The sequence below is a fragment of the Juglans microcarpa x Juglans regia genome, chromosome 7S (assembly GCF_004785595.1).
Source record: "Juglans microcarpa x Juglans regia isolate MS1-56 chromosome 7S, Jm3101_v1.0, whole genome shotgun sequence".
NCBI lineage: Eukaryota > Viridiplantae > Streptophyta > Magnoliopsida > Fagales > Juglandaceae > Juglans > Juglans microcarpa x Juglans regia.
In genome coordinates this window covers 9800760-9872848 of record NC_054607.1, presented here as the reverse complement: position 1 = coordinate 9872848, position 72089 = coordinate 9800760, and the positions used below count along the sequence as shown (strand labels likewise).

At 38.1% G+C, this 72089-nt stretch overlaps 4 protein-coding genes across 4 annotated transcripts; all 4 read left to right on the top strand.

Annotated features, from left to right (window-relative positions):
- The first annotated feature begins 35181 nt into the window (after window positions 1–35181).
- LOC121240799 lies at window positions 35182–38499 on the top strand. Its single transcript, XM_041138330.1, has one exon. The coding sequence runs from the start codon at window positions 35182–35184 to the stop codon at window positions 38497–38499; it is 3318 nt and encodes a 1105-aa protein (XP_040994264.1).
- Window positions 38500–52426: 13927 nt separating this feature from the next.
- LOC121240798 lies at window positions 52427–53131 on the top strand. Its single transcript, XM_041138328.1, has one exon. The coding sequence runs from the start codon at window positions 52427–52429 to the stop codon at window positions 53129–53131; it is 705 nt and encodes a 234-aa protein (XP_040994262.1).
- Window positions 53132–55442: 2311 nt separating this feature from the next.
- LOC121240796 lies at window positions 55443–56051 on the top strand. The gene has a single exon (XM_041138327.1). The coding sequence runs from the start codon at window positions 55443–55445 to the stop codon at window positions 56049–56051; it is 609 nt and encodes a 202-aa protein (XP_040994261.1).
- Window positions 56052–67411: 11360 nt separating this feature from the next.
- Window positions 67412–67995, top strand: LOC121240261. Its single transcript, XM_041137654.1, has one exon. It carries the CDS (start codon window positions 67481–67483, stop codon window positions 67829–67831), a length of 351 nt encoding a protein of 116 aa, XP_040993588.1. The 5' UTR covers window positions 67412–67480; the 3' UTR covers window positions 67832–67995.
- Window positions 67996–72089: the final 4094 nt, after the last annotated feature.

Genomic DNA, 72089 nt, shown 5'->3' with positions numbered 1-72089 from the left:
ACTTAAACTCACATTTTAAAAATATAATAATAGACTCTAAATTCCCAATATCATATAAAAATTTCGATTCAATCTAATTTCCTCAATATAACTAATTTTTCAAAATGTCAAGTCATCATAACACAATAAAATTTCTTAATAAAAATCGACAATGCTCATAAAAACTTTCTAAGTTTTGTCTACTATACTTAAATCATCTCACCCAATGCCTCATAAACTTGATCCTCAGCTAAACCATCAAAATATCTGAAAAATATTGTGGAGATAAGAGGTGAGTTATCAACAACTCAGTAAGCAGAGAACTTATATTAGCATGTAAACATGAGCATTTATAAAATTCGGTATGCAGAATAAAATATTTACTTTCAAAATGCATAAACAAAATTTGTTACAAAATATCAGAGCGAAACTTTCATAAAACTTTCTTATTCAAAATACTTTCGGCATATCATAAACTGAGACATCATCTTCATATTATATCGGAGCATTTCATAGAGACAAATACCATGTTTAACCCCCGTGGTAGGGTTATAAACCACCATTATACGGGTAGCTGGGCCGTATACCATGTTTCACCCCTGTGGTAGAGTTATAACCCACCATTATACCCGTGGATGGGCCGTATACCATGTTTCACCCCATGGTAGCGTTATAAACCACCATTATACCCGTGGCTAGGCCGTATACTATGTTTCACCCCGTGGTAGGGTTATAAACCACCATTATACCTGTGGCGGAGCCTTAACAAAAATCGAACAGAACAACATCGGAACCAGATCATATTCAAATACAGAATCAAAAATTCATGCCAAGGTTTTCAGATGCCACATCATATCAAAACCGAAAACTGAACAGCTTTAGATCATTTCACATGTTCAAAATAAATAGAATCAAAACATCTTTGTTTATTCACAGCAAAAACTTTTAAATTTTCATATTCGCTTTTTTGCATAGTTCAGAAACATAATGCACAAAATTAGCTTATGTCTACACCAGTCATGACAGAAAATACTTTCTCTTATATGAAATTTATACATATGCAGAACAAACATATGAGGTCATTTTCAGATTTCTTTTCAAAAACAAACATGCATATTTTCAAAGTCAACCCCATGCCATTTCTTTTATGCAAAACTAGTATATGAATCCTGCTTACCTAGACTTCTTTGCCTTTCGAATATTTCCTCAATAATGCCGAACAAATATTAATCGTCACTTATAAAATAATTACTAAATTCCTGTAAATTTCCAGTCAAACACGTATTTCGATATTTAACCTAAAATGCTAATATTAACCTATTTTAATTCCTCAATACTTAAAATTCTCATAACCCTAAAATATCATCACTTCCCAAATTCCTCAATATCCACATAATTTCTCTGACTATTAAACTCTGAATATTTCTAAGATTGCATATTAATATTCTTACTAATTATAACTATGCCACAAAAATTCATCTCTAGTTTAAAAAAATTATCTTAACATAATTATAACAAAATTGATCAAAAAATAGGAAAGTAAAAATTTCATTTAATAAAAATAGACTAATTAGTTTCCTTTTAAAGGGTTCAAAATAAAATCTTGCACTTACTACGTACTTCTAAAAATATATCTCAAATCTTTATTTATTTCTTTATAAAATCTTATATTTAAAACAAAACCTACACAAAGTGAGCTTAATATATATAGACCAAAACATTATCATCCTTTAATTAGTCTGATAATAAGGGTATTTTAGGAATTAAACAAAACATATAGGGGCTCTTTTGGAGTAACGGTGATTTATAAATACATAATCATAACAATATAACTTCTCATATGGTAGAGGAACCATCCTCACCGAGAGATGGAGGGCACGAAGGTGGCAAGCTGGGTGGTTGTTTACAGTGGTGTGGACGACTGCAAAACACTGGTTAGAGAGAGAGAGAGAGAAATACGAAGTGAGAGAGCGAAATGTAAGGGAGAGAGATGAAACTCACTTTGAGACGCAACAGACAGAGGGTGCCGTGAGAGGAAACGAGGTCGTGGGCTTATCGAGAAGGTCAACAAACAACGGACCTGGGGTGGCAACGGCTGGCGTTTTCTGAGCAGGTAATGACGACACGGAGAGAGTTGGCGTTGTGGGTGGCTGCGTTGTGGTTCGACGTGCTCTGTTTTGGTTGCTAAAAATAGGGGCTGCTGTGATACCCTGTATTTTAGTGTATTTTAATTGAAGGAGTATTTTAATTAATTTAAATGTTTGTCCTCTTGTTTTAAATTTATCGGATTTCTCGTTAGTTTATTTTCATGATTTTTAAGTTGTGAAATTTATTTTGGTATACTTTCTTAATATTAATTATCGTTTTGCATTTAAATTGCTCTTTACTTTAAATCAGTTTAACTTTGGACTTTAAAATTATTGTATTGTTGGATTTTTATTATTATTTTATTTTAACTAGTCACAATGTTTAAATTATTTTATCCAACTTACTGTTTTGAAATTCTTTTTGTTGGATCAATTTTGTGACCCAAGTTGTGAGGATTGGACCTCATCTCTTTCCCTCATTTTTTTCTTTTTTTCTTTTTCTTCTTCTCTTCTTTTTCTTTTTCCTTCATTTCCTTTTTCTCCTTTACACTGCATCTCTCTCCTCCCGCGCGCGCGATAACCCTTCCCTCTCTTCCCATCTGTTTTCTCTTTAGCCCATAGCGTGGCCGTGTGCCATCCATTGTCGTCACCGCCCCTCCCATTTTCTTCCTCTCCGGCCGGTGACCTCACCCATCCATTTTTAGCTTCTCCCTCGCCACCATCAGCCCCCACGCACCGCTCCAAGCCGTAACACCCTTTGTGCTCTAGTGCCGCCGTCGCGCCACCATTGGCTACCATCTTTTCACCGCACCACCATTGGCCCTCCAGCTACCTAAACCACCCAACCTCAGTCCCAATCTGCCACATTTGAAGCTTCTCTAACTCATTTTCCGATTTGGGTGTTTTGGCTTCCAACTGCCGTCCACGCCTTCACCTACGGCCAACGACCACCACTACTAGCCTCACGAACACCCCAAAGCCCTTTCCTAGCCATTCCAAGTCTTCGTTTGTTCTCATTCAAAAGTTGAGTTTTTGAGACCCACGACCCTTGTCCATTTTGCACTGTTACATTGTTGTATCGCCACTTCTAGCACTTCCATGATCTTTCAAAAATTATATTATAGCACTGTAAGTATATTTCTAAATAAATTTTGAGATTTAAATGTATTTTTGCGCTAACTCATATTTTCTGTGAATTGGTTGGTTGTGCCGGACTGAGTACGAGGAGTAAGGGGGTCAGTTGGATTGGAGGATGGAGTTGTTTGTGTGATTGGTTCATTCTGGGATTTGTTGGTTGTTAGATATTTGTGTTGTGTCAAGTACATTGCATATTTGCACGCATGTTCATGTTTGTAAATGAAAACTAGATTTTTGCATAATTGCATACATGTTCATGTGTATATTTGAAAACTGGGTTTTCATGTGAGAAATGGTTTTGGGTGCGTGTATATCACAACCCTAAGCCGAGATTGGGCATTATCTCGGTGGAGCTCCTCTAGTCACTTGGGAGTGGAATATCTTGAGTGATGTCCCCTGGGTTGTCACTGGGCAACAACGGGATCGGATGAGATGGTAACGCTCTCGTACCTACTCCGTTGCCCCTCTGTTGGCGGGGGCTAGAGGATGCTTGGCCACGAACGCGCTGGGCTCGAAACAAGGCATCGCTCATTACGAAGTCACTCACACGGTCGTTACCCATGGTGTGACGAAGGGAGTCAGGGTGTGCAGATGGTCTCTAGGGGAGATCATGGTGCATACGGTCAAAATGGATTATTGGGCCATTTTCTAGAAAAATGGCGGTTTTTTATAAATGGATATGTGGACCATTTTCTGGGAAAATGGTTGATTTTTATGTGGGCCGTTTTCTGGGAAAATTGCGTGCTTTGGATAAAAGGATTTTATGTGGACCATTTTCTGGAAAAATTGTGGATTATTATTTTGGGTCATTTTCTGAGAAAATGGTGGGAAATGTTTTAATGAGATGTTTTGGGCCAAAATGAGATTTTGGCGTGCGTTGGAAAATATTCATTTTCGAGAAAAATGATGTTTTGAATGCATACTTCATCATATGCATGCATAATTTTTGGTTGCATTAATGCATTTCTATCTCGTGGGTTGTTTGGATTATTACTTACCTGCGGTACCGTTTTATGGTATCGCAGATTTTGATGCAGATGATGCTGATGTTGAGCCTGAGGATTCGGCTCCACCAGAGGAGTGATATGGGATCACTCGTTCATGTGTTCGGTCTTTGTATTATATTTTTCGAGATAACTGTATAACTAAATTTGTATTAAACAATTCTGGTACTTAGTCGACTTACTTAAATTATCTGTTGCCTTGTTCATTGTACAATGTTGCATGCACACACACACTTGGCTCTTATTGTCAGTATGCGTGACCATGTTGTCATCATCCGAGCATCCCGTTTCTCGAGTTTCCATACGTGAGGGTCGGGGGCGCCACAGCTGCTGTGGGTTGAGAGCGTGGAGCACAAGTGGACTGCGGAGATGCAACTGGCTGGCTCATGGTCGTGCCACTTGGAGGTTTCCGTGGTGGTCAGGTGAGGGGTGGTGGCATCGGTTTTACGTGCAGATGGAGGCTGGGCAAATTTTGCACGGTAGCTAACAGGGTGTTGCCATGCATGGGTTGAGGCCATCAGTTGAGGGGAGCTCGTAAGGGTGCAGTTTACAGTTCTTTCTGGACAGGAAGGGCTTTGCTACACGGTTTGCATGGGACGAAAAACACTTCTATGCTTCATGGCAGTGAGACCAACCGAGAAGGGCTTGAGCAGTGACTGGATCATGGGGTGGTGAGAACTTATGGAGAAAAAGAGGAGCAAGAGAGAAAGTTTGGAGGATGACTTAAACGAGTGGCTCCGTGGGTGAGTGAGAGTCTGAGTATGTGATGGAAAAGAAAAGCAAACTGCAGAGACATGGGGAAAATGGATTTGAGGTGGAGGGATTTTCGGAAGGGAAGAACTGGAGGGAAAGCAAAGAAGAAAAAAAAAGACAGTCTGTCAAGAAAACTGCAGTCAGGGAAGTACCAAAACAACATCGTTGTGGGCTTGGCCTCCTTTCTGATTTGGGCTTAGGCTCTAGGTATTACATTCCAAGGATGCTTGGCCAATGTGTGAGCCACACCATTTCCCTATCTGGATACATGTGCAACTTGTGCTTGTTGGAACCGTGCTAACAATTGCCTAGCCTCTATGATCAAATTTCCATCTATTGCAAAAGACTATTTTGCAGCATCACTGGCTTGGAGTTCTTGAACTAAGAGCAAACAATCGGATTCCACCACTATATTCGGTATCCATAGTGGCAAGCATAACTGTAAACCCCTACAAAATGCAATTAACTCAGTTGTAGCAGGCCCCTCTACCTCAGATTCAATTTTAGTAGCCGCCACCAGTATCTCACCATGATCATTCCTCTGCACTACAACAACACTAACCCTTCTCATTTCACTAAAAATAGCACCAACAACATTGAGCTTAAAGAAACCAGAAGGAGGTGGCTGCCATCTATATAATTTCCTCATATCAGAAGAAGAAACCATTCTAACCTCATTATAGGCTTTATGAAGATATAAAGCATGGGCAGCACTATCCATAGGCAAAAGCATAATTGAATAACACCATAACATAACAAATTACACCTTTAACCCCATCGTAGGATTGTGTAACCTCGACGGCCAAAGGAACAAAAACTATGGGTCTCAGATCAATAATAGGAAAAATGTTGTAATAGTAATGGAAAATGTTGGAGATATTTGAAACCTTATTCTCGCTCTCTCCCTTTTCTCTCTGCACAACCCCTTCCCCCTTAAAAAAACTCAAACCAGAGGAGGGGTTGGAGCTTTGGCTCCTCCCTCCCTCCTCCCTCTTCTCTCTTTTTTCATATATTTTTATGGTTTTCTTTGTTTTTTCGTTCATAGTAGGGCGAAATGTAGATATGTTGTTCTCCAGAGCCAGGCAACCACCACGTGTCCCCTTGCAAGATTCACAAGGTGACAACCCTTCAGGCGGACGAAGAATTTCGTTGAATGGAGCTGCGTGTGAGCCACACGCCCAACCCAAAGTGCGCGCGTGACATCCACTCACCACTGCAAGGAGAGCTCTATCGATACCACGAGTAGCTTTTCTATGACTAAGGCCATCGGTTTCTTCAGACATGAGGTTCTGCCGTACTTCCAAGGTGACCTGTGTCCCTCACGAGCCACCACAGTCTCGATGTTTGCATTTTTTATTTCCTCTAAGGTTGAGAATGCAGATCTACAGCTTTCCAAGCTGTAATTCGCTATTTTCCCATGTATCTTTTGCGTTTTTTGTTATTTCTTTTGTTTTAGGTTAAAAAAAAAAAAACATAGTCTCTTGGATTTTTGTCTATAGAGTATGTCCTTTACTCCGTCTTAGACAGAGCATGGGGTTGTTTAATTCTGTCTTAGGACAGAATGTGGGGTTTGTTAAATCTGTCTTAAGACAGAGTGCTATCTCAGGATAGAGTGTTATCTCTCAGACGGTTTGTTTGTAGAGAGTTACAACAATGGATTACAACACTATGTCAGTCACAAAAAAATTTGTGCATTAGGGAGCCTTAAAAGCAGTAGCTGGCTTGTATTCTATATGTCTCAGGTCAAAGTTGTAATGTCCCGTTATGAATGAATAGAGTTTGTTCTACCTTCAAAAAAAAAGAGGAGGATATTGGATGAAATGATGAAATCTCATTTACTGTTCATATGTCACGGGATTGTTCAAGGCAAGTCCCCACCTCTAGAAAAAGGGAAAATCCCAAATACCAGATAATTCTAGATCAAAGTCCTCCACTGGTCCTCCCTTTTACATCTTATACTACTTGAAATAAGAAACTGACAACTAACCCCTCCATGCGGAAAACAAGGGTAAAAGAAAAATAACAACAAAATGAAGTGTTCTAATAACCCAAAATGCAACATCTAATTAATTGGAGAACGATACCGTATAGGCCCTGGTACTAAACAACACCGTTTGACGCCAACTTTATTCCACAGAACACTTAAGTCTTGTATTCTCCTCTTCGACAGTTCACTTGTTTCAGCTCTTCATCTCCATCAATTTCTGCCTCTGTATTAATAACCGATCGTTGACAATTCCGCCCTTCTTAAAGAACCTTGCCCACAAGGTGTGGGTAAAGTTCTTGTAGCTTCCACAAAACTTTCCAGCTATCGTCGTCTGATGATGTTCTCGAACACCTCACCAAGCCTTCCATTACAGATCGGTTCCCTTGGCATTTAACATGCCGATCGATCACTGCTTGTGGCTCAGGTTCAAGATCCCCATTTTTTATCCACCGGCGGCAGTGTTGGCAGAGGTTGGATTTGACTTCCCAACTTCTTTGTCAAGCAAGACACATGAAGCACTGGGTGAATTTTAGAAGAAGGTGGCAAGCTCAACTTATACGTGACGGTCCAAATCTTCTACAATACCTGGAATGGCCCAAAAAACCTGTTGAGAGTTTCATATTGTGACACATAGCCATAGATTTTTGACTATGGGGTTGTAAACGTAAGTACACCCAATCCCCCATCTCAAAGCTCATTTCTGTTCTCTTCCTATCGGATATATTTACAGATCAATAATAGGAAAAATGTTGTAATAGTAATGGAAAATAGTGAAATAGGATGAAGATATTGGATGAAATGTTGCAATCTCATTTACTGTTCATACGTCATAAGATTCTTCAAGGCAAATCCCAACCACCAGAAAAAGGAAAAATTCCAAATACCAGATAATTCCATACCAAAGATCCTCCACTGGTCCCCCATTTTACGGCTTATACTACTTACTGGAAATAACAAACTGACAACTAACCCTCCGATGCAAACAACACAGGTAAAACAAAATAACACCAAAACGCAACATTCTAATAACCGAAAACTCAACATTTAATTAATTGGAGAACGATACCGTATAGGCCCTGGTACTAAACGGCATCGTTGCCCAACTTTATTCCACATAACACTTAAGTCTTGTCTTCTCCTCTTCGATAGTTCAATTGCTTTAGTTCTTCATCTCCATCGATTTCTTCATCTATCTTCAGAACTGAGCCCTAACAATTCCCTCCTTCTTAAAGAACCTTGGCCACAAGGTGTGGGTAAAGTTCTTGTAGCGTCCACAAAACTTCCCAACTATCGTCGTCTGATGATGTTCCCGACCACCTCACCAAGACTTTCGTTACCACTTGGTTGCCTTGGCGTTTAACACACTGATCGATCACGGCTTGTAGCTCAGGTAGAAGATCTATATTTTATCCACCGGCGACAATGTTGGTAGAGGTTGGATCTGACTTCCCAACTTCTTTTTAAAGCAGGACACATGAAACACTAGGTGGTTTTTAGAAAAATATGGCAAGCTCAGCCTATATGTGGCGATCCCAATCTTTTGCAGTACCTGGAATGGCCCAAAAAACCTAGGTGAGAGTTTCATATTGTGACGCGTAGCCACCAATTTTTTACAATAGGTTGGAAACGTAAGAACACCCAATCCCCAATCTCAAAGCTCATTTTCATTCTCTTCCAATTAGCCTATATTTTAAGATCAATAATAGGAAAAATGTTGTAATAGTAATAGAAAACAATGAAATAGGATGAAGATATTGGATGAAATGATGAAATCTCATTTACTGTTCATATGTCATAGGATTGTTCGAGGCAAATCCCAACCTCTAGAACAGGGAAAATTCCAAATACCAGATAATTCCAAATCAAAGATCCTCCACTGGTTCATGCTAGTTTTAGGAATGTGTAGCACCAATTACATAAGGCACAATAGAATCTGAAAATTGTACAAGATAGTGATCCTCTAGGTGAAAGAAGAGAAGACCACAACTATGCAAGGGATGAAGTACAAAAATGGCTGGAGAGAGATGAGATTATGTGGTGGCAAAGTTCAAAAGCAGTGTGGTTAAAGGAAGGGGATCAGAACTCAAATTTTTTTCACACGAAAGCATCCCATAGAAGGAAGACTTGTGAAGTTGTACGATGATTCTTGTGAATGGCATGAGGGGGAGATGAGAGATAAGGTGGTCCTTAGTTACTTTGAGAACCTGTTTGCAACCTCTGAACATAATGGTCCAAATGATCTTATGGACACTGTAGTTGGGAAGGTGACTAGCTCAATGAATGCTGAGCTAAGCAAGGAATATACAAAGGCAGAAGTTTTTGATGCTTTTAGGCAAATGAATCCATCCAAGGTGCCTGGACCAAATGTTATGGCCCCAGTGTTTTTCCAAAGATATTGGCATATTGTTGGGAAACCTATTTCAACAGTAGTACTGAAGGCATTAAGCACAGGTGAATTTCCTTCCTCACTGAACCATGCATTCATTACACTAATTCCAAAGAAAAAATCACCTGTTAGAGTAGCAGATTATAGACCATTAAGTTTGTGTAATGTGGTCTATAAGCTGATTGCCAAAAGTCATTGCCATTAGATTGAAGAATGTATTGCCCTTTATCATATCAGACTCTCAAAGTGCATTTGTATTGGTTCGTTTAATTACAGATAATGTACTGGTAGCCTATGAACTGGTTCATTATTTAAAACAGAAAAGGAGTGGGAAAAAAAGATACATGTCCTTGAAGTTGAACATGAGTAAAGCGTATGATCATGTAGAGTGGGGTTTTGTGCAGATAGTGATGGAGGTTATGGGATTTGAGTAGAAAATTGTTGACCTGGTTATGTATTGTATTAGATCTGTGTCTTTTTCAATCTTGGTTAATGGAGAACCAAAGGGACCTATCATACCCAGTAGAGGGCTGAGACAAGAGGACCCTATGTCCCCATATTTGTTCTTCCTATGCACTGAAGGGTTGATATCACTACTGAAATTAGTAGGGACAAAAAAGGAGATCTCGGGTATCAAAATTTGCAGGGCTCCTCTTATAAATAATCTACTCTTTGCATATGACAATGTGATTTTCTGTAAAGCTAATGCTGAGGAAAATAGAAGGGTTCAAGCAGTATTGAAGAAATTCGGGAAGGCCTCCAGTCAGAAGATTAATAGGGACAAAACATCTATGGTTTTTTTTTATTTATTTTATGAAAAGCATACTTCATTCATTAATAACGGACATTACAACTTGACCTGAAACATACATTACAAACCAACTTCAAACACTAATATCTTCCCAGTCCACATTGTGACTGACATGGTCTAGTCCAAGCTGTAAACCTCCCCAAACTTAAAGTCTGAGAGACAGATCAACTATGTCCAAGATATAGTTAACCAAACCCCTACACCGTCGGAGTAGGGTGCACCAAACCTCACACTCCGTCTAAGACGGAGGTGAGTAACACACTCTTTGGACAAAAGTCCAAGAGACTATGTGTTTTTTTATTTTTGATTTTCTAAAAACAAAATACATTACAGAAATTAAAAATACAAGTAAAATTAATGAATTATATCTTGGAAAGATATAGATCCGCATTTTCAATCTTGGAGGAAAACAACTACAAAAAAAGTAGTTATGATGGCATGTGAGGGCCACACGCCACCCTGAAGGAATGGCGGACGGTCGAATCTGAAGTAGCCGATGGCCCTGGACCCAGAATAGCCGCACATGGCTGCCGGATGGCGATCTGAGTGGTAGCGCGTGGGATACACATGCTCTCTTTGGGCCGCACGTGTGGCTCACACGTCACTCCGTTCGGCTAACTCCTTCGCCCGTTTGAAGGATGGGCACCTTGGGGAGCCCGTGGTGGGGCGCGTGGTGGTCATCGGACGCCTGAGAGTAGCAGATAAGCATTCCTCCATACTTTGCCCTGAAAAGCACTCAAAAAAGGAAAGGAAATGAGACAAACTAGAGAGGAGAGGAATGAGAGAAGAGGGAGGGAGAGAGAAGCCGAAGCTCCTCCCCTTGTGATTTTTCTGAGCTTCAGGTTTCTAGAGAGAAGGAGGAGCCTCTCTCTCTAAAAACTAAGGCCGCGTGCCATCAAAACATCTATAGTTTTTAGTAGTAATGTGAAACTTGAAACTCAAATTGAAATACTACAATTGTGGGGAGCTAGTGAAGTCCATCACCGCTTCTATCTTAGCGGGGTCTACTGCCACACAATCACTAGAAATGACGTGTCCCAAAAATTTTACCTTTCTTAGCCAAAACTCACTCTTGTTGAGTTTAGCGTAGAGTTGGTGTTCCTTCAAGATCTTTAATACTATCCTCAAGTGATCCTTATGCTCTTCATCACTTTGGGAATAAATCAAAATATCGTCAATGAACACAACTATAAAATTGTCCAAGTACTGCCTAAAAATTCAGTTCATCAAATTTGTGAATGCTGCTAGGGCATTTGTCAGTCCAAAGGCATTACTAGAAACTCAAAGTGTCCATAACGAGTCCGAAAAGCTGTCTTAGGTATATCTTGATCCTTAATTTTCAACTAATGATACCCTAACCGTTAATCTATCTTGGAAAATACTGATGCTCCTTGCAACTGATCTAATAGATCATCAATTCATGGTAACAGGTACTTATTCTTAATCGTTACTTTATTCAAGTCTCGTTAGTCAATGCACATCCTCATTGTCTCGTCCTTCTTTCTCACAAAAAGGACTGGTGCACCCCAAGGGGATGAACTTGGACAAATAAAACCCTTTTCAAGAAGTTCCTCGATCTGCACCTTCAGCTCCTTTAACTCAACTGGGGTCATTCGATACAGTGCCTTGTACACTGGGGTTGCAGCTGGCTCCAATTCTATCATGAACTCCATTTCCCGATTTAGGGGTAACCCATGCAAATCGTTGGCAAAAACCTCAGGGAATTCTTCTATCACAGGAATCCCTTGGACTCCTTTAACTCCCTCTGCCATACTAGTTATAAACACTAGATAAGCATTGGTTCATTCCTTCAGAGCCTTCTTTACTCATCCCACCGTCAAGGTCGACCGGGTCGTCTTCACTACTTCCCCCATATAACAGATCCAGTCCTTTAAGGGTAATTCGAATATCACCTCTCTTCTTCAGCAATCTGTCTTAGCATAGTGCTCAGATAGCCAATCCATTTCTAAGATCAAGTCGAATTCCATTAAATGGAAAACAATTAGATCTGCCTTTAGAGTCAATCTTGTGACTTCCAACAGACAATCCCTAACTATTCGAGTTCATCCAATCACCTTCCCATTCGGAATAGTTACCAAAACCTTTTGGGATAAGGTTTCCACATTCAACTTCCACCTTCTTATGCAGTCATATGATACAAAGGAACGCGAAGCTCCCGAATCAAATAGGGCACAAACAAATTGTTGCATTAATTTAACCTTACCTACAAAGGTAACTAGGATTACTTAGGGTTTCTTAGCAACACAAGCTACCATCCATAGTAGGGTTAGAATGTTACCAGTAATTACTCCAGTGTCAGTAGCCTCTTTAGCTTCCAGATCTACCTCTCCTGGCGTGATTGCATATACTTTAGCTTTCTATGGGGTCTTTCCCTTGTTTCCAGCCATAGATGCTCCTCATGTCGCATGACGTGGACAGTCTCTAATCATATGTCCTTTTTTACTACATCCAAAACATGCTCCGGTGGCGAACTGACATCCACCATTGTGCTTCTATCCACAACTACGACAGGGTGGTGGCGTAACAGGCACCACGTTTCTGACCATCTTTCCCTTTCCCTTATTTGGGGTGTAAGGGGCATTCTTCTTTCCTATATTCCTTCTTGGTGAGTAGGGAAGTCCTCTTTTATGATCGTTTTGAACTTGAGTAATCAAATTTCGCTGCTCCACCTTTGCTATTGAAGTGACATTTACTAATCCTTGAAAGCTTTCAATCTGCAAGCAAGCAATTTGGGTCCGAATTCTCGACTGTAACCCATCTTGGAATTTTCTCGCTTGCATTTTCTCTGTGCCAAACAAATGTGGGCCAAATCTGTCTAGTTCCATGAAACGGGCTACATATTGCTCCACTGACATATTTCCTTGGGTCAAGTTCGTAAATTCAAGCACCTTCCGCTGTTTGGCTATTTTCAGGAAGAAACGACCGTCGAATTCCTTCTTAAAACATTCCCAAGTAAGAGTAGTGATATCACCCAGTTCTTGCATTAGAAGTTGTCTCTTTGTGTCCCACCATATGCCGACCTCTCCCTGAAGTAAGTGTCTGGTAAACTGGAATTTCTAACTCTCGGTACACCCACTGATGTCGAAAGTCTTGTCTAAATCGATGAGCCACTTATTGCTTTCAAGGCTCCTTTCATTCCCATAAAATTTGGGTATCGGTGCACCAAAAATCTCTCAAACGGGCATCCTAGGCGGCTCATGTCTCATATTCTGCCCTTGCTTTATTTGGTGTCTTACTACCTCGGTCATTTGTCGTATAACTTTCACAATAGCTCGGCCTCCTTCAAACGGAGGGTTCCTAGCCTCTGGTTCTAGTGACCTTGGAGATACGTCGTCACATTGTCTGCACACCATTGGTCCTCTTCTCCTGAAATGCACAAACCAATGTGTCAACATTAACTTTTCCTAAAGCAGAGTTCTACTCTCTCTTTACTTCACAATAGTGATCAACTGCATACTCAACCTTCAACTTTCTCCTTTAAGGATTCAAACACATAGCTACAGAGTTCAAGCCTATAACCATCAGATTCCAATCCTATCATTAGGTACCATGCATTCCGAGGACAACTTATGGTTTTACCCAGAGACGTAATCGCTCTGATACCACTCGATGTGGCGCCCCCAACCCCCGCTTGGGATTCGACGGAAACTGAAATGTCGGGACATGCAACACCTGGGTTACCTGCCCCTCGTACATGACAGATAAGATGTAATGCACCTACTGATAGCTAATAGTATGCAGTATATTACAGCAAAAACTCAACTTGAGTCAATTATAAGGAAATATTAATCATGGTATCGAAACATAAGATCCCAATACTTTTGTATAATTCCAAAATAGTCATCATAGCTGATATGAGTTTCTAAAGAACTCCCAAAACATGGGACCAAACATTTGAAAACTTAAACAGACGATTCCTGCCCAAAAGTGAAATGAGTTAGAACCAAGGTCTCATCCTCAAGCAAACTTAAGAATATTCCCTTGGATGGGCGAACATATATTTCCAACCCCAATTCCATGGCTACCTCCTTAGCCCCAACGACAAATTTCTTAGCTTGTTCTAAATGCTTTGATATAAAACTTATATCCTGCTTGAGGCTCAACATCTTCAGAGGGTCCAGTGACGAAATACCAACATCGAACTCATTAATAAAAGCTGTTATCTTTTTGAGTCGCTGTGCTGACACCTTATGCAACTCTAAAGTGGATTAACAGCGAGCCTCCATAGTGAACTCGTCCTCAATTATTTCACTGATCTTGTCCATACTCAAGGGTCTTGAGTACCTGGCAAAACTTCTATCATTCCAAGTGAGGAATGATAGTGGGTATATACAACAAAGAGATTTCGAGAAATCTCAGTAAGTAAACAAATAACCTACAATAGATATCATAAGCATATGCAGCAAACTTAATAATGAATGCATGGACATGGACTTTTACATATGCTCTTGACCTTTCAAAGACTTTGTATAAAAACATGACTTTCATAACCTTGAATTTTGAAAACATGCTTGCTTTATTTCATACTTATGAGCTCGTAGTGTTTCTTGACTTATAACATATCATATCATAACATAACATTGGATACCTCACGGCTCCCCTATGCACCGTGTGTTCCCCACTAGTTACTGCATCAACTATTGGCCACTTTGACCAAGGTGACAACATCTTGTCTTTCATATATGGCAGCTCGCATTTCTCCTTCACCGTAGGTGCACCCATTAGCTTTAGGTGCGATCCCGCTCTGGTATCATTTTCTTTTAGGTACCATTCTAGATCCACCGACAATACTTCGTCGACCTAGGGGTATCCCTCCATTTTAAACACTCTTGAGAGGACAGAGGAGTTCCACTAGGACATTCTCCTGTCCGAGCATTTAGGGCCATGATAAAAACTTTACTTTTTAAAAAAAGACTATTTTCCTTTCAAAAAGGGTTTTCACAATTCCAATGCATGTGACATGACAATGGACCTTAAAACTTTCACGAGACACATGAAATACCACAATACTTCATCATAACCATGAATGCCGAAATGTTCATCATAAAATAAAGCATCCATACATGCAATGCATATCCCATTACAACTTGAAAATATTAGAACATGCAAACATGTTCCCTTATAACAATTCAAGGCATACAAACCAATCAAAGGCATACATTTCAATCATCATCATGTAAGGGCCGAAACACATAAGACCCTAACCTAACCAAACATCATTCGTAACACATCAATCTTAAGACTCCAATGATCATGTTTCATTCAAGGGGTTAGCCGAAACCTCTTATCTTATTAGACATGCATTTCAATCAATTATCATAAACTTGGAATCTTCTAATGTATTGAACATCAATTAATAAAGAATTTCTCATAGGTGGCCGAAACCTTTCCTTGTGGTTATGGACAATATTTTCTTGAGTTTAGTCCCATACTAAAACATTTGAGTGACAACCATTCATGCATAGACAAACATAATAGAAACAGAACCCTAACATGGCATTCTTACTCCCTTTTTCATATCATACACATCTCCCTTAAACCATTTCCATCATGCTTTAAAATAATCATAACAAAGAAGTTCATCACACATGGAAGAACATCAAGTTCCAAACAATCATTCAAAAACCGAATCAACCGACAAGTTCACAAACCATATGCATAAAATATCCCAAGTACAAGTTAGAGGTATACTTACAAAAATCCAAAATGTATTTTTAATAATAGCAAGCTGAAAGATTATATAAAATACTAGTTAGAATCCTTGTTCAAGAAAAACCCTAACCAAGTGTTCATAGGTAGTATTTCTTACGCCTTTTTCTTTCCAAGAAAAACCAAATTTTCGAACTCTTCCCTCTTTAAAATCTGAAACTTGCCTTCAATATAAACCCTAGCTACTACTTACTAGTGTCGTGACCCACTTTCCTCAAACATGAACTTTCTTCTTCTAGCTCAAGTGTGCGTGTGTGAGTGCATAAGTTCTAGATGAACTTGACTCAAAACTGAGACCTCTCTTCCTTGAAGTCGTGTGTGTGTGTGTGGATAACAAAAGAGAAGTTGGTTTCATACCTTCTCTAGCTCACCATTAGCTCAGGTTGGAAACCCTAAAATATCTTCTAGCATGTGGTGTCCTCCTTTCCCCAACTGAACCTCACCTCCTCTTTTGCCGTCTCTTTTCTTATCTTGATTCAATGTATCTTATGGCTAAAGGGTCTTGTACTAAACTCAAATTTCCCTCTATCTCTTACAATGGTGCATGTTGCCAAGTGGCATGTGGAGTGTGTGTACATTGCATGGCCCGCTGAAACCCTATTCTTCCCTAGAAGATTTGCTTTTCACCACACTTTTGGACAAACAAGTGATTGGTCCTTTTTGGCACAAAGACCCTTGCCCTAGCCGTCCACTTCAAGGGATTTCCTACACAAAACATCCTTCTAGAAGCATGGGCGTCTAGCCTCCCTCCAAACTTCATCTTGCTCCTTCCCAAGAAAACCCTTTTACCTACCTTCATGCATGGAAGACACTTGAAAAAAAGCAACCTTTTCGCTCCCCCATTGTTGCCGTCCATGACCTTTGGCCTTTCTTAGTTCCACTTTCCCATATTTCTAATCATTTCCTTCTAGGTTCATTCCCCATAGTGACATGTGTCAAAGGCTTCCTTCCACAAGCAAAGATCTTCATGCATGCGTGACACATGGCAAAAAGGTGCTAGATTTTCCTATGATAGGCGTGTAAGCCAAAATCTAACTCCTTCTCACCTCTTTTCCCTTATTTCCATCTAGATTCATCAAGCCCTATACATAACCTCATTGGATGTCAAACACCATGCATAAACCTTAAGTTGGGCGTGAGCCCTAATTTCATTGGGCTTCAAAAACTCTAATTTCCTACAAGGGCCGAAACTCTCTTGGGCTCTAAAAAAAAATAATTCACACAAAAGCCTAAAAAAAAGTCTTGGTCATCACACTTACTAGCAAAACAAAGCTAGAGAATTCAACAAGAGGAAGGTTGAATGCTGCACAGAATCTTCAAGGCCAAATATTTTCCTAAAAGTTAGTTCTTGGAAGCTGGGTTGGGGATCAATCCTTCATGTGCTTGGAGAGGTATATGGGAAGTAAAAAAATGGCTGAGACAAGGCTGCAGATGGCGGATTGGTGATGGGAAGACAACAAAACTGTGGAGGGATCAATGGATTCCTAGGCATCAGTCTCTATAAATGGAATGCATTATCATTAGAGATGAAAATAAAGAAGACACAGTGAATAGCATAATTGACAGTAGCACAAAGTGGTGGCAGTTGGACAAAATCATAACTCTCTTCAATCCAAATGTAGCAGCAAATGTTCTAAAAGTTATATTATGTCCTAGAAAGCAACTTGGTAAATGGGTGTGGGCACAAGAGAAGAATGGGAAGTTTAGTGTTAAAAGTTCCTACAGACTCATAAAAGAAAGGCAGGGCAGGGACTCAGGGGAATGCTCAAATGTGTTCAGACAACATGCTCTTTGGAAGATGACAGTACCTAATAAAGTTAAGGTATTTGCTTGAAGAGCTTGTAAAGATGGGCTCCCCACTCAACAAAATCTTCAGCTGAAAAAGGTGAATATTGAAGGGATGTGCTAGTTTTGTAACCAAAAGTTAGAAGATCTCTCTCATGCCCTTTTTAACTGTCCAAAAATCAGAAATTGTTGGGATAAGTACTTACCTATTATGGGAAAGATAGATAGGAATATGAAAGTGATGGATGTCGCATTGAAAGTGAATGAAGAAGGGAATTCAGGGGAGAGCTATCATTACTATTTTTACTTTCTTGGGGCTTTTGGTTTCAAAGGAACAAAATGGTGCATGATAAAGAATGCCTAGACTTGAGACAAGTGGTAGAACATGTGATGAGAATGCGAAATGTCATATTTTTCTCTCTTAATGTTTATTATTACTTTTCACATACTTTTTTACTATTCATTACTTTTTACCTACTATTCATTATTCTATTATTACTTTTTCACTACTTTTTCACTACTATTCACAAACATTCTCAACACTTCTCAAGTATTCTCACTACCCAAACGTAGCCTTAGTCCTTATACTTATTTGGTACCTAAATGTACTCATTATTCTTATATTTTTATTTAGGAAGCAAATGGAGTCGTTTAATGCAAAACGAAGCTAATTGGGTGATTCTTAACAGTTTCGACACTGCTTCGTAATCTGGGCATAACTCTCTCATTTGCGCTCCAATTGAAATGATTCAAGATTATATGGAACACCAAGACAAAGATCTAAAACTTTCATGTTTTGAGTTTTGAAAGATACTGGCTTCATAAAGGTCGAAATTGGGCTTGAAGTTGACGCACCTGCACTACTGACGTTTTAGAACGCTCGGCCTTATCGTGCAATTCAAATATGCGATTTAATTGCAGATGCTTTGGAGATATGGTGCACAAAAGTTACAGCTGGAAAATATCACTTTCCTAGTTATATTAGGACTCTATTTTATTTTTAATATCTCCATTAATTAAGTCAAATTTGGATATGATTATTTGAGAATAATGTTTAGAATATTTTAGGAGATTGGGTAGGATTCTAATAAAGGGCATGGAGGTGTAAAAGAGGAGAAAAAAATCATCATACTAGGGCATCTCTCTCCCATCTTCTCTAACTCTTCCTTCCAGTTTTCATGATGGTTTTGAGTGGCTAAACTTTTATAATTGGTCGAAGGAAACGGAAATCTCGGAATCAATAAAACTGTGAGATTTGATTTGTTTTTAGTGTTCAATTTATGCTTTGAGTATCGAATGTTTTTCTATGCCTATTTTCATGATTATCTCGTTTAATTACTAAGAGGGCTACTAGTTTATTATTCGTTTCAATTTATTGCTAGATTAGACATCAAATCCGTAATTGTTTGATCCCTCTAATTTGTGAAGCAACTAAGATTTGATGATTTGCTGCGTTAGAAATTATTAGATCTTAGGAAGAACGCTGGATGAAATTAAATGCAACCGCTTGTGCTTGTGTTGTTTAGCTTCATCGATCTCTCTAACACTTAAGGTTGTTACTAGATTAAACCTTTAGCACTTATCTTGGGTTATTTAGTGGTTAAGGTTAATTAGATCGGTTGTTTTCTAATTAACTATGACTAAGGAGAGATAGGAAAATAATTCCAACGATGAATATTCAAAGTATGAATTAATATATATTTGCATCGATGATCAGTTGTAAAATTCCGATAGTGGATGTTGACTTAGACCAAGGTTTGTTCTTTTGATTGATTTCGATAGTTTAATTTGAATTATTTCTTAGTTGTTCTTCTTAAAATTGTTTTTGTTATACTCAAACTCCCCCCTCCCCCAAATCCTTGTTCACGTAGCGTAAAACTAGGCTAAATACTCTCCGTGGGAATGATCCTTACTTGCACTACTGCATGTATTTTTAGGAGTATAAGTTTTATTTTTGGTTGCCTGCGACAGCACACCAACATGCCATGTCAATGCTGAGTAGTTACAAAGACTTTAAGCTGCTACCTAATTCTAAAGTGAAGCAATACTACTGCTGGAAACCTCGCCCTACAAACTTCTTAAAACTAAATGTGGTTGGAGACATGTTTTGTGATCTTCATAGGACTGGTGTGGGTGCAATCCTTAGAGATGCTATGGGTGACACTGTTATGGCAGCTAGTAAAGTGGAAAGTGAATTAGCGGATCTAGAAACCATTTTGTTATTAGCCATTTTTAGAGGTCTCAGATCTGTGTAAATATGGGTATCCAGAAGCTTATTGTTGAGAGTGATTGCTTGCTGCTTGTGGAGGCACTCCAAAACAAAGATGAATCTGAAGCTATGTTAGGCGTCCTTTTGAGTGAAGTTAAAAAGTTACAAAGGTGTTTTGGTGAGCATAGTTTCAACATTTCTTTAGAAAAGATAATGTGGCAGCACATAGGCTTGCCCGAAATGCTTGGAATGTTGAAAGCATAGATATGTGGTGGGATTGTATTCCAGATTTTCTTTCTCAAGGTATATGGTCCCCCTTTTACGTCTTATACTACTTACTGGAAATAACAAACTGACAACTAACCCTCCCAGGCAGACAACATGGGTAAAACAAAATAACACCAAAATGCAGCGTTCTAATAACCCAAAACGCAACATCTAATTAATTGGAGAACGACACCATATAGGCCCTGGTACTAAACGACACCGTTTGACGCCAACTTTATTCCACAAAACACTCAAGTCGTCTTCTCCTCTTCGACAGTTCACTTGCTTTAGTTCTTCATCTCCATCGATTTCTTCCTCTGTCTTCATTACCGAGCCCTAACAAGTAGAATGTTAAAAAGAGAGACATAGGGAGAAAGTGAGGGAGAGACGAAGAGAAACAGACAATGGAGGAGATTATTTACCAAGATTTGGGGTTGGATGACGCGCTTGGTGTTGGGCTTGGCGGAGGAACTCACCGAGAGAGAGAGAGCCGTAACCGGGGCTGCTGGTTTATAGGGTTCTTGGGTCTGAGTTTCTAACAGGCCCGGGTGTTTCACAACAGATAGTATTTCTTGTACACAACATATAGTGTTACACAACAGTTAAATGGGAAGTTTAGTTATCGTGGTACTCTGGATAGGAGATGAATAGAATAGTGGTTAATTACATTCCTCCTTGCAGCTTGAACCAAGGTAGTCACTAGATCTCTCAAAAAGTGAAACTTTTCTGAAAAATTATTAGTTAAGTGAAAGAGTATTTATCATTATTTGAGAAAGTGCAATAGACTTGCATTAGGGGTGTAACCGGTCCGATTCAGTCCGGTTTTAGACAAAATCTAGGACCGAACCGGTATGTACCGGTTTTGTATTTTTCAAAACCGATTACGCACCGATTACCCTCCTAAACCGGTATTTCTGGTTTTACCGGTTTCCAGTCTGGTCCGATCCGGTCCGGTTTTCCGGATTTTTTAAAATGTAAGTTTCACAATTTGTCATTAAAAGTTTGTTTATAAAAAAAATGATTTAAAAAAATATGTTTTATACTTTTATTAATATATTGGACTATATAATAGTATTAATATTAGACTATTGGTATAGTTATAAGTTATATATAAGTATTAGTTATAAACTATATATTTAATATTAGTATTAGTTATAAACTTTTAGTAAAAACTTGTAGTATTAATTATAAGTATAACTATAGTCATTAGTCTATATTAGACTATTAGTATTAGTTATAAATTTTTAGTGATTTAGTATTAACATTTTATGTAATAATTTATGAATTATAATAAGAAATTATTTTATATATGAATATATATAATTATATATAAAAATTTCACATAAAAATTTATAATTATACATAATATATAAAACTTATATATATTAATATATATATATATATATAATATTTTGTATAAAACTTATATATACAATAATACAAATATTATTTTTTATATATTTTTTTTATCAACCAGTTCGGTCCGGTCCGAAAAATCCTAAAACCGGAACCGGACCGGAACCGGCCGGTTTTCACATTCTAAGAACCGGTTCCGGACCGGACTGGTTCAAAACCGATAAAATCGGTCCTGAACCAGTCCGGTCCGGTCCGGTTCGGACCGGTTTTTCAGTTTGAATTTACACCCCTAACTTGCACATTCTAAAAATATATATATCATTAATCATTCTAAATAAATATCAGTTTATGGTAATAATTTTTTTTTTTAATTTGTTGGTTGTTGTTATCAGTGTAATTAGAAAAAAGTCCATATTATTGTCACTATGAAAAGGAGAGTACCTTGTCGATATTATTTCTAAGAACATACCAATTTCATAAATGTTCATTAATAAAGTAAGTTTAAGTCTTGATTCTCGATTAATTTTAGTCTTTGTGGTTCTAAAACATTTGAAATTATAGATTAGTGTCTGTGTGAATCGTGACTTCCAGTTTGAGATATTAGCTAGCTAGGGATACCTTCTTATATTATGAATCTATGATTTCATCCTTAAATTGCTTGATCGTTTTATTATCTGATCAAACCATCATTTATAAAGTGCACTTATGTCATTTTACAATTTATAAAGAGTACTCCGATCCTTGGTCAATAATTAATTTGTACATTTATTTTTCAACAACAAGAAGTTCAATATATTGTGATTAAACTCATCCTTATCCAATTCGAATAACAATCCAATTATTTAGCCCTTTCAAGACATTGTATTAATTGTATTTTTTCTTCCACTTTGGTCAATTAAATTTGAACATTCAAACTTAACTAATTTGCAATGTGACCTCCAAATTAATACGGGAAATTGGACAGAGGTATAGTGCTCAAATGTTCATCCATATATAAAATGTAAAAGATAGGATCACCAAGATTTACGTGGTTTGACATAAAGATCTACGTTTAATAGTCTTTTAAGGGTGAAATCTATTATATTTAATGATTTTATAGTCTCTCGTGTCTCCACTTTTTTTTCTTTTCTTTCTTTCCGTTTGACTCTTCGCCTTATTTAGCCCTTTAAGCCGTATCCTACTTGTCATTTTCATATTTTTATATATCAGCCAATTATTTTTAGCTTTTATCTGTTTATAAGTTGGTTTGTTTTCAAACTTCCTTGCTTGGCCCTGGCCTTCCAGTACCAGTGGGGCTAATCCCTTGTACATTTTATACCCAACAAGCAGCCATTCCATTACAAGTTACCAATTTGAATTCAAAATACAAAGGATTTGAAGCTCTTAGCTTTCTTCTTTGAACTTAAAATCGGGAAGGAAAAATGTTTTGGTGCTGATTCGGGAATCTAGGAGCCCTTTTGGTAGTTATAATTACCCAATCTCCTTGATTAGGATTCATGGATTTCTACAAAATTAAATATTGATTAGCTGCTTTTTATTACTTCTTATTAAGATTTCATCTGACATTATAATTTACAATAAAATTATTAGTGCCTTTTATAAATTCAACTTCGAAAGAATAATTGCTAAAAGTTTAATTTCTTCTTGAATTTTATGATATAATTCTGCTCATTTAGTCTAAAATCTTCCATAATTATATCCACATCCCCAACTATTGTCCTAAGCATCTACTTCTTAATATTTTTTTTATTTCCTTGATCAGTTCTGAGCATGTTTTGCCCAGATGACTTCTTTTCCCTTTTTCAGTTTTTCAAACAGAGGAGTTTCTTTTCTAGAAATATTTTTTTTTTATAATTTCTTGCATAATTAAGAATTCCTAGAAATCATTTTAATTGGTTCTTGTATTCTAGTTTTTCATTTTTAGAGACATTATCATGCTCTTCTACTCTTAAATCTGATTGGTTTAAAACTAATCCTAAAACTCTATAGATATAATTCATTTTCCACCTCTATTTTCTTAAGTGTAATTCAAGATGTATTAGTAATAGTATAATAGTATTAGTGATAGTATTCACTCATGGTTTAAAAAACTAGAAAAAAAAAAAAAAGCCCTAAACATACACAATAATCATGTGAAAGGAAAAACCACTGGATCTAGTTTAGTTAAAACTTGCAGTATCAACAATATAACAAGAATATATATATATATATATATATATATATATATATATATATATATATTATGCATAATCATCACCTTACAAGTAGATATAAACCAGATCAATGAAAAATATCTCACCAAGTGGGTATTTGCATAAACAAAAACGGAGGAGAATTTCAATGCTTAGCACCAATCAAAACAAAGCCCTCGCCATCACAAATAACGTACTAAAATTTCGTCAAAATTGGGCCACAAATGATCTCTCAAAACACTGATTGAAGTGTGAGAAAATGACAAATTCCCACTCTTTTGTTTGTATGGCTTCAACTCTCTCGCATTCTTTTTCTGTTCTTTTCTCCCTCTACGCACACGACGCACACATTTTAATCAAAAGATGATGCTACATCCACAGAGGTTGGCCATCAAGAGTGGCCACCAAATGTGTAATTTTTTTTCCAACATTTTTTAAGTCCTCTTAAACATTTTTGTAAAAAGAAACACAACCTCACTAAGAAAACACTTCCTTAAGCATTAAGCAAAAAAACAAATTGGTACAAAAAGTCAATGAACTTCATCTATGGGAATAGTGTTATCCTTGATCAAAATCCTAATTTTTGAAAATTACTAAATTGCAAGGCCCATTTGGGAATACAACCGTTCTCAGGTATTCTCAGATATTTTCTTTCCAAACATCACTCAAACAAAAAATATTTTTCAATTCCAAATTTTCAACTTTTTCATCTAGCCATTACAACTTTCTTAAACTCCAAAACAAAACACAAAAATATATACAACTTTTGAAACTGCCAAACAAAAATTATATTCAAATAATATTTTAACTGAAGAAAATATATCATTCCTTATACAAACCCTTTCAAGAATGTTCAAGAACAAAAACAAAAGCTTAAGAGAGAATAAACAAAAGCTCAAGGGAGAGATCTTTAGGAACATAAACAAAAGCTCTGCTGCAAAACACCCTCAAATGTTTAAGAGAGATATCCTTACCTATCCAAACCCTTTCAGGAATGTCACCATACAAAAGAACTGTAGAAGAATTGTTGACCAAGTTAACTGTTTTCCTCATTTCTTCACTCCGAAAGGAATTAGACAATTTTGCATGAGAGAGCATACACTATCATCCAAGACAAGCTTCATGGTTTATGCCACAATTCTTGAAAATTATTTAGATGCTCTGCAACAATTTGTCCATACATGTACTTTAGATTCACAAGCTTTATTATCATAAACGTTTTGTTTTGTGCAATATTTTGCTCGTAAAGACTTTCTAATTTCATCTAGAGAATGTAAGCATATACTTCTTTGGCTATATGATGGAAAACACTTTAATCAACCCATTGCCTGATATGACCGCGACAACTTTTTTGTTCAATTTCTTCTATTCATCATCAATTTTCTTTTCTAGTTTAACAACAGTCAAATCAATAGGCTCAAATAACTCTTTGCAATACAAACGTCATCCATCATTGTCTTCCAAATTGAGTAATTGGAAGAAGTGAGTTTAATCGTGTTACCAGATGAATCTTTTATTTAATCCACACAGATTATTAGCAAAATAATCAACCAAGCTTTGGTATGAATTTGTTAGAGTGAACACAAAAAATGTAGTAGAATATTTTCTACCATTCTTTGTGCAAATTAAATTGACAATCTAGTAAAAATAAATTCACAAACGGAATAAAGAAAATCAAGCAACCCACAAGGAAGGCACCAAGATTTTTATGGAAAAACCCTCCAATACAAGGGAAAAATCAAGTGACCTAATCCAGTTAAAACTTCCACTATCAATAGTATTGAGTTTACAGATTGTCTTTTCTAGGAGTATAATCGGACCGGTCAGGTAGGTCAAAGAGGAGAATTTTGAAATGAACAGATTTTTTCGATACATCAAAATTCCTGAACCTGATTATGACTTTGGACCAAATCAAACCAGACCACTTTGGTTAGGTCCGATTGGTCTTATTGGGGCATTTCGGTCTAGGCGATTTTTTATTTTTTTCCCCCCTATGATTTTGACAAAAAGTTATATAAAATGACAAAAAAGAAAAGTGAAGGATATAATCTAAGTTGTCGAACTAAGTATATACTTGACTAATTAAGTATAATAAATTAATAATGCTAATAGTATGTGTACTATCAATAATTAATAGTTAAGGTTCAAACTTTACTTTTATTGAGTTCCTTGCCAGATAGTTGGGAAACTTTAGTTGTGTCTCTCAGTAATTCAGGTTCGATTGTTGTGATAACTATGAGTATGGTAAGAGAAAACATGTTAAATGAAGAGGCAATAAGGAAAGAACATGGTATTTTTTCTCATTTAGAAGCATTTGTAACAGAAAAGTGAAGGAGGAGTAGAAGTAGAAAACCTCATGGCGATAACAATCGTGAAAAATCAAGGGGAATGTCCACTTCAAAGAAAATGGATAAAATGTTTTTACTATAAGTTTGGGCATATAAATTAAGAGTGCAAAAAGTTTAAAAATGAAAAACTGGAATAAAAAGGTGAAAAGTATAAAGAATAAAAAGAAACTGCAGCAACTGCATCCTATAGTGATGTGTTCATTATTTGCGATTATGCTCATGTTAGCTTCAGGACTCTACTTGGGTAATTGATATAGCAGTATCTTTTCATATTACCCCATGCAGAGATTTCTTCTCTTCCTATAGCAGTGATAATTGTGGTTGTATTAGGATGGGAATGAAGCAAAGTGTGAAATTATATGCATACGATGTGCAATTGGAAACTAGAATTGAGTGCAAATTGCTTCACAAAGATGTCAAGCATGTTCTTGATATGCGTTATGATTTGATTTCAACAGGAAAATAGGATAATGAAGGCTACCATAATCACCTCGGAGGTAGAAAGTAAAAACTTAGCAAGGGTTCTCGTATTCTAACTAAGGGAAGGAAGATCAACACTCTTTAAAAATAGATTCCATGATTAATGAAGATGCTATTGTTGTCAAGAATGAAGTCTCTACTGAGCTATGGCATAAGAGGCTTGGTCAAATTAGTGAGAAGGAACTTCAGATTCTTTCAAAGATGTAGCTTTGATATTCCAATATTAAAGGTACACAACTAATGCCTTGTACTCATTATTTTATGGGAAAGCAATGGAGAATTTCTTTCATAAATTTTCTCTATCTAGAAAATGTGATATTCTTGACTTATTTCACACTGAAGCCTGCACTATGAATGCCAAACTATTGGTGGTGCACTTTATTATGTTACTTTTATTGTTGATCACTATAGAAAAGTGTGGGCTTTTCCAAAGAAAACTAAAGACCAAGTGCTAGATGTGTTAAAGGTCTTACATGTGAAAGTTGATAGGAAAATCGGAAAACATTTAAAATGTATTTGAGCATATAATGGTGGTGACTACATAGGACCATTTGAAGAGTATTGCATAAGTTATGGCACGAGGCTTGAGAAAATAGTTCTCAAGACACCACAACAAAATGGTGTGGCAGAAATAATAAATAGAGCAATTTATGAAAAATACTTTGTCTTAAAGTTCTTAACTTTTAGAGAATGCTTGTAGAATGAGATGTGAGATGAAAATTTTGTGAATAGTAATAATATGATTTGTGAATAATAGTGAAATAATTTGACTTAAGTATTTTTTGGGTTTTGGAAAAGCAGAGAGAAAATTTTGAATAAAAAATATTCTAAAGTTAAAATATTGTTAAAATATAATTTTTTTTTTTTTTTGGAATTTGAAAAAGTTAAATTATTTGGATGTTTGGAAAAGTTGAAATGATTAATTTGAAAATATTTGTGTTTGGCTTATGTTTGAGAATGAAATAAGATCAAATGAGATGAGATGAGATGGGATTAAAATTTATTTCCAAACACCCCTTTAATTATTATATAATGTAAGCATAAATAATTAGGTTAGAAGAGAATTAAATAATTACTCATAATTAGTTAGAAAATCACATAATTATTCCTTTTAATTTTTATAACTAATTAAAAAAAATTATAAAACTCGTATAAAACAATTATTTAAAAATTTATATATCCAATTTGGACCGGCTTGGGGTGAAAAAACCATACCCCGAGACTGGACAAAAACTCAATTTCTTTAGTTTCTTGGATCGGGACCGACCGATCTCTTAATCGGTCCAATCTGGACCAACCGAAACCAATCAGTTTTCTCTGTCTGAAGGAGAAACTTTTCACCCCTAATCTTCTCTAGAGCAATCTCTAGAGGCTATCAGTACATCAAGAATATCTTTATTCTTACTTCAACATATAATCATCACCATACAAGTGAATATCAACCATAACAACGAGAAAATTCTCACCAAGTGAATATTTGCAATAAACAAACGGAGATGAATTTCAACAATTAGCACCAATCAAAAAGAAACTCTCGCTATCAGAAGTAACATTATGAAATTTTGTCAAAATTGAACCATGGATAATATCTTAAAACTGTAATAGAAGTGTGAGAAAAAGACAAATTCCCACTCTTCTATACGAATGGCCGCAACTCTCATTCTTTTTCTTTCTTTTCTCAGTATACACACACGGCACCATAGTTTTAAATTTCATTCTGTGTAGTATCTGGTACACTATACCTCATCGTTCCATTTCACTCCAAATTCTGGCCCATTTTGACCCGTTCCGGTCCATTTCGGCCATTTCGGTCAAATTTCGGCCATTTCGACCCCTATTTTGTTTCAGACTGTGTTTGTAATTTTCTTGTATTTTGATGGCATTTTTATAAATTTTAAATCTAGATGTTATTTCTAGATGTTATTTAATTAATTCTAGAATATAAAATGTATTTATATAATTTTAGTTTTTTTATAACTTTAAATATGTCTCCGCATTTTTTTTAAATATCATTATTTTTAATAATTTCTCTATTCTTTTCTTTGTTTTTTCTTTTTTTTTTTGTGACTCAACTCAAGTTTGTGATTTTTTCAACATATATTCATTTTATAAATGTTCAATTATTCCATATATTTACACATATACATGACAAACACACACACACACACACACACACACATATGTATTTATTCTATTAGTTGTTAGTTTATATATACATATAAATGTTTATATATAATATATAGTTAATCCCGAAACAATACATCAAAATGCATCGGTATTGAAATATTTCGTTCCAGTACTTAGATCAGAAAGATTACGAAATTTAAAATATTTACCTTTTAATCAAAACCCTAATTTTTTAAATTGTCATTAGAGCATCCTCAATGGATTAGGTAAAAGCTAAATCCATTGAGGATTTAGCTATTAGAACATAAAATGGCATCACAATAGATTAGCTAAATTCTAAATAATTAGAATTTAGCTACAATCACTTCTAAAATAATTTTTCAAATTTGAAAGTAACTATTCATACATCAAATATATTTTATATCAATTATTTCTCTCTCACTTTTAAACGAAAATTAAAAAAATATAATTAGAATATGATTACTAATTAATATATAATAATATGAATAGTAAAATATGATCAAATAAAATAAATTCATAATTAAAAAAATTAAAATATTTTTGAAATTATTAATTACTCATTACTATATAATGAATAAACGGATAATCTAATATGGAGATTTGATGTGAATAGCTAAAGTTAAATTCATCTTATATTATTTTATTGTCATATAATGAAAAAATGGTTATTTCAATATAGAAATTTATATGAATGGAATAGTCAAAAGTTAAATTCATCTTATATTTATAAAAAAATTATACTTTAATTAATCTATTGAGAGTACTTACATGAGTTTCACTCCCATCGTAGAACCAACCCAACATGAAAAAGATGGAAAACATATCTTTCGAAGGAATGAATAGTCCTGGTGACAACAAAACCCTTTGACTATTTATGGAGACGTTGGAAGTTATGTCCTTTCAAACAAAAGTCGGCTATAATTGCACACAATGTCAATATGTTTTAAGAAATTCTGGCGAGAAATTAAATTTGGATAGGAAGTTGGGATAATATTAAAGTTAAATAAAAATTATTAAAATATTATTATTTTTTTATTATTTTAAGATTTGAATAAATTAAATTATTTATTATATTTTATGTGCGAATTTAAAAATGTTATAATAATTATATAAGACGAGACGAGAGGAGATGAGTTTAGACCCTCTCTCAATCCAAACAACTCCTTGGGCCTGCTTTGGACAACAAGATCTTCACATATTGTCTCATCTTATCTAATATCTAAATATTATAAACACCATAAATATAAATATTTTTTAATTTCAAATATTCAAATTTTATAATTTAATCATTACAACTTTATCAAACTTTGAAAAAAAAGAGAAAAAAAACAATTCAACTTTTTCAAATTCTAAAACAAAAATTATATTAAAAAAATTATATTCTAACAATATTTTAACTTTATAAGACTTTTATTCAAATTTATCTCTTTTATTTTCCAAAATTTTATAAAACATCTTAACTTGAATCATTTCACTACTATTCACGTATAATCTTATCTCATTATACAAACAAGGCCTCTAGCCACTACAAGGAATTCAGTCTTTTCCAGCATTATGAATTTGCCGCTAAAAGCACAAAAATAGCCGCAAAAACGTTTTTGAAGCGAGTCTCTAATCGCTGCAGTTTGGTTGCCAAAAATCGATTGCCATATCTTTTTTCCAGTGATTTCAAATAATCGATAGAAATAAAAATATTTCCGGCGACCTTTTTGGCTGCAATTAGTCCCAAATATCACCGCAATTAGGCAAATCGTTGGGAAATCCTTATTCCAGCGGGTTTGAAGCGTCGCAAACAATATTGAAATCGTTGCAAATACTTTTTTGCAGCGGCATTATATCGTTGCAAATACTGAAAAAATCACCACAACTAATTATTTCCAACGATATCTTGCTTAGTTGCTAAATGGTTAGGGGAACCATAAGGACATTTTGCGACCAACGGCAATTATACCTTTCCGTCGAAAATTGTCATTGCAAATAAAATTTTCTGGATGAATTTGCATTCTGACACTAAAAGGCTGTTTGCGACATACGTTAATCGTTGCAAAAAAATATTTTCGACAATAAAGGTTCCTTTTGCGGGACATAAATTCGCCACAAACTCGTAGAAGGTTATATTATAACAACAAATGCATAATTGCACAAGTACATTATTTTCATAAGACATATACAAGAGCAACACCTATGCAAAAAACCTGTTATATTCAGCATTCTAGAGTGTGATTAAGAACTGAAGCATCCTTTCCCATTTTTATTTCTTAATCATTTTCCACAAAATTACTGGAATAGCTTCCAGTTCATCAAAAGCACTCATAAACTCAGAAAGAACCAACCTCAATAAAATCCCCATCTGGTAATAGAGTGTGTCACATATCTCGATCTCTTCTGTATGGAGAAATCAAACTAGCAATGCATATAACTCCAGAATATGCAAACAGCTTTGCTACTTCTCCTGAAAACCAAAGCGAAAAGAAGCAATTAATCTATAAAATTTATAATCCAACACCTGAAAGGCACCATTTGCCTCGTCAACATAAACAATTATGGCTGCAATAACCGTTTCTCAACCTAAAAGGCACCACTTGCCCTTCTTTAATTTTTTTCACTTTCTCAACAATCAAACAGATCATAAAAACAACCCATACAACCAACGGATCTAGCAAAATTCTGTCATCCAACGCAGTTTCTAAGTTTCTTACATGAATAAAGCCATCACCACAAGTTATATTCACAGAAGTCCAAAAGAAAAATGTATTCGCCTAGGACAAAGAAAAATAACTTCAAAATCCAAACGTCTTTATAATTAGTCCATTTTAAGCAACTTACAACATCTTCAATTCTGTCAACTCTCCAATATAAACTGGGATTGAAGAAGTGATTAAACAATTCCTAAGCAGCCTGAGAGCACAAAAATAAGAGAAACAACTCATTAAATTTAAGAAACAAAACAAAAACAAAAGACACAGCTTATTATGATACAATTAATGTTTGCTTAAAAGATTGAGCATTTATATATAACTCACAAATATATCTTAACTTTTTCAAATCCGGCAAATGAGGGAATCCAATACTTGATCCTTTCAAATCAGATATCCTCCTGATAAACATGACAACAAATCAGTACAAATCAAATGTACCGTCCTTCAGATTTCACATTTCTACTCAATTAATGTCCAGGAAAAGAAAATATACTCGCAATTCTTCTAAGATCGCTAGCTTGGATGTGTTAGAAGGAATGGGGCCTTCCATGTACGTGCCTTGCATATCACTGCCAAAAAAAAAAATCCTCAGATAGGACAGAAAAAAACTAAACTTTTATGACTCCAAGAAAGGAAAGATGGCAGATGGAAGGAATGGAAGTACAAGACTCACAGTCCTATAGATTGATCCAATTTCCAACAAAATTGGGTAGTTTCATATTGTGGCAAACAAGCCTATATCATCCACAGACATAAATGGCCATACTCAAAAGAAGACAATCTGGCCAATCTGGCCATACTCTACTGAAGATCATTCACACCATGGCTTAATAGTTATTTCAAAAGATAAAAAGATCATATTATCAATTTTGATAAACTTCCTCATAAATTTCATCCTTGTATTCTAATTTTCAGAACTTAATCAAAAAAATTAGATCTCTATTTTTTGCAACTAAATATCACCCACACTTTGCTCAAACTCTTCACTTTAGCCGAAACATGCATTAAACTAAATAGACTCAAAAAAATCCGAAGTATGAAATACATAAAAAGAATCCGAAAAGAATCATAGACTATACATAGAAAGAATCATAGAAATACATAAGATTGACCATTTGTCTATACATAGAAAGAATCATAGACTCACATCTACACATGCAAATCCACTTCTGCAAAAATAAGAATCAGCAAGGGAAAGTACATATAACAGTCCAACAAATGTTTGTGCGTAAAGAGGCTAATACCTTATTAAAACCGAGGAAGCATTTGGGACTTATGACAACATAACGAATATGGGCCATCTCAGTCATAATTCCTACACAACAATGATGCTATAAAGATCAATAATTTATCTGCCATGACACCACATATAACTAAGAGTTAGTTGAAATAAGTAGAGTGTGAAAAATTATATATGAATTCATTAGGATTACACACAATATATGAATTGATTATCAATCAAAGAGAAAATAAAGCATCAGTCCACCAATACAGCATCATTATTAACCCCTGTTTGGTTACCAAGAAAACTGAGAGTTTGTATGTGACATGTTCGTCTTTGTTAGAGTTCCTATAATTCTCACTTATTAAAAAATAAGAAGTTCCTATAATTCTTGGAAGCAGCATAACAGAGGATAGTGAAAAAATGAGAAACTTGAGATTGTGGTATTCTAAAATGAATCCTATGCTAAACTGTTTGTCTAGACTGTCCCACATTTGTTTATGTGGATGCCGCCTTTTTTGCAATGCGATTAGTGAGTCATGTTCAAATGATACTTTTGAGATATAGTTTTGAGATAGTTTTGATAATTATGGTGATGCGCACAATTCAAAACCTGGAAAGGTTATATATAGTTTTGAGATACTTTTTTTTTTTTCTAAAGTTATTGAGATATTTGTAGAAATCAAAGGGGTGCTACTCCAATAGACATGAAGACATTAGAAACACCTAAGTAGAAAATAAAAATAAAAAGATTTTGAAAATTAGGATAAGAAAAACAAGTGTGAACAGCCCTCCAAAGGTGAATGATGTTGTTTTAAAACTTCCTTTACAATTAGATTTGAAGTTGGGAAGTGTGTGCAAGTTGCTCCATATATATGCTTACATCTACATATGTAAGTTAGACCTTATAACATTGTAGAATTAGCAAACTATAATCACATTGTAATCTCGCAAGTTAGACCTTATAACCAATTATCCCCAAGAAATTCATGCCCATGCGAAAGCATTAGTAGTGTATACTGTAAAGGCTTTGTATTGAAGTATTGATTGAGTTTCCAAGCCAATAAATTACATAAATGGTTTCAAATTTATATCCTATGGGAGATAAAAGAAATTAATAAAACACAAGAACTCAATCAATGATAGGAGCAGAAACTAAGTGAAACTAACCCAACAATAACCGATGATGTGGAGGAAGCCAGCTCAGCCAGCCACTTCTCATCCAAAGAACCGAGGGAATTGAATGAAAAGACTTGATTCAGAACAACATAAAACAGGGAAACCAAATGAAGGAAAACTTCAACAAATACCATGATCTCGTTAGCCACATATAACATCATCAAAAAGTACATTCATTACAAAACAAATGATAGAAAATAAGTAAAATTGATTTATCGTTTCCTTTTCTATTCATTTCAAAAAGTACATTTTCAAATCTAAGGAACACACAGAAGAAGATGGCAAAAGATAGACAAGCCATAGGCTAAAAAGAATATACTAATCAAATGAATATATTAAAGGGGAAAAGGCTATGTCTTTAAAAAAGCATCAACCAAACAAGTACACCAACAAACCACATACCTGCCATCTCGATTTATAAGCTGTTGAAGATTCTCTTCTAGATTCTTTTGAACTTCAGTATCAGCATGTTGTTGTCTGTCCAGAACTTCTTACTCATCTCTTAGCTTTGCAGTTTTCATCCCAGCATCCTCCTTACTGTAACATCAGCATTCCAATAGGAATTAAAAGCCTCTTAAAAAAAAAAGAAAATTCATAGATAAGCTATCTTGTTATGTAGAATAAAGAAGTAGAAAGATTTCAGTAATCTATTTTTATTGGGCAAGGAAGGAAGCAAGCGATATGATATGCAGCTGGTATGGAGAAAACTACTAGAGGATAAACTACCATAGACCAATCTATTCACCTACTGCCAACTGACAAGATTCATGGTAGTTTCTGGGATTTCTCTATCTAATAACCATTATGTATGACTGCCATCAGCAAGTGAAATGCCCACATGAAAAACATACTAAATACATACAAACAATTAAGCAAAACTTCACTCACCAAAACCATGGACAATACTAGAGAATGCCATTGCACAACTAATTCCAGCCAACAAGAAACTTTGCTTAGCACAGCGCATCGATTTGTTCTAGGATGCTTATGGATAATGAAAAACCACATTACAACCTAAAACAGTTCCTCAAAGCAAATATGATGCAGCACACGAATTATCAAAGAAGGACCAGAAAATTCAGCCATGAATGGTGGAAGGTTGCAGTAGTTTTCCAAATGAGATCAAGATAGCCGAGTCTTTAGTTTCAACAGATTTTGTTTCCTTTCGGATAAAGTTTCCTTAGTTGTTAACTTTACAGCAATTTCCTTTCCATTCCGAATAAGTTTCCTTAATTGTTCTACATTTCTTTATATGCGGATTGAGCATTGTAATGGGGATTGATTATTGATTGAAAAAGAAAACAAAGTATCACTGTGTTGTTTCTTCCTTTGCACGTAGGAAACACAGATTTCCTATTTGTTCTGTTTTATTACCTTCCGCTATGCCAATTTTGGCATCAGAGCAAGGTTGCGCCTGGCTCAATGGCAAGAAATGAAAACAATCAATCCCAGAATGAGGGTCCTGGTGCGCAGGCCCTTTGGGAATCTATCCAAGCACAAAACCGACAAAACCAGGAACGGTTTGAAGGGATCGAGCGCATGCTACAAGAGATTCAAAGGTCTATCACTAATGTCCATATGGAGGGCAATAGGGACCAAAACGAGAGAAGGCCTGGCGGGGGCAGAGGATTTAGACCACCACAGCAAGACCATGTGGGAGATAACTCCTCCAGTGAGGAAGAACTCGAGAACTTGGTGGGAGGAGGAAATCAAAGAACTCGTGACGGTAATACCAACTTCAAGATTAAAATTGACTTACCGTGTTTTAACGGACATCTCCATGTCGAAAGTTTCCTTGATTGGCTCCTAGAAGTAGAGAACTTCTTCGACTACATGCAGATACCAGAGGTTCAACAAGTGAAATTGGTGGCCTATAAGCTACGCGGTGGAGCGTCTGCTTGGTGGGAACAAACACAGAATAACCGAAGGCGCCAGGGTAAACAACCCGTCCGCGTGTGGCCTAAAATGAAGAGATTGATGAGAGCACGATTCCTTCCGCCAGACTATGAGCAACTTCTCTATCAGCAATACCAAAATTGCCGACAAGGTGCTAGGACCATCAATGAGTACACTGAGGAGTTTTATCGCCTGAACTCTCGGAACAACCTTGCGGAAACTGAGGGGCAGCAAGTGGCAAGGTACATTGGTGGGTTACGCGTTGCCATACAGGATAAAGTTACACTGCACGCTGTATGGACACTATCGGAAGCAGTCAACTTAGCCATGAAGATTGAATCACAGCTTTCCCGTCCCCCTACCAGAGCACCGAATCTCACACCATCAACTAAAGGGGCTGAGCCGCCAACTCAGTCGAATCCACCACACTTTCCTTCATCCAGCCGTGACCAGCGGACACAAAATAACTACCAGGTTCCTAAGGCCAACACTATCCCGACTGGGACGAGAGGAGGCACCAGTCAAAATCCATACAACAAACCAATAGCCGGAAAGTGTTTCCGCTGCAACCAACCAGGACACCGCTCCAACGAGTGTCCTGCACGTAAGTCTGTCAACCTGGTGGATGGTGATGATCCAACTAAGGAGAGTGACGATGAATCAGAAGAGGACGGAGAGTTCGTTGAAGGGGATGAAGGGGACTTGGTGAACTGTGTTATCCAGAGGCTACTCTTGGCGCCGAAACAGGAAGATCATACTCAGAGGCATGTTATATTCAAAACCCGCTGCACCGTCAATCAAAAAGTTTGTAACTTGATCATTGATAGCGGGAGCTGTGAAAATATCGTATCAAGGGCGTTGGTGTCCACCTTACAGCTGAATACAGAGAAGCATCCTAAACCTTATAAAATCAATTGGATCAAGAAGGGTGCCGAAACAAAAGTAACTTCCACCTGTCGTATTCCATTTTCAATTGGTAAATTCTATAACGACGTTGTAGATTGCGATGTTGTGGAGATGGATGCCTGTCATGTGTTACTTGGGAGGCCATGGCAGTACGATGTGGACGCCACGTATAAGGGGCGCGACAATACTTATACATTTTGGTGGCATGAACGGAAAGTAGTGTTGCTGCCTACGGGAGAACGACCCCACGATGCTACGGTGCATGAGAAGAAAGCTAGTTTCCTCACCGTGTCAGAGGACCAGTTCTTAATTGATGCAAAAGAGAGTGGGAAAATCTTGACGCTGGTTGTGAAAGGTAGAGCAGAGGAAGCAGTCTCTGAGTCATCTCCACCTGTTCGGCAACTATTAGAGGAATTTTCAGATATTGCTCCGCAGGAGCTACCTGCCGGATTACCCCCCCTGCGTGACATCCAACACTGCATTGATCTGGTACCAGGCGTCAGCCTCCCCAATCTGCCTCACTACCGTATGAGTCCCAACGAGCACAAGATCTTACAAGACCAGGTAGAGGACCTCATACGAAAGGGACTCATTCGAGAAAGCATGAGCCCCTGCGCTGTCCCAGCGTTGCTTATGCCAAAAAAAGACGGTAGCTGGAGGATGTGCGTGGATAGTCGCGCCATCAATAAGATCACGGTAAAGTATAGGTTTCCTATACCACGACTGAATGATATGTTAGATATGCTTGCAGGATCGAAGGTCTTTTCGAAGCTCGACTTAAGAAGTGGTTACCACCAAATAAGAGTTCGACCTGGAGATGAGTGGAAGACAGCTTTCAAAACAAAGGAGGGACTATACGAGTGGTTGGTCATGCCTTTCGGTTTGTCGAATGCACCTAGCACTTTCATGAGAGTCATGCACCAAACTCTCAAACCTTTCATCGGCAAGTTCGTTGTCGTGTATTTTGACGATATTCTCTTATACAGTCAGGATGAACGGCAACACATGGAGCACTTGAGGGAAGTACTTTCGGTTTTGAGGGAAAATAAGTTGTACATCAATTTGAAGAAATGTAATTTCCTAACCAGCAGGTTGTTATTCCTTGGCTTCGTCGTTGGTGAGGAAGGGGTGCATGTAGATGAAGAAAAAGTCCGAACCATCCGGGAGTGGCCCCGTCCATCCACCATTACCCAAGTCCGAAGTTTCCATGGGCTAGCGACCTTCTATCGGCGTTTTATTAGAAACTTCAGCACCCTTGCTGCACCTATCACGGAATGTATGAAGAAGGGGCAACTCCATTGGGGTGAAGACCAGGACGTGAGTTTTGCTGCCATTAAGGAGAAATTGTCTACAGCCCCTGTTCTCGCACTACCCAGTTTTGAGAAGTTGTTTGAAGTGGAGTGCGACGCTTCCACCATCGGTATTGGGGCCGTTCTCTCACAAGAAGGCAGACCTGTTGAGTTTTTCAGTGAGAAGCTAAATGAGGCACGACGCAAATGGACTGTCTATGAGCTAGAGTTTTATGCAATCATTAGGGCGTTGAAACACTGGGAGCACTACCTAATCCAACGTGAGTTCGTACTATACAGTGATCACCATGCCCTGAAATTTGTCAACAATCAAAACCATGTGAACCGAATGCATGCAAGGTGGGTTACATTCATACAAAAATTTACCATGGTCCTTAAGTACAAGTCTGGTCAGCACAACAAAGTTGCGGATGCTCTCAGCCGACGAGGAGAGCTCTTGCTCACCCTACGGACTGAGATCACTGGTTTTGAACAGCTTAAGGACCTCTATGTGGAGGATGAAGATTTTGCAGAGGCATGGAGGAGGTGTAAACTTAAGCAACCTGCGATTGACTTCCACATTCAAGATGAGTACCTATTTCGGGCAATCAGCTTTGCATACCACGGTCATCGTTGCGTGAACACTTAGTGCGTGAATTGCATGGGGGTGGTCTGGGAGGTCATGTGGGAAGAGATAAGACTATAGCCTTAGTGGCCGAACGTTACTATTGGCCCCAACTGAGGCGAGACGTGGGAAGATTTGTTCAAAAATGCCCTATCTGTCAAGTGGGGAAGGGGCAGTCACAAAATACCGGATTATACACCCCCCTGCCTGTACCAGAAAACATTTGAGAGGATGTAAGTATGGACTTTGTGCTTGGTCTCCCACGAACTCAACGAGGAGTGGATTCGGTCTTTGTGGTTGTCGACCGGTTCTCAAAAATGGCCCATTTTATCCCTTGCCGAAAGACAGCTGATGCATCTAATGTTGCCCACCTTTTCTTTAAGGAGATTGTGCGACTTCACGGAATTCCGAAGTCGATCACCTCAGATAGGGACGTCAAATTCCTCAGCCATTTTTGGATCACCCTCTGGAAGAAGTTTGACACGAGTCTTAAGTACAGCAGCACTTGCCACCCACAAACGGATGGTCAAACGGAAGTGACCAACCGAACATTGGGAAACATGGTCCGATGCATTTCAGGGGACAAACCGAAACAGTGGGACGTCTGCCTTCCACAGGTGGAATTTGCTTTCAATAACATGGTTAATCGATCAACTGGGAAGACACCCTTTGAAATTGTTTATACTCGACCTCCGAAGCATACCTTGGATTTAATTCCTCTTCCTAAACTTCCTGGATTTAGTACGGCAGCAGAAGGCATGGCAGCAAGAATCCAGCAAGTCCATTCGGATGTTCGTCTTAATTTGGAAAGAGCTAACTCACGCTACAAGCAAACAGCAGACAAACATAGGCGAGCTAAAATTTTTCAGGAGGGGACTTGGTGATGGTTCATCTTCGCAAACAACGTTTTCCTGTAGGGACCTACAACAAGTTGCAGAATAAAAAGTTCGGTCCATGTCGGATTGTCAAGAGGATTAATGATAATGCATATGTTATTGACCTCCCTGATAATATGTCGATCTCTTCTACTTTCAATGTGGCAGATATCTTCGAGTACCATCCACCAGATGAACTACTCTATCCTGAACACAGCTCGAGGCCGAGCTTCATCCACAGTGGGGAAGAATCTGATGCAGCACACGAATTATCAAAGAAGGACCAGAAAATTCAGCCATGAATGGTGGAAGGTTGCAGTAGTTTTCCAAATGAGATCAAGATAGCCGAGTCTTTAGTTTCAACAGATTTTGTTTCCTTTCGGATAAAGTTTCCTTAGTTGTTAACTTTACAGCAATTTCCTTTCCATTCCGAATAAGTTTCCTTAATTGTTCTACCATTCTTTATATGCGGATTGAGCATTGTAATGGGGATTGATTATTGATTGAAAAAGAAAACAAAGTATCACTGTGTTGTTTCTTCCTTTGCACGTAGGAAACACAGATTTCCTATTTGTTCTGTTTTATTACCTTCTGCTACGCCAAAATAGTTTACTGCATGATTCTTAATAGGCACACACTGCAGTTGCCATTGAAGTAAAGGACACACAAAAGAACTCTTATCCATTGAACATTAACTGCATGCGTTGTCTTTGATTTTGTATAATAGGACTTAGTTCCAGAGCTATATATATAGATATATATGTATGTATATATAAGATTCTACCCTGAGGAACTGCCAACAAGCAACATAGAAACTTAAATATGTAAAATCATTGACTCATTATAAAGGCCACATTTGGTTATACTTCACAAGCAATCATTCAGAAGCTCCAGCTCAAAAAACTTTCAGAAATCAGTGCATAAGCCTGCCCTGTTTCTGCCATAACAAAACAACATGTTTTAAAAAGAATGATTTAAGGAAGCACAACCAAATGCTGCCTTACCTTCATTTTGCTTAGAGAAAACTTCTGGATTTTTTTTTCAAAAGTAAATTGCATGTTGGTGGATCACAAAATGAAAATTAAAGCTGGTAAAAATATGTGAAAAAAGATGTAGCAGCAGACAAAAAGCTTATAATTCTTAATGAGTTGATAGTCATAATAATGATATATCAGCAAAAACACCAAGACAACAAATTGGACAGTATACAAAATGTGGCACTACAAACAACTAATGAAAAAAAAAAGAATCATAAAAGAAGAAAAATATATTTGTACCCAAAGGATACTTTTCCTTGCACACTTCATGCATTCAATCCCTCCCCTATCCAAGAAACTAAATGTGTGAATCGAAACAATACATGCACAATAAACTTGCTGCAAAGGAAGACTAATTATTAAAAAGTATCAACAAGAAACTTCAGAATTTTTGTTTCAAGAATGCAATATACCAATGTGATATCTAACACACCACTAACGAATAATAATAAAACAGGAAAAATTGCAAGCAAGCATCATAATTTCATAGAGTATTTATGTTACAATGTGACAGATCAATATAAGAGTGTTTCAAGTATCAATACAAAAGCAGGAAAGATTTCATTTTGAATAAGTAATACATAATCAGAGTATTTGTCATTTACATTCTAAATGAGATAAAAAATCTGTAAACAAAATAATGAAACTGATATAGTTGCTAAAGGCATAAAAATTACACACTAAATTTTAAATTAGGCTGTTCGCAAAGATTTCACATGTCATGAAACTCAATCAAAGTTAAAGAAATAAAAGCCCATAAAAATTATGGACCATATTCTTACCTAATTGAGTACAAGAATTTCACAAGGTGATTGATGGATGCTGATAGAAGTAGACCAGCTGGCAAGCATTTTGGTATACCAATAATTCGAAATCAGGGAAGAACAAAAAATATATAAATAGGAAAATGAATCAAACAGTGAGTATAAACATCCGAGAAACCAAAATAGCTACTAGATTTATGAGTTATATTTACAGCTATCTATCAAACCCACCATCAAGGCACTAAGAATTTCGCTTAATTGGAGATAAAAGCTACTTTCTTATATGCTGAGAAACAAAAGCAGAGGGTTACTCTGTTCTGGGTTGGCTTAAGGTGTTGAAGGGGAGGCGGTGGAGCATGGGGTGGCGTTGCGGCCGTGTGGAGGGCTGACTTGGGGTGGTGCTGCGCCGTGGAGGAAGGTGGCGCATGGCTTGTACGAGGCGCTTGAGCGAGATCCGTGCGGGGGAGAGCAGATCGACGGTGAGAGAGAGGGAGAGCTTGTGGAGGGGCTGCGGACCGTTGGGGGGTAGCTACACCGGTAGCTGGAGGTGGTGCGGCGACTGAGGACGCGGTGGCACTGGGAACTTGAGAGAGAAAGGACTTCGAGGGTGAGAGAAGCCGCGAGGGGGGCCTTGGCTGGGTTGGCCGGCGACGGTGGAGGTGAACGGTGACTGTGGGTCGACGGCGGCGTGCGGTGGCAGCTGCGTGGAGGCGTGAAGAGTATAGATCGAGGGAGAGAAGCAGAATGACACTGGGGGGAAGAGATAGAGGGGAGGGAAAAAAGTGAGTATAAGCAATGTTTTGAATACCATACCGGACGTCGTACCGGTCAAGGCATTAGAACGAAATATTTCGATACTAGTATTGTTTCGAAATAACATTTCGAGATAATATTTCGGGATAGTCGATATATGAATAAATTATATATATATAAATATATATAAAAATTATATTCTAAAATAATAGTCTATATATAAATAAATTATATATAAATACATATATATATAAATTATAAATAATCTAGTCTGAATTGGGGGTTAAAAAATAAACTTATAGTTTGAAAAAATGAAAAAAAAAATAAAAAAACACAGGCTGAAATATCGGTCGGTACCGGCCGAAATATAGGCCGGTACAGGCCAAAATTCAGGCCGGTACCGGCCAGTATTTTGACCGGTACGGAACAGATATAGTACCTGTACCAGCTGAACGGCCGAAACGAAAAATTTCAGCCGTACCGACCAGTACGGTACGAAATTTAAAACTATGAGTATAAGGCGTTTCGACTCCGAGCGATTAAAATTGAGATTTTATGACTAAATTTACATCGATGGAAAATGGTTTCTTTTTTGGTTTTTTATTATTGCGGCGATGTTTTCGTTGCAACAAGTAAAAAATGGCCGGAAAACTTCTCAATTGTTTTTCTTGCTCGATAAAGTCTAGGGGTTAAAACTTCTCAATTGTTTTTTTCTATAGATCATCAAATTTAAATAATTTCCTTGAATTTATTTCATTTTAGATTCCATATTAAGAAGCCTATTATTGTTTAATAAAAGACTTTGGGATACAATGTAATAAGTGTATTATGTCTTATAAAACTAAATTAAATTTAATTTTGGAAGGACCATATCATAGAAAATAGATAAAATATAAAAATTATACAAAATTTTGGGACTATAAGAAAAAAATTCGAAAGACATTTATACATGTATATATATAGAAATTTTAGAAACACTTGGAGAGCATATGAGAATTATAAATTTTTTGGTGGGCATTTTCTATATATATAGAATTATAAAAAAAAATATTAGGAGGAATTTTGATTTTTTTTTTGGAGAGGGGGGGGTGTGAACCATCAACGATGTTTCGTCACTGGTTACCACCATCATCCATGAACCAAAGATCACCACCTCCCACAACAGATACTGGTCCACAAACTGTTGGGATCGAGTGGAGATCCAAAGACAAACTAGATGCAGAGAAAGTAATAGCGGAAGCAAATCAGAGTAAAAAAAAAGAAAACAGAAACGAAAATCAGCAATCACACAAAAATACGAAGATTTAAGTGGTTTGACTTCAAACGATAGCCTACGTCCATTGACGGAGTTGATCTTCAAAAAAATCACTAGCAAAGATGGAGTACAAGAGAGGTATTACAAATCACTCCTCAATTCCAAAGCCCCAACACATCCAATGAGCTCTCAAATATCACAAAATGAGTTCTCTCTCTTTTCTGGCCTCACTCATCTCTTCTCCTTACAAAAATATGTTTATATATATAAAACAGTGCAGGAAATCAATTAGGTTTTCTAAACATTTTTTCGAGCAGACTGTCGAGCAAATATCGAGCGGACTGAAGTTTGCTTGAGCCAAGGTCGAGCCACAGTCGAGCCAGGGTCGAGCCAAGTTTCTGGAATGGCATTTTCAATAGGAAATCAAGTTACCATGTAAAAAAATATCCACCTTAACTTGAATTTCGTCAAGCCTGAACAAAATAAGTGAATTTCGCACCAAGAAGATTGAAAAACAGACTCCTCCATAAATCCTAAACAGAATACATCTATACCGGAAGAAGTCAATTTCCACCAAAAGGTCTTCAATTCCATAGACAACTTGATCAAACTAGAGGCTTGGTCCTAATGAAGAATCTCAATCTTTTCACAAAAAGACAAACCCACTATGCTATAGACGCTTACTTGAACAACGGCTTCCGAATACACATGAATGTTAACAACAAATATTCTCTGCCAAAGTAAGAATACCACAAAGTCTAAATGAGCATATCTCGAAGGTGGCCAAATTTCCTCCTTTTTCTACACAACGAAATTGTAGACTTGCTCTCACTATTAGTCAGTGCCAAAATCAAAATCATGCTCCATTCTAATAGCATGATCTAGAGTACATGTACTCTATTGTGAAACTCACTCAGCAACTTCACCTTCTTGCTATAACCCTACTCTCCATCGATGTGGAAGACAACAAATGTTGTGAAAGAAGAACTCTTCACCCAATAACAAGTTGTGTTGACCGCTTTACCCAAATTTGTAGACAAGTCTGGCAAACCCAAAAGCATACTATGGGCTCCCCTCAAGAATCTGATTCATCCATTTTGTTACCTCATTTATGTGGAGTGGATCCAGCTATACGATCTTAAAAATGCTCTACCTTCTTGTTTGTAGATCAGTAGCCTTCTCAAGTGCTTGAACGCATCAAACACATCACTCACTACTTCAGAAAAATAAGTCCAGCCTTTTTTCAAACTGGCCACCAAATAACATGAGTAAGTATAAGGCACCACCTTGCACAAGATGTACCCCAAAGATCAGAACAAATAAACTACAGTAAACTTGATTCTGTACTTCTTCACAAAGATACACTGCTAACACATAGAAAATGAAGCTTCCCTATCTTCTATTTACACAAAAGTAAAAGCTGCCTACTCACAAATGACCACACTCATTCACATATATGGCCCAATAACATGTGCTATAAAAGGGTAATACCTTAATCTGGAGCATCTGAAGATGTAGCTGCACCAATCACTATCTCAGCAAGAAGAAAATAAATACATCTGTTTTCTTCCCTGTCATTACCACCGAAGAGCGCTTGTAGACTCGAATGACTCCACCTTCAGCTGAATATTGATAACCAAATGAGTCAAGAATGCCCAAAGATATAAGATTTTTCTTTAAAGATGGAATATGTCGAACATTAGACAAAGTTCTAATGGTTACATCATACATCTTAATCTTGAATGAACCAAGCCCAACAATATCACAAGTAATATCATTCTCAACCAAAACGGAATCACTGTTGACTGATTCATAGGTAGTGAACTAATCTCTCTTGGGACACATATGGAACGTACAAGCTAAATCCATGACCCACTTGTCACCAAAACGACTGCTAGAGACCTTGACTACTAGGACAACATCATAGTTGTTAGTATTCATAAGAACACTAACAACATTAGAGAAAACTTGTACCTTCTACCTTATTCTCAATCTCGAACACTCATTCCTGTAATGACCAAATTTGTGGCAATAGTGAGATTTAATGTTTTTCTTGTTAAATCTAGAGCTACCAATGGAATTACTCCTACCTTGATTCGAATCTCTTCCACCAGATTTACCACCGGAGGACTATTTTACAAACAAGTCATCGGCTTGATTATCTATGCCTTGTACACCCAATTTTTTTCTCAACTCCTTAGAATTCAGAGTAGATTTTACATCTGCCAAGGAGATAGTATCTCTACCATACAACATTGAGTTCACAAAGTTATCAAACGACATAGGCAATGAACACAACAGAATTAAAACTTGATCTTCCTCGTCAAGTTTAATATCAATATTCCTTAGATCTATAATAATTTTGTTAAACTCATCTATATGATCAGACATAGGATTACCTTTCTTTATTCGAAGGTGACTTCCTTAAATACAGACTCACCAATACCTCCAAAGACCCAAGGCGGTCTCTTAGTCGGCCACTTCGCACAAAAATGCATCAGAAAGAGATAACAAAATCTCATTATGCGCTTTCTCTTCCTCTTCCATTGTTGATGTAGAAGGTTCATCCAACACCTTCTCCTCCACGACTTTCACCAACTTTTATTGTAGTAACAAGGGCCTCATCTAGATGCGCCACAAGCTGAAATCGTTTTGACCATCAAACTTCTCTCCATCAAATTTCACCAAAGCCATCTCTTAAGAACAAAGATCTTCCACAGAGTCTAGCACTCTGATACCAGTTTGTTGGGATCGAGTAGAGATCTAGATATGAACTAGAAGTAGAGAAAGTACTAGTAGAAACAAACTAGAGTACAAAAAAAAAAATGAAATTCAGCAATCACTCGAAGACACCAAGATTTAAGTGGTTCGGATTCAAATGATAGCCTGCGTCTACTGACGGAGTCGATCTTCAAAGGAATTCACTAACAAAGATGGTGTACAAGAGAGGTATCACAAATCCTTCCTCAATTCCAAAGCCCCAATACATCTAATGAGCTCTCAAATATCACAAAAAGAGTTCATTCTCTTTTATGGTCTCACTCATCTCTTCTCCTTATAAAATTATGTTTACAAAAATATGTTTATACACCCAATGAGCTCTCAAAAATCACAAAAGGAGTTCTTTCTCTTTTAGATTTTCTAAACATTCGCTCGAGCGAACAATCTTTTCTAAAGTTTGCTTGAGTCAAGGTCAAGCCAAGGTTGAGCCACAACCAAGCCAAGTTTCTGAAATGGTGTTTTCAATAGGAAATCAAGCCACCATTCCAACACAAACCATTTCTCAATGCCATCCCGAGTGAGTGTTGATCCACCTCATGGAGTGCCTCGCTACCAAAGGTAGGCCTTGTTGTTGTCTACCACCATTGGCTTGCTTGCATGCCCACAAGATCACAGTAGGAAATCAGACTAGTCACAATGTGACAACCACTAGTTGCCATGCAACATGTGCTCCCCACACTATCTGGCATGAGCTCTTGCACCACACTACTTTACTTGGCGAGTATTGGTCATAGACTAGTGCTCCCATGCATTCACAGATTACCTCTCATAGCAGGCCTCTTTCATGGTGAGCTCCTACAGTGAGTTCACTATTTTTTCAATAATTTGGTTCTACTCACTGCCTTGTGTCTATGGTAAAGTCACCTCCCATGGAGAATACCTAGTCACATGATGATAGCAGTCAAGTATGGTGACCGCACTATTGCATATACAAATCATTGTCCATTTGTTTAATGAAAGCACAGAATTTCAAGCGTTCTGTATGCACAAATTTTAAGTGTTTGTGCATTTAAGACTTGTCTCTATCATTACTCTTTCACAAATAACATGCAAATGCAAAGCATTAAAGGAGTACTACATGTTGTTCATCCCGATGAAGCAGTGAGAATATAAAGATGGGAGTCCATGTTATTCATTGACCTTAACTCTTGGCAATCAATTCATGCCAGCTAAAAAAAATCTTGAATATTAAGCTAATGCGATTATGTTTGCAATTCACACTAATAATTGTGTTTACAATAATTTTAGATTAAAAAATCTTTCCATTCCTCAAATTCTTGGGGCATGTCCTATTTTTAAACGTATCTCAAAGACCCCTTGTGGCCATTAGCAACAACAAGCCTAGGACTCGACTCCTTGAGCATTGTCTTGGAGCCACCCAATGGCTTAAACACTCTCACACTGGGTACATCCTCTTTGAGCGTATCTCATGGACGTTTTGTGGTTGCCTTCAGCAACACACCCAAAATGTGACTTTTTGAGCTTTATCGTGGAGCACCTTGTAGCTTCAATGATCCCGCCTTGGGGCCTTCATCTTTAGGCGCACCTCAAGGATTCCTTGTTGTTGTCTTCAGCAACATGCCCGTGTTTTGACTTTTCAAGCATTATCTTGTAGAACTTGTCGCTTCAAAGGTCTTGACTTTCAAGCACATCTAGAGACCCCCTGGCTATCTATAACAGCATGCCATGATGCCTAGGAGTATCCAGTTTTTCCCACATTCTAAGAAAAAGCCCAAGGGCTCCACATTCACCTATCACAAATTTCTTTCTATAACAAGTGTATAGGCTTCAAAACCATCTATCATGAGTTTCCTTAGAGAATGAGTTGATGAGCTTTGCAATTGCCTAGTGTGGTTCTCTTATGACTGCCTAAGGGCTCCATAACTGCCAAGTATGAGTCTTTATCATCAACATGCCGTCAATAACAAGTCTCCTCGAGCTTTCAGCCTCGAGATCACTATGGGTTGCTCCAACTCCCACCTAGGGCATGGCTCCTCGAGATTTCTAATGAAGTGCCCTTTGTGGCCGTCTTTATTAGAAGGCTTAGGGCATGAGCCCTCGACCTTTATCTTCAAGGCTCTTATGTGGGGCATGCTATCTCTGGCTTTTATCTCAAAGCCTCAACTACCGTTTGAATACTTAGAATATCTCGATATTATAAAGTTGAAAAATCGTTTGAATATAATTTTTTAATATAATTTTTGTTTTGAAATTTGAAAAAGTATGATTTTTTTTTTAGGTTTTGTTTGGGAGTTTGGAAAAGTTGTAAATAATAGGTAATGATTTGATAAAAAAAGTTGGAGATTTGAAATTGAAAAATGTTTTGTATTTGAATTATGTTTGGTTAGGAAATATCTAAGAATACTTTAGAGTAGTTGTGTTACCAAATGAACCCTCAGTGGTCACCTCAACTTACCAAGGACAATCCTCCTCGAGCCAATCATTAAGGTCATAATCATTCAACGCAATTCTTATTTGGGAAGTCAATGACATCATCACTATCATCGGAGTTGAACCTAAGAGAAAACGTTAGATGAGAAATGCTCAAGCAACATAGTCACCAATAGAACTTGCCGACTTTGACTCTGTTAAGTACTCTTCTTGGCTCTCTAGACTAGTCGCGGACATCACACTCCCTTAACCCTGCAACAATGAGCTGATTCTCTTGAGGTCACATTGTCGAAGACCCCTATTGGTTTTCAACATATTTTTATTTTGGAGGGCTGAGTCTCTTTGAGGCCGCATCATCAAAGACCCCTATAAGCATCCCACATTAGATGAGAGCTCTCCTCGAAGCCTCATCCTTGGACACCCGTATTGGCATCCTTCATCGTCAAGGGAAAGTCTCTTTAAGGCTACATCCTCAAAGACTCATATGGAATCCTACATCAGCAAAGGGTGAGTCTCCCTGAGTCCTTTTCCTCAGAGACACATATAGGCGTCTTGTATCATCAAGGATGAGTTTTCTAAGGCTGCATCCTTGGAGACCCATATGGGCCATGGGCATCGAACATCGGTATAGGCCAAGTCTATTCGAGATCTCATTTTCTGGGGCCCCTTTAAGCATCCCACATCATTAAGAGTGAGCCTCCTTTAAAAAGTTACATACATGAAGACCCACTACGGCTATCTAGCATTGTTGAGAGCAAGTCTGCTCAAGCTTGAATCCTTGGAGCCCTACAATCATCTACCAGATTGTGTGTCATGACCCAGATTCTTTTTCACTTTGATATCGAGGTGTTCGCCCGACGATGAGCACGTTCTCTCTTCGCGTCTCTTGTGAGGTGGTGAGCTTTTTGCTTCCCATAGCAATCGCTTGGGTTATGAGCATTTTGCTTGTATTGTGCTCACCTAATGTATAAGCATCTTGCTTTTATTGTGCTCGCCTGAGGACGATCACCATGGGTCTCATCGTGAGCATCTGGTGGCGAGCACCTTTCTTTCGGTATTGCTTGTCTAGTGGCGATCACTTTATTTTTGGTGAGCACTTTTATTTTGATATTACTCGCCTAGTGACGATCACTAGGTTCCCCGTTCGGGGTACTAATCCTATCCATCCTAAGGAAACTCCACTCGAACCCCATCTTCCCGACATAGGTCATCCTTAGGAAAGTCTAGGAACTCGTTTCCTGGTGAAGAAGTGAGGATCACCACAGCGAGTGCTGCTGGGGGCTATTATAACTTGACTACTCAAAGGTTAGAGGGAAACTAAGGGTTTCCCCATATGTCTTGCCATTTGCCATTAATTATTCTTGAACAAGTGTCTGTCTAGGAAAAGACTCCTAAACTCTCGTTGGCTATTTGGATATGATTATCTACAATGATAGTGATTGCCACACTTGAAAAATTCACAGTCGTGGTTCTTCTGAAAGTATCATCTACATATATATAATAAAAAAAATTGTGGAAGTGTACGAAAACTCCATAAGTGGAAGATCCAGTGCTAGTGGTATGAACAAGCAAGCAAATTATAGTTAAATAGATGATAAGGAGCATATAATATGTAATAAGTAATAATGAATAGATGAACATGTAATAAGTCATTATCATATGAAATACATACCAATGGATAAAATAGTTGTCAACTTAAAATTGGAACATCTTTGATTGAGTCTTTTATTTCAAAGTGGCCAACAATGTGTTCATAATTCTTCCGATGATCTGTTATAAGGAACATACTAAAAGGCAATGCTATCTGTGCACTCATGCAACTTTTATGAATGATGAAAAATGGACACAAACTTGCCAATTAACTTATTTTCGATTAATAGATTAAAACACAAATAAATTCCAGCATGATAATGTGCATCAAATACCAATAAGAATTCATCATGCCAAACCAAATAAATGGTTAAAAGTAGAACGGATAAAGAAAATGGTAACAATGACAAGAAAGTCATGGTTAAGTTGAAAATAAAGATTAGGGATTAGTTAAGGTTAGCAACATAATAAACTATTAAGTGGTTAGTCAAAGCTAACCAAAAAAATGAAATAATAACATAATCGTTAAGTTTCAGTCATTGATAGCAAAATAAATAAAGAACAACTAGGAGTTAGACATAGTCTCCTCTCTGTTTTCGCTGGAAAACAGAGGTGGTGAATCCGTGGAAAGGTGGGAAGTATGGAGGAGATGGAGGATCTAAAGGAGTTGTGTGGAAACCTGTGTTTAACAAAAGAGGAGAAAGTGGGGATCAATCGTGGGAGTGAATCTAAAGAAGTAGTGAAGGAGAAAGGCGACAGAAGTTTAATTGGAAAAGTGTGTATGGAGAGGGTGATCGGGAAGGAGGTGCTAACCTCAATATTGGGCAAAATCTAGAGAGTAAGCTACCCTACAATGTTTCAGGAGGTAGGAATCAACATGTTTATCATCACCTTTAGGACCCATGCTGACAAGATGAAGGTGATGGATGGCAGTCCATGGCTCTTTGATAGCCATATGTTCATCCTCCAGATGTTTGATGGTTTTTCCCAACCATAGCACTGGAAATTCGATTGAGAATTTTTTTGGATCCAATTCCATAATCTGCAGCATGATGAGGGACTGTGGTGTGCAAATTGGTAATTCAATGGGGAAAGTGTTGTATGTGGAGGTTATAGATGATGGAGTGGGTTGGGGTCAATTTTTTAGAGTAAGAATTGAGATCTCATTGCCAAAAGCCATCGCAAGGGGTAGATTTATAAAAACTAATGGGCGTAATGCGTGGGTTAATTCCAAATATGAGAAGTTGCCTCAGTTGTGTTTCCATTGTGGTTGGATTATACACCGAGATAAGGGCTGTGTAGTAGAAGCTATTGGAAGGGAGATGAATGAGGCTCCGAAATCCAAATTTGGGCCATGCCTGAGGGCTGACATAGCAACAAGGAGGAGACCCTATCAATTTGGAGCTAGGCAGGATAGAGAGGTAAGGGTGAGGAGTAGATCTGGGAAGGGGAGAAGTGAGGTTTGGAGGGATGAAAAAAGCAATAAAAAATAAACGGGAAGGGAGAAGTCAGATGAAGGTGAGGTAAAAAGAAAGGAAAATGAATATGAGGAGGAAGTAGAGAAGGGAAAATTAGGGGAGGATGAGGTGAAGGGGAGGGAAATTGGCTCTTTGGTGGAAGTAGAATGGGGGATTTCAGATGTCAGAGGCAAACAATGCAGTTTTAAAGGAGCCTAGAGAGACTGGAGTGGGGAAGATGTTATGTTCCATTGTAGATCAAGAGGCATTAGCAGTTGACAAATAGTTGCTTCTTCGTGAACTTAGGGAAAGCAATGAGAGGAATGATGATGAGGAAAACAATGAAGGGCAGAATGTAGTGCAAGCCAGTTTGACAACTGGAAAATGGAAGCGTAGAGCAAAAGGCAAACGTAAGGCATCAGTGTCGTCCTTTTATCATTAAAAAAAGGTGGAAGGGATAGTAGTAAGGAAGAGAAGGAACAAAAGAAATTAAAATAGATGGAAGGATGTGAGGCTATGTTGTCATTAACAGGAGTGGCGAAGGCTGTTTGGCAGCCTCGCCAAGAGCCATGAAAACCATTAGTTGGAACTGTCGGTGGCTTGGGAACCCTTGAATAGTTCAGACCCTTTGCTTGCTAGCAAAGGAAAAGAAACCCGATATTGTCTTCTTGATGGAGACAAAGTTAGACTCAAGAAAGGCTACAAGGGTTCAAAAGAAACTGGGAATGGAGGGCTGTATTGTGGTTGAACCTAGGGGTATGAGAGGGGGGGGGGGTTGTTGATGAGGTGGAAGAATGGAGATAAGGTTGAACTATTGAACTACTCTCAGAGGCATGTTAGTGTCTGGGTTAATGGTGAAGGAGGTAAAAGTAGATGGTTATTAATGGGATTTTATGGAAATTCAGGGGCTAGTAAAAGAGGGTCATCATGGGTGTTACTTAAGTCCTTGAAACCATTACCAGATGTGGGTTGGTGTGTCATAGGAGATTTTAATGAAATAGTGACCTAAGAAGAGAAAGTGGGGGGAAGGGAGAGAAGTAAAGGGCAGATGGAAATATTTAGAAGGGCTTTGGAGATGTCTGGGCTCTCTTATCTGGGATGGTGTGGGTATAAATTTACATGGAGCAATGGTCATGAGGATGAGTCTTTTGTAAAAGAAAGGTTGGATCGAGCTATAGCTAATCATGGTTGGGCTAGTAGATTTCAAGATATGAATGTGGAGGCTATAGCGACTTGGGTTTCAGACCACAAATCCCTTGTTCTTACTGCTAATAGAAATGTGCAGAGGTATTTCAAGAAAATGAACTTTAAGTATGAAATGAGTTGGGATATGAAAGAGGAGTGTGGAAAAATTATAGAAGTTGAAAGGGGAAAGACCTCTGGTGTGAATGAGCCACAAAAAAAGTTACAGAGGGACCTTGCTGGATGTAGAAATTCATTAAGTAGATGGTGTAGAAATTATGTTCTAAGAAGGGATGGTGAAATCAAAGAGTTGTCTGAAAAAATAAAAATAATTGAGGAGGAGGAGGGGCCAGAGAATATATGTGAACTAAAGAGGCTAAAAGGAGAGCTTAATGTCCTTCTAGAGCAGGAAGATCTAAGGTGGAAGCAGAGGGCAAAAAAGCATTGGTTAACATATGGTGATAGAAACACTAAGTTCTATCATGCATGTGCTAATCAGAGAAAGAAGAAAAACACTATCAAAGCAATCATGACTCTCAAGGGAGGATGGTGGAGGAAGAGGTGGAGATAGAGGGTGCTTTCTATGGCTATTTCAGTGAAATTTTTTCATCATCTATGACCAAAGATGAGGATATAGACAAGTGTGTTATGCTAGCTGAGCCAAAAGTTATAGAGGCTATGAATGAGAGGCTGGAAGGGGATTTTACTGCTTTTGAAGTTGAAGTAGCTCTTAAACAAATGTCAGCACTGAAATCATCTGGCCCCGATGGATTTGGGGCAAGTTTCTATCAAAATCATTGGCATATTGTAGGGGAGGACACATGTAGGGCAGTGCTAGATTTTTTAAATGGAGGAGAGATAAATGTGGGGGTGAACCATACCTTAATTGCACTTATACCCAAGGTTAAATCCCCTACCAATGCCAAGGAGTTCAGGTCCATAAGCCTCTGCAACGTACTGTATAAACTCATTTCAAAGGTAATTGCAAACAGAATTAAGTTAGTATTATCAGAAATTATATCACCCAATCAAAGTGCATTTATTCCGAGTAGGCTAATTTCTAATAATATCATGATAGCCTATGAGATGTTGCATACCATGAAGAAAAAACATAAGGGAAGGGTTGGGACTATGGCAATAAAGCTTGATATGTCAAAGGCCTATGATAGGGTGGAGTGGCCTTTTCTTGAAGCTATGATGAACAAAGTTGGGTTTGGGATGAAGATGCGCAGGCTGATCATGTAATGTGTTTCATCGGTGAGCTATTCAGTCTTAGTCAATGGGAAAGTGGGGAAGAGTTTCTTACCTTCAAGGGGCATTAGGCAAGGGGACCCATTTGTGTAAAGGGGCTAAGCCAACTGCTGTTGAAATCAGAGAGGGAGGGAGCAATAAAGGGGACAACCATAAGTAAGGGAGGCATACGAGTGAACCACCTTCTTTTTGCTGATGATTGTGTGTTATTTTGCAGAGCCTTAAAGAGGGAATGGAAACCTATTTATTCCATTCTAGAAGTTTATGAAAAAGCCTCTAGGCAGGCCCTTAACAAACAAAAGACATCCATTTTTTTCAGCTCCAACACGACAGAAGATGTAAAAAAAAATGATGTTTCAAGAGGCTTGGTTGTTTTATGTGATAGTTATGAAAGGTATCTAGGCTTGTCAGCTGTTGTAGGGAGGTCAAGGTATAATGCTTTTCGAAGCATAAAGGAAAGAGTGTGGATGAAGATGCAAAACTGGAAAACTATTTTTCTGTCTATGGCTAGAAAAGAAGTTCTTACAAAAGCTGTTCTCCAAGCCATCCCAACTTACACTATGAGTGTATTCCAGTTGCCAAAGAAACTGTGTAGAGATCTTGAAGCTTTTGGTGGAGTAACTGTAAAAAAGAAAGGGGCATTCATTGGAAGAGGTGGAGATGGTTGGGCATGGCAAAAGCTGAGGGAAGAATGGGGTTTAGAAACTTGGAATCTTTCAATAGAGCAATGCTAGCAAAACAAGAATGGAGGTTACTCAAGGAGCCTCTTTCTTTAGTTGCAGGAGTTTTCAAGGACAAATACTATAAAAATGTGCAAGTTCTTGAGGCACCCATTGGAAAATCACCTTCTCTGATATGGAAGAGCATCTGGTCTGCCATGGGTTTAGTGAAGGAGGGTCTGCTATGGAGGATTGGAAATGGGAAATCAGTAAACATATGGGGCCAGAAGTTGTTACCCACTCCAACAACCCACTGTGTTCAATCCTCTATAAAAGTCCTAAATGTTGATGCTAAAGTATGTGAACTAATAGAAGCATAGGAGGGGAGGTGGAAGGAGGATGTTGTAGCAGAAATTTTTAATGAAGAGGAGGCTAAGGTGATCTGTGCAATCCCTGTCAGTAGGCTTGGAGGTGCAGATAAGCCAATTTGGGGTCCATCCAAGAATGAGATATTTACTATTAGAAGTGCCTATTTTGTGGAACAGAAGAAATATGAGAAGAGTGGCACATCTCAGTTAAATGAGGAGGTTGATGTATGGAAGAGGATATGGCATCTTGATGTTCCAGGTTCTGCTAAGCATTTCATGTGGAAAACTGTTAATAAAATCCTCCCAACAATGGTGAATTTAAAGCATAGAAAAGTTACTAAGAATGCCAAGTGCCCAATCTGTCAAGCTGAAGATGAAACTATAGAATATGTTTTATGGAACTGCCCTGCAATAGTGGATATTTGGGGGGAAATTAAAAGCCCTGTTTATAAGTGGCCAATTGGTGGTGGGGACTTTATATAGCTGTTGATAGATGTGTAAAAAGATACAAATAGAAAAGTTAGAAGAGATAGTGATGATAATGAAGAGTATATGGCATAGAAGAAATAAGTTTGTGTTTGAAAACAAATTTGCAAGCCCAAGTATGATTGTACAGATAGCAATTAGGGGTCTTGAAGAGTTCCATGATGCAAACCAGACAAGGGGAAAAAGCTTGAAAAGATTACAGTGGGAGGTAGGGGAGAGTTGGAAGACACCGAAAGGGAAATGGTTTAAAGCAAATTTTGATGGGGCTATTAATATGGAACAACAAAAGATGGGCATGGGAATTGTGGTCAAGGATAGCAAAGGTGAGGTAATAGCATCTTTGTGTGGCACACAAGGGTCTGTAACTTCCCCCTTCATTGCAGAATTCAATACCCTTTGGAGAACAATGGATCTTTGTTCTGAGTTGGGTATTCAAGATGTGATAATTGAGGGAGATGCAAAGGTGCTCATAAATGCAATCAAAGCTGAAACTGAAGATGAATCATGGAGGGGACAGCTCGTGGAAGATATGAAGCACAGGTGGAAGAACAAGAAACAATGGGTTTTGAAGTTCAGATACCAGAAAGGGAATGAGGTGGTGCACCATCTTGCAAAATTGGCATTGCAACTAAATGAAGAAATGTGCTGGATAGAAGAAGTTCCTGAGCATGTAAACCTTTTAGTTCAAAAAGATAAAGTCTGTAGTGAAAACAATTTGATGAAGTGAATACAAGTCAGTTCTTCTTTCAAAAAAAAAAAAAAAAACTAGGAGTTAGACAAAATATTGGAATAACAGTTGGATTAACCAATATTAACAAAATAAACTAAAATAAGATTTAGGCAATTAATAAAATTGATAAAATTAAAATAAGAGATAAATAGCTTGTCACAGTTATAAAATAATAAATAATAAATAATAAATAATAAATAATCTACAAATTTATTATAAGACTAGCACAATTCTCATTTAATTTTAAAGTTGTAATATGTACTTTGAAGAATGTACACCTCGATGCCAATGCCCTTTGGATCAATTGGTCACACCTTAATTTTTCACTAAAAGAACCAATGATCAAATTCTCCATGCCCCATGTATCAAAAAAGAATGTACACCTTGATAGACATATTTTTCTCATTCTCTATATAAATACTATGCATCAATTACTATTCACTCTCACACCTCAAATCTATAACTTTTTTATAGGATGTAAGAGTATTTTTCATATAATATAAAGATGTATTTTATAAAATATAAGATGTGAGATGGTGAATACTTGAGAAAAATTTTTCTTCTCTATATTGCCTCCCTTACACGCCCACCCCCACTTTTTTTATTTTTTAACCTTTTTTTTTTATCTCTCCTTAGCGTAACTCTCTCCCAGTGACACATTTCTTCACTTTTCACTTTTCTCACACTTTTCACGTTGCCTCCAAATAACAAATATAAAATAATTAAACTTTTAAACTTTTATTTTTATTTTTAAACTTCCAAATAACAAATAAAAAATAATTCAATTTTTTTAAAATTTTTAAAATAAAAACAAAATTTTAATTTTATAATATTTTTTATTCAAACTTCTTTCTTTCATTTCTCAAAACTCAATAAATACTTAACTTAAACTATCTCACTATTATTTATAAAACATCTTACTAATATTCACAAAATTATTATCTCATCTCATTTCTCAAACATCACCTAAGTTTAGGTTGGTGGCATTTCGGTCACTCACCTCTTTGTCTCTTTTTTTAATATATATATATATATATATATATATATTAATAAAAGTAATATTAGATTTAATTATAGATTATGCAAGTTGGAACTCTTTTTATAAAATGGTAGCGTTGACCATTAAAAAGTTCAAATTTATATTTGATTTTTATATTTACTTATTTTTTTCAAAATAAATGCACAATAATAACGTACTTTATGATTTTAAATATTATTTCTCCACCAAAAAATGGTGAATTAGGCCGAAAGATTACTACAGCAGCCAGAACTACATTTCATATTCTCAATATCTCCTAGCTACACAAATTGATCATGAGAATTATGGCTTATTTGGATTACAATATCTCATTATACTTGTAAATAGTAATAAAATTATTTGAGTTAATATTTTTTATAGGAGTTTGAGACATGAGAGAAAAAAAAAATTGAATAAAAATATTATAAAGTTAAAATTTTTTAATATTATTTTTATTTTAAAATTTAAAAAGGTAGTATTCTTTTTTGTGTTTTGTTTAAGAGTTTAAAAAAATTGCAATGTTTAAGTAATGATTAGATACAAAAAATTAAATATTTAAACCTAAAAAGCATTTTATATTTACTATATACAGAAAAAAAAATCTAAAAATAATTATATTGCGATAATTGTCGAACACAAAGGTCCCGTTTGGTTGTTAGAAACTGAGATCAACTCAGTTCAGTTCAATTTTAGACTGAGTCTAACATCCAAACACTCAACTCTCAAATTATTAAACTCATCTCATCTCAAAATCTCTTCACGTGTGGGACCCACAATCTTTTTTAATTCAACACTTATTTATATGCAAAACTCACAATTTTTTTCAACTCCCTATAAATAGATATAAACTCATCTTAACATCCAAACATATTTAAGCTCATCTTAGGTGGATCCCACAAAACTCACTCCACCATCTCAACTCACTATTATTCATAAAAAAACTCAACTCAGCCCAACTCAACTCAACATCAAAACTCAGCCAAAACCTACTTTAGGCCTACTTCGTACAAAGCCCAAAGGAGCGATGGGACAATATATGTACAACAACCGAGGAAGGACACCCACGAGTTAGAACCTTGAGATCCATATTCTTAGAATTTTATATCACAATTTGGCCTCATTTGGATACAGAAACGATTTCATTTTATCTCATTTTATCATTATAAATTTCTTAAATTCACACACAAAATATAATAAAAAATTCAACTTTTTCAAATTTCAAAACAATAATAATATAAAAAATAATATTCTAATTTTAAGGGGATTTTCCCTTCACTAAACCCAACGGGCCTGTGAATGAAAGCTAATGGAATTGAGACCAAAAGCCTAGCCCAGGAACAAACAAAGTCTCCAACCTGGCCCATGGGTAGGGTCCTCTGGACGCAACCTGCAAGAGAGAGGGTGCTATAGGGGATGAGACTCGTCAATCTAAAGGTCCCTCGAGTAGTGTCCAGCTCTCAAGTGTCCGTTCACATGGTAGGTGTAAGGTGCAGGGGACCTTTGATTTTCTGACAAGAAAGATATCAACAGACCACCAAAGATATTGTCTGGGAGAATGAAATTGAAAAATCATGCCGCATTAATGGCACCACTATCCGAGTTACATGCCACATTAATGACATCGTCGCAAAGCCACGACGCATTAAAAGACTCTGACACAGGGAACAGTACAAAGGACGCGGACTCCATGGGGCAGATGATAGCAGGTCTCAAGTACGAGGATCATCTCTCTGATCCCTAGACTCTTTCACTTATTTACAAATTTCTAAAAATACTTACTAACTTTTGCATTGAAGACTCCTCGGCTCCAAGGTCATCCACTCTTAGTTGTATTCTCTCCATATTTTTCAAGCCCATTTCGGAATACCTGAGTTGTTGGAGTCTGACCCAAACATGTGTGAAACACGACATTAATAGTGGCGCCGTCTGTGGGATCCTTGTGATTCTTACGTGTCTTTCTCATACTTGCGATAACCCGTTCCGGACAACTCAGGAGAGACGTGGGAGACAACATGGAAACAAGATTGAAAAACATGGAGGAATGGGTGACGAACTTAACTGACGAAGTGCAAGTACTTCGTAAGGAAAACGAGGAACTCAGAAAACCTCGACAGGAGCAGGATGGTGGAGCAGACTTCAGCGATAGTGAGCATGCAAGGTCCCGAAACACACAAGCTAGACCAAATAAGGAGGAGTAGAAGAACATGCAGGACAAGCTCTGTTACCTTAAAGGAAAATATGAGAAAATAGCAAGGAAGGTGGGTACATCGTCAACAGTGGAGCAGTTGCTCACAAGCACTGGCCTACCCTACACGGAGGAGATGATGGCGGTGCTCTTACCACCAAAGTTTAGGGTCCCATCCATGGAAATACATGACGAAGGAAGGGATCCTCTTGAGCACCTGGAAACTTTCAGGGCTCACAAAAAGTTGCATGGCTTCCCAGGTGAAGTAGCGTGTAAAGCGTTTCCATTAACCTTGAAGGGGCCGGCAAGCATATGGTTCGAGTCTCTGGCACCCGGATCAGTGGACAGTTTTGGTGAGCTAGTAAGATTGTTTCTGACTCAGTTCATATCGAGTCAAAGGAGGAAGCGTCTGGCAGTGTACCTCCTCACCATCAAACAAGTAGAGGACGAAAGCCTAAAGTCCTACCTAGCCTGGTTCAATAAAGAGCACATGATCACCGACGACCAAGATGAGAAGATAACCTTAGCGGCACTTCTGGGAGGAGTATGGCCGCGATCCCAATTTATGGCCTAGCTGGCAAGGAGGACTCTTATGACATTGCAAGAGTTCATGGACCAGGCCGACAACTTCATCAACGTGGAAGATACTCTTCGGGCATTGACGGAGCCAAGAAGAAAGGAGTTGGAATGAGTAGATAAGAGGGCAAAGGCCCCGGCTAAAGCCATGCCCCTTGAGAAGCTGGAGAAGAGCTCCAAAGATAAGAGGCGAGAGGAAGTCCTGACAAGGGGATCGGGACCTCGATTGGACCGGCCCACATTCACCATACACGAGGCCGACACCTCCATTGCCCAAACAGAGGATGACCAGGGTATAGCGCGTCGTTACTGCACATACCACAATTCCACCTCACATAATACCGAGGACTGCTTTTCCCAACAAAGAATGAGGGAATACGTAGAGCATGAAAGGCAATGCCACCCCCTGACCCAATTATTGGAGCAAGAAAGAAGGGGATGGTTAAGATAAAGGAGCATGGATTGAGGCAATCGGCATAAGAGGGAAGACAACCCTTGGTGATAACCACCGGCACGGGAACCACATTAAGTTCATCCTCGTTCTCCACCACTGGAAGGGCCTCCACTCGAGAAAATATGAACCATAGCAAGAGGATTTGGGGGGATTTGGGGTTGGCGTGTTTCCTCCTCGAGCAGAAAAGCACATGCCAGGCAAGCCCGGTACCACGAGGTGTACTCGGCTGAATGCCATCCCGCCAAGCATCGAAGGGGTGACCCTACCCCGTCATCTCCTTCATGGAGACCGACGAGCAGGGGGTCCTATACCCCCACGACGACGCATTGGTGGTCACTATGCTTTTCACCAACTTCACCACTCGCAGAATCCTTATTGACAATGAAAGTTCTGCAGACATCTTGTTTTGGGGGGCCTTCACCAAAATGAGAATAGATGTTGTTCAACTGCAACCGGCCCCCATGCTATTGAAAGGCTTCAAAAGGAAGTATGGTTTAGCATGTGGGAACCACCACGTTGTTAGTCCTCGTTGGCAGCAACCCTGCACAGCCCTTGTCATGGTTGACTTCTTGGTAGTAAGGACCTCGTCGTCATACAACGCCATAATTGGAAGGCCCACCCTCAACAACTTGTGGGCCGTCATGTCGACCTACACCTCAAGATGAAGTTCCCAACTCCCCAAGGAGTGGGAGAAGTCCGAGCTGAACAAGTTTTGGCAACAGAATGCTACGTTCAAGAGTTGAAGCAGAAGGAAGGTGGGCTTACCTCGGACGGCACTGCCGAGAAAGAATAGGCCATGCACCACTTGAAGAGCCATGGCAAGCCTTTGTCTACTACTAGCCCTACCAGGCTCGAGGGGGGTAGGGAGTGCATGCCCCCAAAAGGAAGAATGAGCGACAACCTCCCCGACCGAAAGCTCTGTTTCCTTTTATCTTGTAATATATTTTTTCTCAAACATGTAATTTCTTGATGTTTAATGAAAATCGTGATTTTTCAGGACAATGCAAAATGTCAACTTCGAACTTTGCAACTAACAAAATCTGCAATGACAAAGCCATCAATGGATTAATGTTTACCTTTCCTGCGGTATCAACGGGTGGGAACGAGTCCAGTCACAAACTACTCGAACAACATACCTCCCACGAGGTCACAGGGAAGGGCTGGGTCGAAGGCCACCTTATCCCTCCCATGAGCAGGACATGCCCCCCTGGTAGCCCGAATAGCTTACACTGACCCCCATTGCAGCGAAGAGCGGACCAGCCACATCGCTATTAGAATAACTTACCTCCCCATGAGATACTGAAGGGAAAGGTAGGACAAAGGGTTGCCTTGTCCCTTCCGCGGTGGAGTGCGGGTCAGCCTTAGATCTACCCGAAGATAAAAGATTACCTTCCTTGCAAGCGTCAACAGGCGGGTGTGAGCCCAGTCACAAACTGCCTGAACAACATACCTCCCTGTGGGATACTATAGGGAAAAGTAGGCCTAAAAGTTGCATTGTCTCTCCCGCAATGGAGAGCGAGATCAGCCTCAAGGCTTCCCAAATGAATTACCCCATCCTCCGCCACAACAAAGAGTGGGATCAGCGCTAGCCTGACTCAACACTTACCTTCCATGCGATATCAACAAGTGGGTGCAGGTCTAGTCTTAAACTGCCTGAACAACGTATCTCCCGCGAGACTAAAGGAAAGAACTAGGCCGAAGGCTGTTCTACCACTCCTGCGATGGAGAGCGGGTCATGCCTCCCCGGTGACCCAAATAGCTTACCCCGACTCCAATCGCGGCAAAGAGCGAACCAGCTATATCGCTGTCCGAACTTACCTCCCCACGGGATACTACAGGGAAATGTAGGCCTAAAGGTTGCCTTTTCCTCCCGCAATGAAGTATGGGTTAGTCCTCTACTACCCGAAATAAAAAACTTTACGTTCCTTGTAAGCGTCAACAGGTAGGAGTGAGTTCAGTTGTAAACTATCTGAAAATTTACCTCCCTGCAGGGTAGCAGGGACGAGTTGAGCCAAAGGCCGCTCGGACTCTCCCGCAAAGGAGAGCGGGTTTAGCCTTTGGGCGGCCCAAATAATTACACTGACCTCCACTGTGAACGAAGAATGGGTTCAATGCCAGCCTAGCCCAAAATGTTACATTTCCCCATGATGTCAACGAGCAAGAGCGGGTTTAGTAACAAACTGTTCGAACAACTTACCTCCCTACAAGATACTATTGGGAAATGTAGGCCTAAAGGTTGTCTTATCCCTCTAGCAATGGAGAGCAGGATCAGCCTCATAGCTACCCGAATACTTACCCCAACTCCAATCACGGTGAAAGAACAGATCGGCCCCACCGCCGTCTAAAGAAGTTACCTCCTTGGGGAATTAAAAGAGACGGGTTGACTTGAGACATCCCGACCTCTCTCCAATGGAATGCGGGCTTAGTCTTTCGACTACTCAACATAATCAAAACCTCCACAGAGGAAAAGGCATCACACAGGAAGCTACACAGTGTCAAGTGGGCCTGGTCACAGAATGTCTGAATACTTACCTCCTTGGGGGTTTAAAGAGGCAGATCGGCCTAAGGAGTCCTGACCTCTCCTTGGTGGAGAGTGGGCCAAGTCTATGAGTCGCCCAAATACTAGAGCAAAAGGCACGGACATCAATGGCACGGACAACAACAGCATAGCGCGATACAAGCCAAAAGACTCAGGTTTGCGACATTGACTATTGTTTCGAAAAGAGTAATGATAATTCTTACTTGGCAATAGGATGGATACAAATTGATAAATGAAAGAAGATAAGTATAATTCCAAAGCTGCCTAGGTTGCCCACATTGTCGTGGATGAAGGAGGCAAGTCAAGCCAAAAGCCATCTTGTCTCCCTGCGGTGGTTTGTGGGATCAGCCCTGCCAAAATATTGCGTGGTAAAGGAATGATAAAGTGGAGAATAAAATAGCCAAGCGAGGTAGTCAGGTATGGTTCGGGCACTGGCAAGGTGGATCTTACTCATGGCTAGCTCCATAGGCCGGCCACACAAGAAGAAGGAAACACTCAAAAGACATAGTCGGATACAGTCAACAAAATAACTAGTGTGATGGTACATGACTAAAGCCAGCGAGTACAACAAAAAATTGGGAATGTGTCGTCAAGAAAGTTCACAGGGAGGCCCCGAGAGGACGACTATCCAATAAAAGCAAACAGGTGCAGCACAGATGGATAAACGGCCAGCTAGCGGGGTGGGCAGGAATCCTACGGACTCCTATGCCAAAATTCTCCCAGGCCGGTCACAAAAATCAAGAAAGGAGAATGCTCAAAAAGAAGGCGTAATGCACAAATTGATACGATGAAAGAACGAGGTATTTTCATTAATTAACTTTATATAAAAGTCGCTAGGCGACAAAATGCAGGTACATACATTCACCCAAAAGAAAAAAGAAAAGGAAGAACAAAACGATGGAGCCTCAGCACTCTAGGAAACTAAGGCATGGAATCGTCAAATCTTAATGCCCGGAGCACCACTCTCGGGAGCATCAGGAAAAAGATCACCCGGCCTTGCGGTGGCTTGGACGGAAACAACGAGACCCGGGAAAGCGTCGTGCATCTCTTTCCTCCCCAGGTTGCGACCAAATCTTAAGGCCACCATGTTGGTGGGAATATCGGCAAGATTAAGGCCCTATAGATACTTCATGAAAGACCTCAAACACAGCTCCGGACTCCCCAAGAGGTGCTTGAGCATTGACCTACATCCCTCGACAAGCCCGTGTCCTCACACTTCATCGTGAACTCCTAAAAACAACTTCAACTGGCTATCCAGGCGAAGGGCGACATCCTGCAATTGGGATAAGTCATCTCGAAGACTCTGTTTAAGCCACTCCAATTGATCTTTCTCCTCCCTTGCCTTCCTCTTGAGCTTCTTTCGGCAGCCCTCCAGCTTCTTAACCCTTCTGCACTCATCCGCTAGGTCTCGTCACATCCTTTCCAGCTCTCACTCCAGCAACTCCCCCTCTTCCCTTTCGTTGTGGGCATAGTGAAGGGAAGTGTTAGTCATCAAACAGAGGCTCATGTTTTCTTACTCAACGTTCTTTTGGCCGTCCACAATGAAAGGCGCCAATCAAGAAATACCTTGGCAACAAGAAGGACTGACATGCAACAATTAGCAAGGGAAGACTAAAAAGCAAGGAAAAAGATAGGAAGGAAAGGCTAAACCTTGTGGAAAAAACCGGATAAGCATTTGACAACCTGACTGATAGCCTCCACACGGCTCCCTCCCGTTTCCAGCCAGGACAAAGGAGGAACGACTTCCACTGAGCCCTCAGCCTCAGGCTCTCAAATGATTGCACGACCACTTCAAAAGGAGCAGTTTGACCTTCGCAAGAACCTTCCGAACCGGAGCCGATTACAACATTCAGAAGGGGATCACCCTTCGTTGGGCGTTTCGCCTGGAGGGGTGGCTCGTCGTGCAAACCCCTCAAACCCGATTATAACATCCAGAGGGGAATCAACTCGCTCTGGGTGCTCTTCCTTGATGGGTGAGACAGCGACCAGACTCCTTGAACCCACTGTAGACTACAACATCCAAAATGGATTTGCCTCGTCCCTGAAGGAGTGGCTACCAACTGCCGAGCGAGACAAAGAAGGTGGAGAAACCAAGAAGAAAAGTGTTGCTTCTCGTCGGCTCACCCAGGAATCACGGTCGCAAAGAGGTTCTGGATTAGGGCGCCCATCTCAACCTCATCTTCGTCAGAGTTGCCAAGGCAGCAGGGCGCCTGACATCTGGGGTAGCTGACTCTTGCAGTGAAGGATTCAAAGCTCCAGGAGAGGGCCTGCTGTCAACTCGGGCACCTTCTGGGTGAGGCGTCTTCCCCTTACCCAGAGGAGAAGGGTCTAAGGAGCGTTTCCGAGCAGGAACAGCATAAGGCCGGGCCACAGTCACCCTATCATCAGAAGGAAGGTAGCCAAAGAGAGGCAGAGAACCTTTTAAACTCTCCTAAAAACGAAGTACTTAAGAGAAAATGCCCTTAGGTTTCTTCTGCACCCATAGTAACGCGCCCAAGATGCAAATGTCCTTATTCACTTTTCATTTTACGGCGAAAGACTGCAAGAAGTCCCGCTATAATTAAATTCAGTCACTTCGGAAACGCTGTCCTTTAACGACTACATTGGGTCCGCAGCTAGAAATGATTATGTGGATGCTAACTAACAGCTATAATCATCTATGCATTTCCAAATTTTGAACGTTGGCTTCTTTTTGCGCCCAAAAGTCCTTCCATGTGCTGAATTCGTACGGATTTTGTGGAATTTTATATGAGTAAAAAAATAGTTATAAAGTGATGCAAAAGTGAAAAACAAAATAATGAAAAGTTAAAAACAAAAGAATAAAATAAAAAAAAAATGGTATGAGTTGATCTTTCACTTTTTTATGCTAAGCATGCACGAGTACCCATGCACGAAGAAATTAATTAGAACCCCATCATCAGTTTAATTTGTATGCTAATGGGATTATTATAAGAGATGGATGCCACTAATTTGTTTGGTAAAAGTAGTTTTTAAAATTATATATGATCATGAATTAGACACTTCCGATTGAATCCCATCTATAATAGGGTTGATGCATGAGCACGAAAGTGGGAGGATACCTTATTAATTACCTCCCTTGGATGGCCTACTCATTTGAAAAAAAAAAAAAAAAAGAAGCAATTCCAAGAGAAGTAGGATCAATAGAAAAATCTTGTCACATTTGGAGGACATCTTATTCAAGGAAGCAGTTCACAAACGAAAGAAAGATATCAATCACACACAAACAATTAAGCCTCATTTAGTTACACAGTTCAGATGAGATGAGATGATATGAGATTTTTTATTAAAAGTTGAATAAAATATTATTTAATATAAATTTTTAATATTATTTTTATTTTAAAATTTAAAAAAATTAAATTATTTATTATATTATGTATGAGTTTAAAAAAATTTTAATAATTATATAAAATAAAAGATAAAATAATTTAATTTTACCTAACTAAATCAGACACGGGAGGTGCACCGTTTTTAACATTGTGAAACAAGCCGGCCTTAATTAATGACCTCTTTAAGAGAGAGAGAGAGAGCGCGGTGGAAAAAGTGAAACAGGAAATATTAAGAAAAAAAGCAAGCATGAAGGGTGACATGATTTGAATATTAGGAGTGGAGAAGAAGATTAATGTGCAGCCTTTATGATTACACGCATGATATATATGCATCTTATACGTCCCCTTGCTGATCCTCAAAGCTAAGAAATACCCATCACTTTGAAAGAATGAAGCAAAGGCGAAAGAAAAACCTTTCACGAAACCCAATGCTATCAATGCCTTTACAATTCCTTTCTTTGGTCGTCCATAGGAAATCAGACACGCAACATCCAAGATCATAATGACTACTCATTCGCAATTCTTATTAAATTGATGTGACACGAGTGCAATCTCCTAAATTTCAAACACCAAGAATGCCAGCTTTTGTTTGCAGTTAAAACAGAAAGATTCTCCATTTTTTTTTAACGGTCGTTCAAGATAGCTATGGCTTCCGGCTGATATACCTAGATATAACTCAGACATAATCGTTTCAAAAAATATTAAAAATTATTATTAAAAATTAATTTTTTATATAAATCTTATATTTTATTTATTTTTTAAAAAATAATTATATAATAATTACATAATTTACAGTTATAAATATCTTTTCTCTTGTATAGATAAACTTCAAACACTACATTTCTCTCACTCATGCGTGAGTAGGATGAGATGATTTTATTTGGTCCACAATACCAAGAAAATATCATGTAAGTGTGTAAAATGTGTGTCTCATGATACCAGCTTATAAGTAAAAAGACCCGTAATCACTAATCAAGCATATTTGATGTGCAAATTAATACGCTACATATCGATGCATCTCGGGATTCTACCTAAATGAATAGTGCCGAGTAAGAAAGAAATGTTGATGATTAACCAAACAAATCATTAATTATTCCCTATCTTCACTCATGTTTTGGATGTAATGCACTTGATTAGGAATAGAACATGATAATTTTTAGAAGGCACTGAATCAAAATTCAATTCCAAGCAACAGCCACACTTCACAAGAGTACCTTATAAAAGCTAGTATATCTTAAAAGATAAACATTAAAACAAAAGCTGCCTATAGTACTACTACACTTCCTTCAAGTCCTCAAAAAGTAACAATGTCTCCCATGGTTTCTTTTTTGCTCATCTTTTCGTGCATGATCACTATTCTCTCCATTGCTAGAGCTCAAGATAGAGCTCATGGTGTTGCTTATGAAAGCCCAATGGCCTTTTCACCATCAGCATATCATTTCTTCCATCCTAACACTCAAGATTCCGACACCAAAGATCATTGTTCCCCATCCAACTGCTCGTCATTGCCTGTGGCCGCAGAACCGCGAGTAACTGAAGCTGCTCAAGAAAATGAGAGTAGTGCATCGAATTCCCAGCAAGGCAGGAGCCGAGTGGCAGCAGGTGTGACTGCTGGCATTGCATCTGGCTTTGCATTTGCTGTGCTTGGCTTCGCCTGATGGCTGATGTGCTCACCTAACGAAGCTTTCTGAAGCTTGCGCCTCTACCTTTTCTTGTCTCTTCCTTTTCCTGTTTCTCTTTTCTTTCTTTATATCTGATTCGGGTTATGGTATTTATAAGCAACAATGCAGCAGAGATAAGCTGCTTGGTATTTGGCAATAAATTGCTCTTGGTTCATAAAAATTGTCAGCCTTTGATATATATATAAGGAATAAAGATGATCAAATGATTTCTGAACCATAGAGAATGAGAATGGTAGATGCTAGAGCATATTTTTCTGATGACAAAATCGGCCCCCTGTGTCCTCATCTGTACCTGCAAGTGAAAAGAGAAAGCTTGACATCAGCATGGGGAGTTAAGAAAGTCATGAGAAAGTTCGCATTAGAAAATGATCAAATTCTTTTTATCTTACAATGTTGGGGTATTTATAGCGGGGACATCCTCCAAATGTTCTAGTTGAACGTCTATTTAATAGTAGGAGTGGGCGGCGCCACCCATCCGCCCCGGCCCAAAACTATATATGTATATATATAAAATAAATAAATTTGCAATTACAGAACGACCTCGTTTTGGAGTTTGATTGTGTACTATATAAAGAAAACCACAAAACTCTTAACTTATTCTTTCCTCTCCTCTCCCTCCACCGTTATGTTCTACCTCCAAGTCCCATTTTCTCTTCTTCTGTTCATCTTCTCCTCCACTTTTTCTTCTTGAAGGTTGTCACTATAACACACCTACGGGCCACGCGTGTCTAAGGCTATGAATGGCCATGGGTTTGCAAAGAGACCCATGGCCACGACTGGCCGTGGTTCTCTACCTAGTGCCATAGGCCACGACATGACAGTGAGTTTGTTCAGAGAACCACAGCCACGACCACACCGTGGTCTTGCCACTTGTGTTATTGCGATTTTTTTTTTTTAAGTATAAGTTTTGGCTCTATGTTTGTATATTTGTTGTTTGATGATTGAGGCCCCATTTGGTTCATTGATTGAACTGAGAGTTCAGTATATTTTTAAATTGAGTCTAATATCCAAACACTCAACTCTCAAATTACTAAACCCATCTCAACTCAAAACTTCTTTATACGTGGGAATCACAACATTTTTTAACACAACACCTATTTACACGCGATACCCACAATCTTCTTCGACTTCCCATAAATACATCTAAACTCATCATAATATCTAAACTCTAACACCCCGATCTTGGAGCGGTCAAAGAGTTATAGCTCATGTCACTTAAAATCATCTTCTAACCCATAGTACATACTCCAAATTTCTCTATCACACAAAATATTCATTAATTCACATCAATTACTCTAGTATAATTAATCTAAGACAACACAAAGTCTTAAAAATAAATGCCAACCTCTCACATACCGCGTCATCAGAACACGACCAAAATAACGAAAGACATTCTTCAATAACCATGTCACCTTTCTATGCTTAATCCTCAATCCTTAAATAATCATGCACATGCTCCATATTCTTGATCCTCAACTAAATCATTCAAATCCTCTGAAAAATATTAAGGAGATAAGGGGTGAGTTATCAACAACTCAGTAAGTAAAGAATATTTACTAGTATGTAAACATGAGCATTTACAAAATTCAAAATACAAAACAAAAAATTTACTTTCATAATGCAGAATCAGAATATTTACCTTCAGAATGCATAATCAAAACATGTTATCAAAATATCAGAGTGAAACTTTCATAAAAATTTTTTATTCAAAAATCTTTTGGCATATCAAAATCTGAAACATCATATTCATATCATATTAAAACATCACATCGGGACAGATACCATGTTTAATCCTCGTGGTAGGGTTATAAACCATCATTATACCTGTGGCAGGGTTGTATACCATGTTTAACCCACATAGTTATAAATCACTATTATACTCGTGCCGAAGCTGTATGCCACTATTATACCCATGGCAGGGTTGTATACCATGTTTAACCCCCGTGGTAGAGTTATAAACAACCATTATACCCATGTTGGCGCCGTATGCCACTATTATACCCATGATAGGGCCTTAACAGAGACAGACTAGAGGCAACATTGAACCATATCATAATCAATACAGAATCAGAAATTCATGCCAAGGTTTTCATATGCTATATCATATCAAAACAAAGTATTGAACCAAATCAGATCATTTCACATATTCAAAAATAGCTTCGGAACATTTTCGCATCACATGTACAAATTTTCATAAATTTCATATTCGCACTTTTTGCATAGTTAATAAAACAAAATGCCAAAAATATGCTCATGTATACATCAGTCATGACAACAATACTTTTCTTTTTCATACAGATTTTCATGAGTAATGAAGAACAAATATCTGAGGTTGTTTCAAATTTCTTTTCATAACAAAATATGTATATTTTCCAAAATCAACTTCAGTTCATTTCTTTTCTAGTACAGGAACCTCGCTTACCTGTACTTCTTAGCTTTTCAAAAAACTTTCTCAACAATGCCTAACAAATATAAATCAGCACATATAAAATAATCATGTAATTTCTATAAGTTTTCAATCAAACACGTATTGTGATATTTAAACCTGAAATACTAAATCGTCCTATTTTAATTCTTCAAAACCTAAAATTCTTATAACCCTAAAATGCCATCATTTTCCAAATCCACCAATATCTACTTAATATACCTAATCTAATTTCAACTCAAACACCAGTCTATTTAAGAAATCGAAACCCAACCCACTTAAATAGTGACAAGTCGCTATAATAAAAATATTACCCAACCCAAAATAATTTAGAGTCCGAGCCCAACCCAAAAACATTTAACTTCAAAATAACTTAACATAACACACTAAAAATAAAATAAAAAGGAACCCAGTAGAAAAGAAGCCCATGTGGCCCAAAGTAAAGACAAAGGGCATGCAACGCTGAGTTGGTTGTGTGTGGAGGCATGGGTTCAATTTCCAGGGTGGTTCACGACAGAGGCAACGTTTTCCGGGGTTGCTACTCATGTTTTGGTCGTGGCCTGGGGAACAAAATCGTGAAGGCTGAGTGGCTTGGGGAGGAAATCTTGTGCGGAGAAAGTGTGTGTTGCGGTAGCGCTAGGCTCTAGAGGAAGAAGATGAGGGTACAGAGGGCAACGGTTGCTAGTTGTTACCGTGTTTGATGGGCTCTTCTTGGACGAAGAAACATGGAGAGGAAACATGGAGGCTGAGGGTGGTGTAGTTGTGGAGTGCTTGATGGTAAATTTATGAAGAAGATGCGGCTACCCCAGCTTGGGAAAATTTCTATGTGCATGAGAGGTTATACATGTGTGTATGTGTGCGCGCGCGCGGGGGGCTTAGATGATTGGAAACCCTAGAGAAAGATGAGAGGAAGAAACGTGCATGCAGAAGAAACAGACATGCATGTCATGGGGGCCATTATCAGATCTCATGGGCTTGGGCTTTTGGTCCATTTCAAAATTTGGCCCAATTTCATAGTGAAGAAAAAGAAATTAATAAATGGGTTCTTCCTTGAGTTTGGACCTCGACTCATCCTAAAAAAGATATACTTGTTCCACAAATTTTCTCGGCTCATAAAAATATTTTCCGTCCGACCCAAAAGTATTTAAGGAAATTACTAAAATAGTAAGCCAAAAACAAATATTCGATATCCGCCAAAATACAATTTGGACCCGCAATCAATATAAAAAACAATACTTGGAAAATAACTAGGTCCTTCATACGTATAAGTCCCTTATTCTAAAAATATTTTTAGAAAGTGGCTTGGTGCTGGACCTAAGTGTTACATAGACACATCTAAACTCATCTTAGATAGGCCTTACTAAACTCACTCCACCGTCTCAGATCACTACTATTTAGAAAAAACTCAACTCAGCTCAGTTCAACATCCAAACGGGATCTGAATTGTGGATTTGAGGGATAGACCTATGGATTTGGTGAAGGGATTTCTAAAATTTGGATTGTTTGCTAGGTTCGGTACTGAGCACCCAACCACAGGGGTTGGGGCAGGGGCCTCACCCAAGCGAAGTGGGTCAAGTCGATGCCTGCTTTTCTGCTGTCAATTGCCTATAGTTGCATTAAATGTGCATTTGGCCACCACCCTTTCTTGGTTGGTTATCACAGAAATTCGGCGTGGGGCTTCAATCTTATCACATTAATTATGTACTATTTATTTCCTTTTTATTTAATATTTCACCCTTTCTTTTATTTAATGCATATTTCTTTTTGTGTCTTGCAGCTTGAAATGCGCTAAGGCATTTCTGAATTGCA

Excerpts from the sequence above, each read along its gene's own strand:
- LOC121240799 (XM_041138330.1), top strand. The coding sequence starts at position 35,182 with ATGGCAAGAAATGAAAACAATCAATCCCAGAATGAGGGTCCTGGTGCG.
- LOC121240798 (XM_041138328.1), top strand. The coding sequence starts at position 52,427 with ATGGAAATATTTAGAAGGGCTTTGGAGATGTCTGGGCTCTCTTATCTG.
- LOC121240796 (XM_041138327.1), top strand. The coding sequence starts at position 55,443 with ATGATTGTACAGATAGCAATTAGGGGTCTTGAAGAGTTCCATGATGCA.
- LOC121240261 (XM_041137654.1), top strand. The coding sequence starts at position 67,481 with ATGTCTCCCATGGTTTCTTTTTTGCTCATCTTTTCGTGCATGATCACT.